This window comes from Caloenas nicobarica, chromosome 1 (assembly GCF_036013445.1).
Source record: "Caloenas nicobarica isolate bCalNic1 chromosome 1, bCalNic1.hap1, whole genome shotgun sequence".
NCBI classification, from domain to species: domain Eukaryota; kingdom Metazoa; phylum Chordata; class Aves; order Columbiformes; family Columbidae; genus Caloenas; species Caloenas nicobarica.
The window spans coordinates 27,859,986-27,932,074 of NC_088245.1; positions in this window are offsets into that span (position 1 = coordinate 27,859,986).

Sequence of the window (72,089 nt, forward strand, 5' to 3'; positions counted from 1 at the left end):
TTCCTGAAAGCCTACAGGACTTTTTTCATCCTGGCATTATTTTCCAGCACATACCTGCGTATGATTCAGTTGTCTCACTACTACAAGTGAGGGGGGACCTTTTGGATGCTTCTATTAGTTGCAAAAAAACCCCAAAACCAAACCACCATCCAGAAAAGCACCAAACCCCACTCTTCTATGTCCTGATATTATTCTAGCTGGTCCCTATTTTGACATTGCCTTTACTTTTTTCCTTTTTACCTCTTCCTTGAGATGCTCAATGCACCTCTCACCTCTTCTGGCAGTTGAACAAGGATCTACATTTTTGATGCACAGTGTGGCTTCTTTTTTCTCAGAGCCTGTCTTTCATAAACGAAGTGTACTCCTTTATTGCAGGAAATAGCATGGAAACATGACCATTACACAGCAGTCATAGGCAGCTGCTTAGTCCGACTGGGACTCTTTCTGTCCCACATTCAATAGCTACCTTAGTTCCAGGGAATCAGAAGCCTTCAGAAACTCCCTTAGTTTTGTCGTATCCTTATCTGTGATTTTTCACCTAAATAAAATGGTTCAACAAGTTTGAGGCTTAGTAAACTTGGAAAATCAGTTTGTTGAGCAAAATACCTTGAGTGATTTACACCATATACAACTGTGGTGAGAATTCGTACCCTAAATCTAGAGCTGTCTAGGTTACCTGGCTGGAAGATCATGAAATAAACACAGACTGTAATACAAACACCAGATCTTAGAGGAGGTAGACAGGGTAATTTTCCAGCAAAGCAGGGTTGAATTTTTTTTTTCCTTTCAAAATTCCAGCCTATTCCTGCTGCGGTAGGCTCTCTTTAGCTGTGAGTATATTTATTTGTAAAGCTACAGAAATCTTCATGAAATTAATGTACCTCTCTAACCTAGTAGTGGTTATTTGGGTTACTTGGTTTTTGAATAAGCCACACCAGTCCACTGACATCACCCTTCCCAACACTGAAAGAGTTTTTTATGTTTTCATGATGGAAAATACAGTCTCTCCCTGTCTGGTAAATGATTTTATTCCAAACAGCGAGTGATGTCAGCTACTGGGATTATTCCCCTGGGATTATTCCATGATTGTGGAAACTAATTCAGAACATTTATCATTGTCCCAAAAGTTGTTCCTAGTGTCTTTGATACGCCTGCACTGAAAAAGCTCAGAATCACTGAATGGTTGAAGTTGAAAAAAAGCTGGGGATCACCTAGTCCATGTCCCCTGCTCAAAACATGGTCAGCTACAGGACATTGCCCATGGCCACATCCAGTTGGCTTTTGAATATCTCCAAAGATGGTGACTTGGAATTTCTTGAAATTGAGTTTCTGCCCACTGTCTCTTAGGCTTGTTCCTGGGCATCACTGAGAAGAGTCTGACTCTATCTTCTTTATTTCCTCCCATCAGGCATTTAGCATTCTCCAGGCTGACCAGTTCCAGCTCTCTCAACCTCCTCACACAGCTCATATGCGCCAAGCTCTTCATCATCTTCATGGTCTGCTGTACTCCCTCCAGTATGCCTGTTGTTTCTCTTGCACTGAGGAGCTCAGGACTGGACCCAGCACTCCAGCTGCAGCCTTCTCAGTGCTGAGGAGATCACACCCTTGACTTGCAGGCAATGTGATGCTGTTCCTAATACAGCCCAGGAGTGACTGTTAACCTTCTTTGCTGTAAGGGCTCATTGCTGCCTCATTGTCTACCAGGAGCCCTGGGGCCTTCTCTACAAAGCTCCTTTCCCACCAGCCTGTGCTAGTGGATGTGGTTTTTCTCCCCAGGGCTATTTACCTTTACTTGAACTCCTTGAAATTCTTGTTGGCCCATTTCTCCATGTTACTGTGATTCCTCTGAAAAGCAGCACAATCATCTAGTGCATCAATCGTTCCTTCCAGTTTTGCATCTCCTTCAGTCTTGTTAAAAGCGCAGGCTGTCCCATCATCTATGTCATTAATGAAAGTGTTAAACCATATTAGAAGCAGTATTGATGCCTGGGGGACACTGCTAACGACTGGTCTCCAGCTGGACTTTGTGCCATTTTGAGTCCAGCATTTCAGACAGTTTTTAGTCCGCCTTGCTGTGCACTTGTCTAGTCTGAACTTAATCCTTCCATCTACGTGTATGTTATGGCAGACACTTTCGAAAACCTTGCGGAAATTGAGATAGGCATTCACTGTTCTCCCCTTGTTCACCAAGGCAGACATATCACTGTAGAAGGCTGTCAGGTTGGTCAGACATGGTTTCTTCTTTGTGAATCCGTGGTGACTACTCCCAGTCACCTTCCTGTGCTTAACATCTTTGTAAATGGCTCTCAGAAGGCTGACTGGTCTGTTTTTCCCTGGGTCGTCCTTCTCACCCTTCTTGAAGGTAGTAGTGACATTTGCTTTCTTCCAGAAAAGATCATGGATAATCAAGAGTGGCCTCACAATGACATGCTGTTAGGTCACATACACTTATTTTTGTCCAGTTTTTTAAATATTCCCTAATCTGATCATTCACCAACAAGAGTAAGTCTTATCGCTCTAGAAAAATGCCAGAACAAAAGTTGCTGGAGTACAATGTGGTGAATGGTATACAGCCCATTTTCAGTTGGAGGTGTGTTCACAAAATGGCTTTTTATTTTGGCTAGAGTTCACTTTAAAGTAGGCTATGTTATTTATTTCAGCTTTAATTTTAAAAATCCAACAGAAATGCCCCACCATAAAATCCAAACCAATGATCTTTCTTGTGAGAAACATAAGCCCAGCCAAAGTCAAATACATAAATTATATCCTCTAACACAGCTTATTTATTCATATATAATATGGAATTGTCTCCTGAGGAATATGATAGAAGGACATTAACTTCATTCTGAATGGGACTGAATAAAACATTGTTCTTTGTGTAGAAATATAGAACAAAACATATTAATAAGAGGCATATGACCATTGGCTGATCCATACATGTACATAAGATATTTTAAAATAAATTGGGATGCTGTGAATATAATTCTTCCTACTTATTTGAAATACTGAAAAATGTAATTGGGATTTACATATCTGTTCCTCTTAGAATGGAAGGTAGAAATTTTTCCTATAAATATAAGATTATTTGGATGTGAAAAATTTACACCAAGGGTAATGCAAAACCTGGCTGACTAGTTTTTTTTTTTTTTCTTTTTTTACTGTGCACTTCTGAGAAATTCTCTGCAGCCCAAGATATTAGCATAAACTTTACAAAATAATCTTCCAGATCAGAACACCACATCCCAGATCCAGGAATTTCCTTGCTTTGTAGCGCGTACAGCAGCAACCAGGAAGTGTTTACTGTCTGTGGCTTCGTTTGCTCCAGATAATGGAATGGTTCATACTTCTGGAAAATATCCCATACAATATTAAAAAAATAAGTGAGATCCTTCCTCAGCCTCAGTCCTCTTACCTGCTTCTGCAGGTGAACAGCCATTGCTGGGAGCTTTGGATACAGGGAAACGCTGCTTCGGTGTCATTGCAACCCTTTCCATCATTCCCAGAGCCCATGACTACCCTGTGGATAGTTTGGACCTCAGAGTTCTGGAAACAGAAATAACCAGGATGGGAGAGCAAAAATGAAGCTTTACAGCAGATTTCCCACAAGAAGGATGGATTTCTTTTCAGATGCCTGTAGGCAGCATGCTGGCCGTCCCTGTGGACAGGGGCTCTTCTCAGGTGTGGGGTGGCCCCTATCAGACTGTGCCGACAGAAGTCACAGGAGCACAGGGCAGCATTCTGCTGGGCAAGGAATTTCCCATCTTGCAGCACTCCTGGGCTCACGAGTCAGAACACTGAGCTTTTCTCCACTTAAAAGGCAAGATTCAGTTCTTTCTCACCAAGAGGTCCCTGTCTGCTCTCCTTAGTAGACAAGCCTGAGAGAGGGTAAAAGAAGTGCTGACTTTGTTACTTGGAGCAAAATCAATGGGAGCAGAATCAGGCCCTCCATGGTTTCACATAGGTTTGGATTTACAAAATATATACTTTGTACACAAAATAAGAAATACTGATTAAAATGTATTGATTGAAAATGAAATACAAGTAATAATTCCATAATTCTTTACTCAGTAGCTGTCTGAAAGAAACCACACTTGATTGTAATGCAAATATGCCTACACATACACCCTTTATTTCCAGGTATATGCTTTAAACATTAAAAGCTAATGCCCTTACGGTACCTTCTAACAATTTGCATATACTGAATCTACTATGTACGGCAAAAAATGCGACTTGCATAATGAATTGCACACACACAAAAAAGAAGGTATGCAAAACAAACGCATCAACTAGCTGAATACTAATTACCTATAAGCAAAATCTGGAGATACTCAGTATGCAGAACCAATCAGTTTTTGCAGTGAAGACCTATAACTAATTTCCTCCAGGAAGAAAATTTTGCATTAGCTTTAGTGAATTTATATCCATTATAGAAAAGCTGTAGCTAAATAAATATTATTTTAGTTTAATTGGATTAAAAATTAGAAATGCAAATTCTGGTGCACCATGTCTCTAAGGCCTTGTCTCCCTTTTTATGGTAATACCCTTCTAATGGTTTAAGCCTATGAAGAAAAAACACTGAAGATTTTAACTAGCAGCTTTGCAGGGGGGCAGAAAGGAGCAAAGAAGATTTAGTGGTGAAAAGAGCAAATAAATAGGTGCTCCAAGATTAAAAAGAGGGTAGAAGTGCATGCTGAGCTGTTGAAAGACCTCTCTGTGTTTAAAGAAAAATATTGTTTGGTTCTTTCACCAGTGCATGATCAAAATAAGAGGTACAAATTAGTTCATGGCTGCTGAAGCTACAAAACATCATGCAGAGAGCTGTCTTTGGGAACGTTTTAATGAGGAGAAGAGGTCATCAGACTGTGACATTGCTTTTCAGAATTCTTCAAGAACAACACAGACTTCCTGTTCCAAATGTGGTAAAGAATAAAACAACCTTAGTAGTAATCGTACAACTTTTGAACCGTGTTCCTTGGAAATACTGTACCGTGCTCATTTTGTAGCTTTAGTTAGCTATCTCAAAGGAACTCTTCCATATTTTCCATGTGCCCTTATTTCAAAAGTACAGTGAAATGGTAGAGCTTCAACAAGGATTATATTTATAAAATAAAGTTTTATTCAGTCTTCTAAAGAGATTTTAATGTTTTCATTGCTCTAGGTGAAATGGTACACTGTGGCTCTGTTCATTAACATTTAGCATCAGTGCAAAAATCAAGGATTACCACATACAGTTTGAAAGGACATCCAGAATGACTTTGAAATTAAATTCACTACAATCTTAGTTTTGCAGCATTTCAAACGTGATTTTAAAATGTATAAGTTAAGTTAATGGCATTCCAGGTCAAATATCCCCAGCCCAATAACAAGTCCCACATAGAATGTCATTATTTAAATTTGTGGCATACTGTAGATGCTGACTAGGATTGAAGAAGCCCACTGTAAATTTAATAAATAAGATGTATACTACGGTGCAGTTATTTGAAAAAGGCTTCCTTAAGGATATTTAGAGAGACTATTAGCAGAGAAAAGATACTGGTAAATCAAATAATTATTCTAAGTTATGGGTATTATTAGCATAAGTCTCACAACTGGAATGGCTTCAGGGTTGCTAATAATTATAAAAATGCCTGTAACCAGCAACTGATGGTGGTTTTTACTCCTCATAAACAATTGCTTCTGTGAAAGAAGCAGGTATCAAAATCATGATTTCTAAACCTCTTTTTCAAAGGTTTCTAACAGCAAGAAAGAATATAAATGTATGTCAAATAATGTTCACGAATCAGGTCCCGTAGTTAATAATTTGGCTAAAAAGTGACTTATCTGTTCTTTAAAATAGAAAGAGCTGTATTACAAACCAGCCCTTTTGATTTTTTAAATAGTTATAATAAAATTTCATTTGGAAAAGGATCAGTAGCAATGATACAAATCTGGTGTAGATGGACTATAGCTCATGCCATAGAAATTCTGTTGTAATTCTTTCATTGCACATTCCTTTAACTTATAATCACTATATTAAGAGAAGAAAGGATAACATGAGTCATACTGTATGCCACTTGTCTCTTCCTTTTCTACCAAATAAAAGGAGAAAATGAATTTGGCACCTCTGTTCTGTAATCAGAAAGGAATTATCTGTCGTAGTGGTTTCACTAAGCTTTTTTTTCTGGTGCTGGCAACTGTGCATAATCTGAAGCATATATTTCTAACCTGAATATTGAAAGTCTAAAAAAGAAACATGCATGTATTTGTTAACAAAAGCATGCTCTCATTAACAAATGTATTTTAGTAATAAATATTTATATTTATGCCATTAATCTTACAACTTTAAATATGAATGATTACCAGGTTATTGCACCCTGCAACATTAATAAGTTCATGTACACATTTACACTAATTTTATTTTCTGTGGTATAGTTTTCTTCTCTTTCACATGAGGTACTAAGCAGACATTTGGAAATATTTTTGTTGTTTGTTTGGCCTCTAAAAAAATCCCAATGAAAATTTTTCCCACAAAGGTTAACAAGTTTGTCCATTTTCAGTTTAAACCTTTAATCCTGTTTGAATGGATTGATGCCTTTTTCCTTGATTTACCAGATTCTTCTGTCAGTGATTAGGTCCTGGGAGTTTGGGTTAATGTGAGATTTCTCCTCTTCTTGTATTGCCATTCTAGTGCCCATTATTCTTTTTTTTTTCTTTTTCTTTTTTTTCTCCTTTCCATTTTTACCACTGTATTCTATTCAATGACCATTGCTTGCTGAAAGAAGATGTCTTAGAAAGCCAATTAGCTGTTATGCATAGAGTTTTTAGCCAGCATGGTAGCAGTATTTGTTACAGGACTGTAAGCAAAGCATTGAAAAGTAAATGTTAAAAAAGAGAGAGGAAGGAAAAGGAGATTCTAAAATTCTGAGTTTTGCTTTCAGTTATCCCAAACTACATCTACAGGCAGTAATGACAAGTGTAAATTTTGTGAATCAACATGATACAAGAAAAGAATCTTTGATTCAATGGATAAGCTGTGATGTAGAAATCCTGGAGCAGTTTTACTAGTAAGTATGCTTTCATAATTAGAGTATCAATGATTCTCTGCCTAATGCAAACATGTCGTAGAGTCCTTTGATAGCAAATATGGGCAAAACTTGGAAACTTTTATGTAACTATCATAAAACAAGGCACTACACAATGTTCCTGAACTAAATGCAATTAAATCCAATTAAGAACTTTGCTGAGTGCAACAGATTTCTACTGATCTAAACGAATTAAAAAACTGCTCCTTGATAAATATGTAAGCTTTGAAAAAACCCCACAATTACAAAGAGTCATAAAATAAATGAGTGTAATCTAGGAAAAAACAAACAAACAAACAACGTGTGTGTTTACTGTAATTAGAGTTTAAACTGCCAGTCTTCTGTCAAAATCTTTTTTGGGTAAAGAAAACAAACCAAACCCATAACAACATCCACAAGTAATATTTTATTTTTTTCATCACCATGAAGTGATGTTCTTCATTAAATGGCAAATAGATATCCTCAAAATAGAATGGTACATAAACTAAAACATCTGTAAGATTGTATAAACATCATGGTATATGTGTATAACTAATGTTATTATCAGTTGAGTATTTATTTGTATTACTATTAGTAATTTGCTATCCATTAATAAGTTTATGGTTTTCATGCTTATATTTTATCTTTTTAATGAAAACGTATGAACTGTAGTTTTATTTCAGACTGTCTTCAAAAATGTCTGATATTTTTTCATCTAACAAGTGACTTAAGATGTGCTTACATAAGCATCTTGTTTAGAAATATTTTGTAAAATTCAAATCTTTATATAACTCTTTTGAAATTTTATCAAAAATCAGTTATACAGAAAAATCATTGATAGTTATATCAGAATTATTTTTGCAGCTTCATTTTATCCAGGTTTGGTTTTCCATGTGAGGTTTTTTTTAATTTTTTTTTTATTTTATTTTTTTTTTTAGTAAACTAACGTCTGCAATATTTTTGGAATAGACATATGTCATTTTGGGCAAACTATTACAGCAGATCTTGAAAATGGAAGGGCAACCCCCATAATACAGCAAAGTTTTATTGGAAAGTTTCTGTTGAAGAACGCAGTGTTTTAAACATAGCACTTTCTATAGAGATGGCACTCTAAATATCTACTGGTACTAAAGGAAATGTCTGTTGGTACCAAAGTTATTGTACCTGTGATTTACTATTGCTGCATTAAACCCCAAAGTATACCCCATATCTTGTTGGATTGTTCCTTAAAATTTTAATTCAGTGAAAAAGGACTGTTCCTGTGAATTACTACTGAACAGTGTTTAGCAAGCAGATGTATACATCTATGTATATTATTGAGCACTCCGTAAAATAGCCTGCTGAGTTATCTTGCCATGCATGCTTTATGATCTTATTAGAACTTGTGAAAGGTATTTTATGAATGTGAGACTTACAGAAGGACAGTCTAGGTGCTGTGCACTGCTATGGAAGTGATTTAGCAAATGGTTAGTTCATTATTGTAAGAAAGATCCAGTGTTACCATAGGGAGCTTGGAGACATTATGCATTGCTGAGTTATTGTTTGGGTGAAGCACGAACCTAAGATTGAGTTTCATTGCAATCACCACAGATTACACGGTAATTTTATCAGGAATAGGAATGCTGAGCCCCGTACGCTAACCAAACTCCAGATGAATTGGTTGGATTCTACTTTTGCAAGAAAATACTTCCATGGGGGTTCCTTACTTCCTAACCTATTGCATAGGGCTTTGTAAAAAGCTGTTATGAGCCACAGGTTGTTTGGTGTTAGTATTGGTAACAGTGATTCACATATCCACAAATCATATGGTTACATAATTCATCCATAAACCATACCTTGGCTTTGGAGATGTACACGCAACCCTCTTGAAAGTCAATGCTTTGTACAGAAATGGAGAGACCATTTCTAAAATGTGTTTCTATAAAGAAGCCTGTAGAGATGTGTACTGTGAGACAGGTGAACAAAGGGGATCCTAAGTCATAACATTCTGTAAAAGCAGATGTAATTAATGCAGAATAAAACTTGAGACCTCAGTGACAGGTGTTTCTTCTACTGATGTTTATTTTTACATACATATATTTAAACCTTGATATTTATTTATAGTACAACAGTGTACGTGTAATCAATCACTTAATTAGGTCCAAGGTTTCTAGAGTGCCAAGACAGGTGCACTGATCTTCATTTTCGTCAGCAGAGAGCAGTTGGATGGAATTTAGTCTTCTCTTGAGAGTAATTCTGCTTGTCCTTGGGACCCTCTGCACATGCAGCTCTGCAGGTTCATGCTCAAAGACTGAAAGGTGAAAGAGAAGAGGAGAAAATCTTTCAGAAATCTAACAGTAGCAACCTAAGAGACAGTCAAAGTGCAGTGAGGCGAGGGTAGCACAGTGCCTGATATGTGAAGGTAAATGGCCTTCGAGTCTGTCATAAGATCCAGTAATTTAGGAGGCCCAACTTCCATTTTGTGGCAGTCATGAGAAAATAAAGTATATCCCAAAAGAAGAACAAGAAGGAAACTCTCTGAGTAAAAGGTATTGGCCTGTTATCCTCGTCAGTCCAACACAGAAAGAATATTACTTGAGGAGAATAATAAGAGAGGGTAGACCTAGAGGGCAGGCAAATAATGAGACATATAAAGAATGTACAAGATCCTCATAACTGAGGTTATTTGCCCGATGCTGCCATTTTCATACTCAAACTGGTAGCTTAAATGTAGTAACTATTTCTCCGTGGTGGCATTTATTAAAGTCTCATCACTACATTTAAAATTCTGGTTCTAGGACTCATTTAAATGGTTATAACTATGGGTAGACAGAAGCTTTGATCCTCCTTTCTAGCACTTTGAGTATCACTCCATGGCTGATTGCTGGTGAGTTGAGAGAGAAGTTCAACCTGGTGCCATGCACATACCATATCAACACCACCCAGAATGAGAAGTTAGGTAGCATGTGCTTATATTTCTTTCCAATATACTGTAGGACACTTGTCCTACCTATATTAAATAAAAGTTTCAGGCAGTTTTCTGTTTCTCTTTTTCTCAGACTTGCAGATACATATCCTAGTTTTAAAATTGGGATGTGTGCTCTGCATGTAAACCCTTGTTCACTCCCTAAGCTTTGAATATGAGTAATGAGAAACTGTGTATAGTGTCCACAATACCTAAGTCTTTTCAGCTATCTGAGGACATGCTTTTCTATTCATATGCCATGACTCTTCAGAGTTGAGAAGGCAAAAATGAAGCATGTGTAACAAGAGGAGGGTAAAAACCTCAGGTTTTTGTTCCTCTAAAGCTGCATTCACAAAATGATATTTATAATCTTATCCAGGTTAAAGTTTGACAGTTTTTGCAGATGTAACTTTCTAGCAAGGAAGCTGCAAAACGACATAGATAATTTCTACAACATTGTAGATCAGAGTAGGATTGTGAGAGATCAAGTGTCCTGAGAAGTGAGCTGTGAATGCAGGAAGTATATATTGGCATTTACTCCATAATGTAACTCAGCACCGAGTCTATCCATCCACCTCCCTTGTCATACCAGAACCTACCATGAGGGAAAAGAGATCTTGAGCAAGGAAGCAAGTCATCACAAATATTTGTCAGGATAGGGCACCCCTAGAGAGTAATGTTATGCTCAATGCCTGAAGTTGATGCGTTAGAATACAAATTATCCTGAAACATACGGGAGGAAATACTTGGCTTGCATTTAATGTTATTTAATAATATCTGTGTACTCTGGTAAACCCGATAGAAATACCTATTGTTTAGATTGTCTAAAATTTTTAATCACATGATTATTTCTGAAATATTAACTGTTTGTGTTGAAATGTTCTCATCTGTGGACATGGCCCCAGGCAAATTTCTATGTGCATGTGAAAATTTCTGTAGAAATAACACCATCATTTCTGAGAGCAAGCTTATGGAAAAAATACATAAAGCCAATGTTAAAATCTTTTATAGCTCTCTATTTGAAAAGTAGTTGTGCTACTATGAGGTGGAAATGATACTTTACATTTTTCCAGAAGGCTATTGAAGATCGGAAATCTCTTATATATGCACCACGTCCCCCCCTCCCCAAATAATAAAAAAATAAAAAATCCCAGATGATTACATTAAATAGTTCTAGATTGCACATAATATCCTGGGGTTTGTTAAACTACAGCAACAAAACTCTTGTGTCCCTTTGAGCGTCGTTCCAGCCTATAGTTGCAGAGACTAAAGAACAATTTTTGTGTAGCTGCTCCTTTGCCTGCTGGAGGTCACAAAAACAGCATCAAAGAGATGCTTCAGCTTCATTTCCAAGGCTCCTCTTGGTACAGAGAGAGGGAGATGGAGAAGAACACAGAGGCAGGAAAGTCAGCTATTGAAAAGTTTGGAAACATCAGGAACTTAAAACTGGCCAACAGGTACTCACGCTGTGTAGTCAAGGCTGTCTGCTGGAGGAATTTTTCTGCTCTTCATCTTACTTAATATGAAGCAACTGTGCTTCTGGTAGCAAGTCTGCTGCATACCTTGTTACAGATTCCTCGGCAAAAAATGTAAGAATGTCAGGATTCTGCCTTGCTCTAAATTTTTGTGGTTGGCTGCTGCCAGGTTAGCCCATGGTCCAGACCACGATGAGCTGTCATTTTTTCCTTTATGAAGATGACTCTTAATGTGTTAGAATGCAAGGCCTCTTCGGGACATTATGACATAACTATTTGTGTCATTGACAGCTTTTATCAACTGTATATTCCTGTTTATTGAATGTATTACTTCTTTTTCCTTTCCTTACTCAATATTTGGCATTAAACAGTTTAATACTTGGTGTAAAAACACAATAATGTGTATTCATCAGAAATGCAGCTCCCAACAATTATTGTGTCTGCCCATACAATGAAGGTGTATTTGTTAGTATTATGCTCTTTTCTCTTTTCCTTGATGCCTCTCTCCCTCAAGTTATGTAAGTAGGACAGTATCGCACACATTCTCTCAGCCAAAAAAACTTTTGGCTCTTCTGAGACTGAAAAATATCTGAAGAGTTAAGAAGCTTAAATGCAAACTATGATTTTTTAAAAAAATTATTTCATGAAATAGCACGGGTTTTTTGTACAGTTATTGAACTCAATGGATTCATAACACTGTTTTAAATATACTTTGGATAAGGAGAGACTGTCAAACTTATTTAATCTGAGTTTGTACTCTACTGGATACAGTGTCTTTTCATTAGAGGGTCCAATGAAACTTGAATTTGTTCTTCATTCATCTGAAAGTTCTTTATTCTAACACGTCATGGAGAACATTGCACTATATTGTCTAGGAGGTCCTAAGGCCAGTACTGAAGGGACACCCAAGGGACTGCCGGAGACCCAGTTTGGCTCAGGAAGCAGCCTGTCCCTCTTCCCATGGTGCTGAGACATCCACATCAACATAGGGATGACTGCTTCTGAGTGGAAGTGAGAACTCTGGAGGTTATCACATATTGCACCTTTTGATCTTAATGAGCCGCTTCTGTGTTGGTGGGTCACTCTGCTTGCAGTGCCGAGGTGTCCATTGGCTGTGGGAGGGCTGGGCAGATCGTACATGGTTGGCTCAGGCAGTGAAGCAGCCCCTGGAGGGATCCAAAGTCAGAGTTTCTGGCAATACACCTAGTTTTGATCAGGATGCATGCAGACTGTCAGCAAAGGTGGACTCTCTTGAGGGGTAAGCTCTGGGAACAAATACGAAGAGGGCTACATGGAGACTTCCTCACCATCTCTAGGCCATATAATGGCCCAGGCATTTAATGTCAACTACCCCTGCCACTTCACTGAATCAGGGACTTCATGAGGTGGTGCCACAAACCAGGAAACAGAGGTTGCTTCTTCCATCGGTTTGGGTTGGACAGGACACTCTTGTCTTGACAGTATCAAGTGTACTGATCAAAGGACTGTGTATTCATTTCTTTATTGTTGTTGGTGGAGAACATTAATTTATTTTATAGAGTTACACAGTTCTTTATGTATCTTTTTAGGCTGAATTATTAATGTGCATGCTCTTATGTTTTCAAACATAACTGAGTTATGTGAATGGAAGAAAATAATAAACTAAACTAAATTGAGGAGCTACATCATTCATCTCTGGACTCTAGACTGCTGGTTAAATTTGCTTCATTAATATAGCCCTGAAGAGCCCCTGAAGAGACTAAACTGCCCAACGAATGGGATCATCTTGCCCCCAGCAGCCCTCACACAGAAAAGTTGCCATTGCACTGGTAATTACCAGGTCTTTTGACTTTGGCTCTGTGGGCTGGAAACCTAAATCTCAGCATGTAAACAGATTCTTCCCAAGCTGAAAATAAACCTTTCAAATCAAATTACATGTTCAATGTCAATATACAGATCGATCATTTACAAAGCTATAATATTTTTAAAGAGATGCCTATACATAGTATTCAGAGGCCCTAATGCTTTCATTAACAAATTTGATAGTAATAATCAGTATTTTAATGTACTGATTGACCATGTGCTGTCTTCATTTACACTTTGAGTGCTGTAAGGCAATGTTTCTCAGTTATGAACTGTGGATTGTTGCTGGTCTGTAAGATATCAAGAAGTGATTAATGAATTTTTTGCAAAAAACACCATATATGGAGATGTATGACTGAAGAAAATAGAGAAAATAAGTTAAAAAAGAGAATGTTGACATTTTAGGATGTACTTCAAGCTAAGAGATTAAATGATCTTTGATTTAAACAAACAAATGAACCCAAACAGAATATACTTTTTTTTTTTTTTTTTCCCGGTAGTCCACAGGATGGATTAATAGCAATGAATCTGGGACAAACAATCTAAGGAACTGGAACTCCTAAGAGGTTCTGAACACCCTCCACCATGCTGTGGTAGCTGAGGGCATCCAGAACTGGTGATTCAAGGTTCTTTATTAATCATATTACAGTCTCTGATGTCTGTTATCTTATTAAAATATTCCTTTGAATAAATTATTGGGATTTTTTATTCTGTAAACCTGAATCTGCCATTGATGCTGAAGGTAGGAAGAGGCACTGATGTGGAATTTTCAAACGTCCTTGCTGACTGAGGAGGACATGCCCCTACTGAAAGGCAGTGGGACTGCCATTATGGAAACATTCTCCTTGGAATTACATCACAACATTATGTTAGTGAATAAACGTTTATATTGTAAACTGGTGGTGGATCCGATGCATTTCAGCTTGGGGCAAAACTGTGCATGTATTTACCTGAGTGTGCATGTACGCATTCAAAAAACACATCAAAAGTCAAAGAGAACAATATCCTACAATACAAATGGGTATAGGCTATTCGTTATTAAGGTAGTGCTAATAAGGTGAGAATATCTGATTGTTATACCCTGGAAAATGGAAAAAAATAGCTGACACCTTGCAAAAGGCTTTGTGACTTTATACTATATACTCTTCTGTATGCTCAGCCCAAGCTGCCACATTTTTGTTTCTGCAAGGTTGGAGTTATCCAGTAAAATCTCCCATTTTACTCTTTTTTAAAAAAATAATAATCTATGAAAACGTACTATGTATTGTAACATGCTATAACTTTTTATGAGCTGCCTTCATTTTTTCATGGTAACTCTTCTTTACGTGCTATTTCTTTTGGGTTATGCTGCTACTGCATGGCATTAATAGTGACATGGAGTAGCTATGACAGGAGGACAAAGAAAGATTTCAGTGAGGTTATTAAGTTCTAATGAGGATGGAACCCTTTATCCTCAGTATAAACCCACCCTTACTGAATCCCCTAAAATAAAATGATTTTGGAAATTTTTAAATGTCCTCTTGAGCTACAATGCCCATTAGTCTTCTGATGTGTTCACTGTTTGTTTCTAACCGTTAATGCCACGAGTCAAGAAACACATTTATTTTTAACCTCTCTGTGCTTCAGTGACTCCTGTGCAACAAATTTTCTGGTCTTTGAAAGCTATGTCTAAGCCAATTCTCTTCTCTTTTTGTGGCATGGAGAACATGGGAGCTGCATGGCTTGCTAAGGATCTATGGGTTTGAAAAAAAGTTCATTCTAGAAGAGAAGCCAGATTATTTTCTTGTGCTAGTGGTCACATTAAAGCTGAATGACATTTATGGCAAGCAGGTGCCTGAAGGATTGTATGTAGTTATTAGGATATATTAATACATTTTGTAAGGCTAGTACTGTTCTGGTCCAGTGGGGCCTTATACAGTTGGTTGGTGAAAGTATTAATGATGTACACTGCACAGGAGACAATCCCATCTCCCCAGAGATGCTCTTCTCTGTTTCCTCAGAAGAATATAGTAATTGGCCATAGTGGATCACACCAGGCATCTTTCTGGCTCAATATCATGTCTCCAGCAGCCGGTAGGAGCATAAGCCTAGATAAGAGCCAATTGGACATCTTCAGAAACAAATCATACTCCTCCAGGAAAAAATCTCAGGTCAAGCAATCTGTGGGTCAGTTTGCTTCTGACCCAGAGATATGGTATATTTGTAATTGATATCCCTTGATGGTTTTCCATTAATTAACCCAGTGACTTTTCAAACCTATATAAATTTTTGCTATGTAATCCTCTGGCAAGAAGTAACACAGTTTAGACAGAAGTTATGTCTAACACCTTTGCTGTTCTTTTTAGCACCTTTCAATTTCTGCAGTGTTGTTCCTACACAGATAGAAGAGAATGATACAATATTTGAGGTATGGATACATTGTGAATTTAAGCCATGACATTACCTTGTTTTTTGTGTGGTTTGTTTCTAACATTGTGTCTGCTGGTTTGACTAGTAATGACCATTGCATTTTACATCTTAGAGAACTGTTGTTTTTAGCTTCAAAACCCTTTCCCCGGTGGTAACAACTAGTTGCATAAGAGCCTTTGCCAATAGAGTACAAAGGTAGAAATGTGACCCCCCAAGTACATCACATAATTTTTGCTGACAGCAAATTTCATGAGCCATTTTTTAACTGACCAGTCAATGTCATGAGACCCTTCAGTTATACTACCTTTAATAACCAGCAAATTTTGTTACTTTCTTCTCTACAGTTTTTAGAGACTATTTCTGAACACTTGTAGCATCAAGTGATACCTCTTGGATTTTGCTAATGGCTTTCATTGAGAAAACTGACAGTTTATCTCTACTTTTAGTTTCCTATATATCAGCCTGATATTAATCCTGATGATGAGCTCTCTTATTCTGTGCCATAGTCCTCTTTAGCCACCTTTCATGAGGGAACTTCCTAAAAACCTTTTAGAAGTCTCAGTGAAATGTGCAAGCTGCCTTCAGCCTCAAAGAAATGTAAGAGATTTGTAAGGCAGGGTCGTTTTCCGTAAAAAGCCGCATCAGCTCTATCTCCTTGTATTGTTACAGGTATTGTATGTGTCTGACAGTCTCTCCCTTTTACAACTTTACCATTTTGTTTGGCCTGAGCATCAGATCCACAAGTACAGTCAATGTAAAAAGGACTAACACTAATCTTTCCCTCAGATGAAGCTGGCAGCAAATCATAGAGCTATCTCCTCAGCTTCATAAGGAGGCAAGATAAGGTGGCTACATGCACAGCCAGCTCCATTTCCGTAGGTCATCAGCTGAAAGCCTACTGATACTGCCCTTTCTCTATGTATTTTTACACTTGTGCTTGAGGCTGGCCACTTCTACAGAAGGTCAGCATGACACGCAGCCTTCATGGTGGTGTAGGCAGTAATATTCAGTTGTCCCATGCACATGCCATTAGGCTGCCACCCAAAGCATTTGAACACACTGCTGATGTAGAGCGGAGGTAGGAAACCCTCAGTGAAATTTGGGGGTGATGGTCAGGCCTTACTGTCACAACAGACCACAGGCATTACAGACCATTATAACCAGTAGCTGCTATCCTGTCTCACCACCTGCTGCCTTCATAACAAGGAACCCTAATTGTCATAAGGGTATTGGGTTTTACTGAACACCTTCAAGTGAAACAGTTTTCTTTGGTTCTAGGTTGTTTCTCAAATGTCCTGAGTTGGAAAGGACTCACAAGGATCATTGAATCCAACTCCTGTCCCTGCATATGACAACCCCACAGCTCACACCATGTGTCTGAGGGCGTTGTCCAGTCTCTTCTTGAACACTGTCAGGCTTGGGAATGTGACATCTCCCCAGAAAGCCTGTTCCAGTGCTCCACCACCCTTTGGGTGAAGAACCTTTTCTGAATGTCCAACCTAAACCTTCCCTGGCACATCTTCCTGCCATTCTCTCAGGTTCTGTCATTGGTCACAAGGGAGAAGAGACTGGAGCCTGCCCCTCCTCCTCGCCTTGTGAGAAAGCTCTAGACCGTGATGAGTTCTCCCCTCAGTCTCTAGGCTGAACATAGCCACTCCTCATATGGCTTCCTCTCCAAGTGCTTCACCAACTTTGTGAAGACCAATGACTGCGTTGTCATTCAGATGCTTTTCAATATCTCCCAGAACAATCTTCTCCATGATTTCACCAGGAACAGAAGTGAGGCCAACAGGCCTGTAGTTGCCAGGGTCATCCCTGTTGCCCTTCTTGTAGATTGGGACGTTTGCCAGCTTCCAGTCAACTGGGACCTCTCCAGATTTCCAGGAGCACTGAAAAATCACAGAGAGTGGTCTTGCTATGACATCAGCCAGCTCTTTAAGCACCCTTGAATGAATCCCATCAGGACCCATTCACTTGTAGGGATCTATCTGGAGTAGCAAACCCTGTACAAGTTCTGGATTGACTGGGAGTTTATTGTTCACGCAGCCATAGTTCTCTTTACTTTCGAACACTGTCAATTGTTAAAGAAAGACTGGAAACAGTATAGATGGGCAGTAATTAAGCTTTTGGTAGGAGCTTTTCTTCAAAAACTTGTTTCTGTGTGAATGGTAATCAAGGAAAAAAGTTTGTATATGAGATCCTACTACTGACTTGCCTTTGAGACCTGCATTTTTTAAAAGCTGGCAGCAGGGGACTCTACATTTTCTTTTGCTGCAACTCCAGCCTGATCCCTCTGCTGTAGTGACCTCTACACTTATTTTACCTTTCAGTGTCTTAAAATTTAGTTTTCTGTGCTGTCATTCACACTGAACCCTGAAAAGAAGATACATATATATTTATAACAATAAAAGAGAAAGAATTTCTTGACTGTTATGGTCTTCTGATACTTTATTAGGCAAGTCTACATTTACCCTCACCCTTACAGGTCTCCCTGTGGTGGCTCTGAGCTCTGTTGATCTTGTAGACAAATGATGGAAACATCTGACTTAGAGTTTTTTAGAATCAAAGAAGACTGAAAGGGAAAAGACCTACTAGGTCATTTTGTCCATCCCCTGCCAATACAGGATCATGACCTACTGTACAATAACTTCACTAATGTTTTGCCAAGTCTCAATTTAAACGAATCAAAAGATAGGGATTACACCACTTTCTTTGAGACAATATATCCCTGTTGCTTTGTATTCTTTATGAAGAATTGTTATGATACTCTACTTAATATTGTTTCTTTCTTGGTGTTTATATTTTTTCATATACAACGTGTTAAAACCTCTATATTTGTCATGTAATTCTTTCCAGCTTTCTTCACAACTCAGCTCCTAAATCCCTTATCAATGTTTGCTGTTTACTTTCATTTAATTTACCTCCACTTTATTCATCTTTCTGGTATAGGCTGCTCAATATGTACTTCTCATTAGATTATTCTAGGTGTGATTCTCAGGTGTTAATGTTCTACAGCAAAGCTTTTGCCTGAGTCATAATGTGATACATATGGATATGTAATTCCAGATCTCCTGGGTGTCCCTCTTTATAGCTTAATGTTGCGCTCTGACCAGTTCTCATTCTTGTTTTTTATTGCACCAATATACTTTTTACACACTGCTGAAATTCTATTTTAGTGAATCATCCTTCCAATTCTCCAGTAAGCCCACTTGTTCATTATCTTCATCAGTTAGTGTTCTAACTCATCCTACATATTTCCCCATGCCCTTTTGTAAAATGCAAAACTTCTTTTTTTTTTGCAGAAGTTCTGTATCTTATGTTTTACTCAAACTGAAAATTAAAAAAAAAATGCCAGACTTTGAGGTACATAAACTGTATTGAATTTTTAAAAATCAATTTATTCTTTCCCAGAGCCACAAAGACTAAACTGCTATAAAAATAAATATACATTTATTGCTTGGCATTGCTGCAGATCAAAGTCAAGGTTCTTTGGATAACCTCACCGGATATTTCCAAACCAGTAAAACTTTACCTTTCATTTAAACATAAGCCTTATGCAAAATTCTTATGAGGTTTTTTTACTCTTAAATAACTCATATATGCTTTTAATTTTGACTCAGCTTTCAAATTTCTTTCATTTGCCTTGGAATTCTTTGACTTATTGATCTGACTAGAAAATTTTTAAAACTTCAAACTGTTAACAGAAAAAAATATAAAAAAGATATTACATGTTTTTCTTGTGCTACTTCTTGATCAATTATGAAGAAAGCAGCCTGGGAAGAGGCAAATTGTGTTTTAAATGTCTGCAGAAATTAGGTAGGATTAACTTTATTTAACTATTTGTAAGTTGTTGTTCAAAGCATAAGTTGGATTTCAGTTTCAAAATATTAACTTTTTATTTTTTTAATTGCAAAATTGCTGAGATAAATGAAACTTTTATAAATGGAAATATACTAGAAATCTCTGTATGTGTTTTATATGTAACATTTGTATATGTCACTATTCTCCTCCCCCGCTCATATAACTAGAGGATCATAAGTATGCATTCCTTAATAAACACATTTTCCTTCGCTGTCAAACTTGCTCCAGGCAAGAAGTTGGCAAGCAAAGAGTTAACAAAAAGGTCAATGAAATGTGAAAAAGTCTAATCCTCTATGTGTACAAAAACAATATTCGTGATGATTTAGATGTCTTTTATGTTTCTATTGCTCAAAAATAGATCCTTTCTTGATTGAACATTTTCAGTTTTCCATTGACTGAAATAGATGACTGCCTTAGGGCATTTTTGAAGGGGAAAATGAAAAGAAGAATGTCTAAAGTCCTTCATTCAGAAATGCTGCTCTGCATATCCAGTAAATTTTTTAATACAAAGACATACCAGCCAATGGGGAGTTTTGTCTGCAAAAGGACTGCAAGATTAGGTTCTTAGCATGCGAGTGTGACCAGCAAACAGGCATGATAAGACTGCAGTGACCGGGAAAGGGCAGTTACACCAATCTTCTCGGTGTTCATATTTCATGTTTGAGTGCTTTGGCCAAAACAGGAGAGAGGACCAGCAAGGAAAGGAAGAGAAACTGCTCACACTGCAGAGGAGTTGGGAAGCAAGCCCAGCTAGGCCCATGGTTGAGGCAGCCTTGTGCTCAGATGCAAGAATAAGGCAATCTTCTGGGAACATGGGAAGACTTTGGTTTTGCTGAGCTGTAGTATGGAGCTGACTGTGCATGTACCTGCAAAGCAGGTAATTAATCCAGGGCCTGTGAATTAAAGGCCATGTACAAAAGGACTAACCATTTACTCTTCGTGGCTAAGGAGCAGCGTTAGCAGTTAGGAGATACAGCAAGTTGCTGCTCTTTTTTTCTGAATCAGCACAGGTGAGTTAGCTGAGTTCTTCCTCAGCTTCCCCTTGCTTGTATCTGTTAGAAGAGGCTGCTGTGAGAAGTAGTATGGCAGTTTTTGTCATGTATTTACATTAGAGCCTCAGTTGAAGGTGCTCTGAAAGAACAAAGCCTGATCCTTGTCCTAACGTATATTCTGGACACCCAAGCAGTGCTCTGTGAAGAATTGCAAGGGTCAATGTTACAGGAATAAGTTTTAGAACTGATGTTTATTTTGTGAGCAAAAAGTAGAGGGGATGGTGGAGTGTTAAAACTTATGTTTTTATTCAGTTACAGTAATCCCCTATTTTGTGCATATTAGTGATTGAAAAAGCCTTGATCAAAAGGAAAAAAATCCACAAGGCTTTCTTCTTCATTGCTGCTGCTGGCACTACCAAAAATGTTCTATGTAATGTTTTAAATTTTTTATTGTGTTGTTGGATATATATTGACATCTTAGCTCATAACAACTACTTAATGGCTATTATAGTTTAACAGTTTCATAAAATGCATTTTTAAAAAGACTCTAAACAGGCATTTACGTAACAGGAAGAAATTCTAAGTGTCAGAAATATAAGACGCATTTTAAAAGGTCTTGTTGATATACATTGAAACATTGGCTAAATTAATAAATTCCATTTTATTGGAACGGAACGGAATGGAACGGAACAGAAGAGAAGAGAACAGAAGAGAAGAGAACAGAAGAGAACAGGATAGAATAGAATAGAACAGAATAGAATAGAATAGAATAGAATAGAATAGGTTGGTTGGTTGGCTGGTTGGAAGGGACTTACAATCATCATCTAGCCCAACTGCCTGACCAATTCAGGGCTGAAGGCAGTTGTTTTGTTTCTTTGGTGTTGAATCTAGAGAGGGACATGAATGGCACCATGAAGGGTTTCTATGGGTAGATCAAATGTAGACTAAGGAAAAAGCAAAATCATGCCTGGCCAAACTGATAGGATTCAATAATGAGATGATGAGCTCGATAGACAAGGGGACAGCAGAGGATGTGGTTAAGCTTGACTTTAATAAGTCCTTTGAAGCTGTCTACCATAGTATCGTCATAAACTAATCAACAAATTATTGACTAGACATTAGATGGTGAGGCAAATTGAAAATTGGCTGAACTGCTGAGCTTCAAGTGTTGTGATCAACATCACAAAGACTATGTGGAGACCAGTAACTAGTGTGTCCCTCAGGGGTCAATACTGTGTGCAATATTTCTCAAAATCTTCAGTAATAGCCTAGATGATGGGGCAGAGTACAAGTTTGCAGACAACAGAGAATCAAGAGGACTAATCGCTATACCAGATGACTGTACTGCTCTTCAGAGAGACAATCTGTAGAAATGGGGTGCCATGAATCTCAAGAAATTCAACAAATGGAAATGCCAAGCCCTGCACCTGGGGAGGAATAACTTCATGCACTAGTGCAGCCTAGTGCTGACCATCTGGGAAGTAGCTTTGCAGACAGGGCCGTAGGGCTCCTGGTGGACCATTAGCCAGCAACGCAGTCTTGTGACAAAAAAGGATCTTCTTCGTATGTATAAATATCTGATGGGGTGGAGTAAAAAAGGTGGACCCAGGTTCTTCCGAGTGGTGCCCAGTGACAGACCACAAGGTAAAAGGCACAAACTGAAATGGAGGAAATTTCAGTTCCCCCATTTTACTGTGAGCGTGGTGAAACACAGGAATAGGTTGCCTGGGGAAGTTGTGGAATCTCTGTCCTTGGAGATATTTAAAACTCAACATGGCCCTGAGCAATGTACTGTGGCTGACCCTGCTTTGAACAGGTCGGTTGGATTAGATGATCCCCAGAGGTCGTTTCCAATCTCACCCAGGATGGGATTCTGTGGTTCAGATGGTTCATTGTACTATACTTCGTTGTGGTCATTAGAGATTTCGGAAAACTTCTTTAGTCCTCTTTTTTTTTTTTTCCCTTTTCCTTTCTTTCCAGAGAAAATCAGGTCATCAATAAACAAAATGCAGTCCACACCATGGTTTATCCCTTCCCTTGTTTTGGTTTCTGTTTATCTGACAGTGTTTTGTGTCAAGGCCTGGGCCAAGGAACAGGAGATCTCACGTATCATGCTGCTCATATTACAAAAAATGCTCACACTGCAGTGAATTAGTGACGGTGTTCAAGCCTCACTGTATTTCCTGGTGACAAAGGCAGTATACATGGGTATAAATGTGCTTTTATTTTAAAGGGTTGGAGGCTGATCCTACAAACCCTTTCTGTCATGGGTAATTCTAATATAAAAAGTTTTCTTCCTCAGAGCTATTAATTTTGAAAGGGTTACTCTTTGCAGGAACCAGTCATTTTGTTGTATGTGGCTATTTGGAAACTGGACTGTGAAAATATTTCTTCTTCTAAACATAGAATGATAATGTGGATGGTTGTTAGCAACGCAATTCCTCCAGCAAATGGGAATGGTTACTGCATACAGAATCGGTTTTACCTTCATTACTTCTCAAGAGGTTACTTAAATATCTATCCTATCTGCTATAGAGCAAGTAAGAAACAGAATGTGGAAAAATGAAGGCTTCTCATATCAATTGTGGTTTTTTTCTTTTTTTTTTAACTGGCAGTTGTTCCTATTTTCAAGTGTTTGTTTCTACTTTAATGAGGATACCAACTTTCATCCAGTGAGATGTATGGGTCACTTTGTTATTGCACTTGCACACACCAAGGCAGTACACCAGCTGGAAATTTTGACTTTCAGCTGAATTATTTTCCTGCAGAAAATGGCTTTCCTTTTGACATATTTTAATGTACTTGCACACTGAGAGGAAGAGTGGGTGAACAGAAAACAGACTGTTTTAATAACCCAGCAGTCACCTTTGAGATTCATACATGTCCACTTTTTTCTTGCCTTTGTACCTAATCCCAAGAGACTGGTACCTGGCTTCCCTTGGAATAACAAAGTCAGTCACAAACCTCCAAACATGATTGTTAACTGAATGCCAACTGTTTCTTCTCATCTTTTTTTTTTTTTTTCTTTTTTCTAGCAGCATGTTAGGGATTGTGTCCTTATGGGTGCCTTATAACCATAACATTAATTTGGTTTTATATTTAAGGATTCTTATTTTTTTTTCAATAGTAGAGGTACATTGTTCAAGAAATTAAATTGCTGCTTTTATTTTGTGTGTGTTTTATAGTGATTTTTCAGCTCTGCTAATAGTCGCAAGGGAAGAAATAAAGCAATGCTGCAGGCACTGACTGGACTACAATTTCAGCTCAGAGGAAAGCTACAGGACCAAGAGTGGACAAACAAGCACCCTCAAGAAGAAGCCCATGCACATTATTCACAGTGTCATCTGCCAGTTCCACAGTATCCTGGGTTCAATGGATTTTTTCCAGTGGGAACACACTTTTCATCAGACAAAGCTCCAGCAATCTCAGAGGTACCTGTATTACCAACAGATATTTACAAAGCAGATTTCTGAATTCTGTGTTATCTGCAGAAAGCTATTCTTAATTATAACATAATGAGCTTGTTTTGAAGTGCACCTAAATGAAATCCAGGCAGGAGGTGAGAGGTAAACCTGTTGGAGTTAACATGTTCTAAAAAAATATGTAGGGCTCAAATAAGCAAATAATGGAGTATTACCTAACGAGGTCTTGTCGTCATTCTACCCCAAAACATACGCATTAAACCATTAATCTTACGATCAACTCTCTAATCATCTGGGGTGACAACTTACACTCCACCTTCCCTTTGGATAGTGGAATGTCTCTGGAGTTTTCTTTCCACACGACGCCATATTTCCAGGCAGCAGACAGGCTGAGGTCCAGCTGGTGGGGAGAAGGAACAGGGCTCAGCAGCTTCATGTCTGCTCCCTTGCCCCGTGGCAGAACAGGCAGCTTCCCATGACATGGGGAGAGAGGATGCTGCCTTGTGGTAAATCTGTGTCTGGCAGATGTGTTCTTGACATCAGCCATTTGAGAATACATTTTTTTGCATGCATTGCTGTTGGCAGCCTGGGGTGGTCCTGGACTGAGGTCTGGTCTCTGAGCTCCAAGGGCAAGTGATGGGGCAGTGGTTTGGTACAGTGGCCACAGTGTTGGGTACAATATCGTAAAGGCTGCCCAGTCTTCGGCATCAGCAGGGCCTGAGCAGGGGTGCAGAACGGCCATTTGTCAGCCATACCATCTCTTGCAAGCTGTGCAAGAACGGATGCTGTAAAACCATCACTGAAAAGATCAGATGATGCCACCATATTTCTCTCTGTTGAAAAGGGAAGTAACTGTGGTATTTCAGATACCACATGGTGGCAGCTGTTGATAAAGGCTGATGATAGTTTGGTGTTCATTTTTAAAACTGAAGAATGATTAATTGCAGTGAATGGAACAGCCAGATAGCCGTTTCAGAGATGTTACGTCAAGAATGTTCTGATAGCTTAGTATCTGATACACTGACCTTTTCTTTCTCATTTGGCATTGGTGAGGAAAATAAAAAGATAAGTAGAGATTCAGCTGCTATCCGAACTCTGAATCCAACAATGAATATTTTAAACCTTTCTTTGGCTGCTAATGAACTTTCCCCCCAGTTCTTGCCACTCCCTTTCTCTTCTGGGCTCCCTTCAGTCTCCCGTTCCTCCAGTACTCCTCACTCTAGCCTGGGGAAAAGAAGTTTGAGAAAAATAATAAAGTTTTTATTTATTCCTTACAGCTTTTCTGCCCCTGTGGGCATTTGTCTGCCTGTCTGGCTAATGTGCTGTAATGAATCTGCTCTCTGCCACACACACCTGTATCATCCTATCAATCAGTGAGAGGAATGCTGAGTATGGTGAGCACTAACAAGCACTCAGAGGGGTCAGTATACCAGTGCACTACAGTGGCAAGTTACTTTCCCTACAGGCTGCTTTAACTGGGGGAGCATAAATGAGAAAGCATATGGCTGGCACCATGTTCTCTTGCCAGTCTCCCCACTTTGGCAAAATGACTCTCTTTGCTTTGATTTTCAGGGCAGTGCTGACCCTCTTATGGGTCCTGCTGGAAGGCAAATCCCTTCCAACCCTTTGGAAGTCTCTGGGTTGACTGGGGCAGGTGGAGTTGCTGGAGGAGCTTACTTGCAGAGGCTGGTGGGTAATCAAAGGGTGCTGAAGAGCCTGTAGGGAGAGCACTTCTTTGCAGGTTGGAAATCATCAGAAGTGGGAAAAGGTGGAGAAAAAGTAAGGAGGGGGCTGAGGAAAAGTAAAGCAAGGGAGGTGATGGGACAGCACAATGGTGAAGGAAATGAGAGAGAAGGAAACTGGAAGGACTGAGGAAAAATGGTGAGAAACCAAATGAGAGGAAGAGAATAAAGACGTAATTACAAAAAAAAGATGTGTAAAGTCATATATTAATATTACTGGAGAGAAATACTAGAAGTAGAAAAAAAATAGAGAAAGCTAAAAATATTCCTCTGCAGAAGTCAGGGCGGATAAGAAGCAACATCTCCAAAAGGTCTCAAAGAAGATCAGGTTAGCAGAGGAATTTTTCAAAGGCAGGTTTCAGGTTTTAGACAAGAAATCATGGCCAACCTGTAATTAAATAGCAGTGTTTTAAGTTATATTCCTATAGGAAGGTGGACTTCTAGACATGATTTCTTTTTACCCATCTGTGGGCTGCCAGCATGCCATTAAGGACTGATTGTCGTTGCTTTGTAACAAGACTTATGATTGCGTAAATTTTCTACTGGAGGCTTCACAGCAAAGCCCATCTGTCTTTTGTTGTCTGTCTAGAAGGTGAAAAGGGATTTACTAGGAAGAATAGAGGAATTATAAATCTCTGAGGGATTATGAAGTCTAAGGTGGGAATTTGGGGTTAACAGCATGTAAGGACACATCACTATGCCTTTCTGAAAGTCCCATGTTTTCTTTGCATGCACAGAAGTTCTGATGTTGATAGGTGTGACAGGTTTACATGGCAGTCAAATGATAAAAAAATCTTAAAGCAGTTTTTCATTGCTCAGAATGAGAACTAATGAGGAAGCCATCTTGAGTGAAGAGTTGTCCTGAAATACAATTGAGAATACTGTTTTTGAGATCAAGGATTTGGAAAAGTAGCAAGAAAGGGTCAATTTGGTGTTTTAGAAAAACAGTAGCAAAGGCCTAGAGAAGAGAATTCAAAGTCTGATATTCATGCTGAGATCTCTTTTTGTGACACAAAACCCGGATGTAGATTAATTTCTGTGTTGAACAAGGAGAGTCACCTGCACTCCCGAAGAAGCCAGGTTAACCTATAGAAACAGCTGAAGCTATAAAAGAACTGTCAGATTTTCTCCTGCAGTATTTGTAAGCCCCATAAATGAAGAAACTTTGGCTTTAGCAAACATCTGGATTGGAAATTTTGGAAGAAAATGCAGAGGAAAGTAGGATGCCATTTATGACTCAAAAAGTGTGACTTCTGCTCTTGAACGAATGCCTGATGAGGTACAGAGCAACGTGTAGTGAGAAGTTCCATCCTTCCATCAGTGAGCAAAGGACAGGTTCCTACTCTCTCTGCTTATGTCCCGCTGCCCTTTTCTCAGGACTGTTCCGGTATGTTAGTCAACGTTCAGCTTAGATAATGACTAGAAATACACTTTGAAGGAAAATTTGTTTTCTTTAGGAATGGCTTTCATCAAATATTAAGTTTTGGAAATTTTAGTTTTTTATTATTCAAGCAATCAATCAATCAAAGCAAATGTATTATTTAACATCTCAGGTTGCCAGTTATCAGTTCCTTCTCTCATCCTTAAATGGATACGTTTGAGTGGAGGTTAAATTATTTAATACATATATTCTTTCTCCAGCCTCTTCCTTCTCCATGGCATGCCTTTTGGCTGTCATTGTTAGACTGTGTATTTGCAAGTTTGGGATTGTGTATGTGTTTTGTAAAGACCATTGGCGTCTTTTAGGTAAAAAGAGCAATATTGTATTATAGGAATTATAATTGCTAAAACCAGAAATAATCATAAAAATACAAAAATTCCAAACAAGAACTATTCCCTGGTGAGAAGGTGTTATGACTGGAAGAACTCTGTTGTTATGGCAATATTTTAAAAGAGTGAACAGCTTATTCATCATAAATAGCAGAAGAATGGCTGATATAGGACTTACTCAACAAAGAGCAAAAGAAAGATGATTGTGGCTTATTTAAAACTGATTTTGTCAAACTGACTTTGTGTTTTGATGCAATTTCAAGTTTGTTGGTAGAGGTAAGATTGTTAGTTTAATACAGTCAGAATTCTTCAAGGTGTTTGATTAGTATACATGGCAAATTAACTTTCCGTGCAATAGTTGCATTAGTTAACTAAATAACTTGCAGATGTAAAAATGGATTTGGAAGTGGGGGATCATTACTGATTTCAGCATAGTCCTTTGGAGTAGCACAAGAATGAGTTCTTGGCCCAGTGCTACACAAATATATTACGAACTACTGAAAACAGTTTACATGTGTAAGTGACTTCTTTGTTGAAGGAACAGAAAAGAGTGCAGAAAAATCCACTGGTATGAAAGAGCACGAGATTTTCAAACTGTCAAACTGTGTTTGCAACTGAATAATGTGTATTTTAAGAAGAAGTACAAAAATTGCAGAAAATGAAAAGCTCTGTCAGACCATAACAGGATGGGTACTTTATCCTGGGAACCTGTAACTTTGTCAAAGACTTGGGAGTCAGAGACCTTGATCAATTTGAAATGAGCTGCCAGAGCAGCATTGCAGCAAAATAATTAATCGGATGTGTATATCTAAAAATGTAAATATATAAATAAATATTCCTTGAATAGGACCAGGAATACTGCTGTATCTGTATATTTGGGGCTGGTCTGATCATTACTGGATTCTGTGCCAAGTCAGATCTCCCCAGATCCAGTAGGAAACTGGCAAGAAGTTAAGGACTAGACAAAGAGTCCAGAAAATTATTAAAGTATGTAAAGATCTAAATTATCATAAAACATTTGAGGAGCGACATCTGTTTAACTAACGTAAAATGAAGTTTAAAGGTGACCTGCAGAAAACCCATCAACAGCTGTAGAGACACCAAAATGTTGAGAATAGGCTCTCCAATATACACAGCAAAGGTGTGCAGGGGACAGTGGTTGGAAGCTGAAACTGGAGTCACTGGATAAGAGTCTTTTCACCTGATTTCAGGCATCTACAAGGCAGGTATTTGACAAATACTTTCCCATAGCTCCCAGTGAGGCCAGAGTGATTCTTGACTGCCTATACTGGGAAAAGCTCTGCAAAAGGGTCTATCTGTTAACCAGTATAAAATCCCCACCTTACTACAATCATCTGGATGAGTGGCTGGGGAGAAAAATACTATTGCAGTGACTTGGGACACTGAGAAAGCTTGGAAGTAAGCTTCTCACAAACATGTCTATAAATGGCTGCGTTTATTTTGGAAAGAGTTGTTTTAAAGCTGCTGGGGCTTATTTTCAACAGTTACTCTTTTAGAACATTTCTGTAGGTAAATTTTGTATTTAAAACCAGAATAAGTCCAGTTCAGACATTGCTATGAGGGAAGTCATAGCTTTTTCACACTATTCTGAAAGTCACAAATATCTGTTATACTTAAAAGTCCTGGGTTGCCTGCTTTATATTTCCTGTGTAGGGAGTCTCACTTACCCTGTACCTGCTATGTTGACATCTTTCCAGTTCCTTTTTTTATGTCCTCTGTTAGTTGCAGTGACTCCCCACATTTCGTACAACAGTGCAAACACTTCCAAAAGCCTATTTCCTTTTTGGTGGATAAGTATATGATTTGATAGATTTTGATAGATTAGGTAACAGTATAAAAGGGAGAACAGAATGGCAGTGTCTTGCTACTCCCACAAATATATATAATTTGAAAGCATGAAGATGCACTATATATTCAAGAACATCCTTTTTGGATCCAGATATATATCACATCTGCCTCTGTAGGCTCTGTAACACCATCTTGGGGCTTTGGCACACATCTCCTGTGTAAATGAAGTATTAGCAGCACACAGGAATATAAAGATATTTAAGCCAGAATAGACCAGCCACCCATATAGCTCAAGAATCGGTTTCAGAATCCTTCTTTGGGATCTCCCCTATCTCTGAAACAAGCGTCTAAGTCTGAACTAGATGCTTTAGCACCTTTTTGTGGGCAGTGGAGCAAGCGCACCCTTTTAAGACCCCATTTATCTGGCTTATCTTGGGCATTTACTTTCAAGTAAGATGGATTGAACCCTCGAAGTGCCTTTTTCTTCCTGTTGACTGAAAAAAAGTCTAGATAATTAGCTTGGATGTAGGCATCTTCATTTTCTCACACACGTAAAGTCAAATGATTTCCACCTCTATGTCTTTTGCTTCAGAGAAAGGACAACAGTCTCAGATCTTCTTGATTCCACTTTAAAATTAGCTTATGAGCTGATGCTTGAGGGATAAAATTTAATTTTATGTCAAATTAGCACAAGTAAAGTAATTGAGGTTATTATGCTTTTAAAGTCTTCCTGAACTGTTTGCTGGAGCAGTTCCTAGCAGCACAGCTATCTGTGTTCACTTAATTCACATAAATTGTTTCACAGCAGTCATTTGAAATATGTTGCTTTTCAGTTTTATGGACTATAATGTACTATTTTAATGTAATACTTACATTTATTGATATTAATAAAATCATTAGATTTGATATTGATATTTATATCATGAGAAAGAGTATATAGAGAAGAAGAAAGGTGGAAATGAGGTGATGGGGTTCAGAAATAAGAGGGAAATGGGAAATGGGATGGAGAGCAAAATACTTTTTTGAAGATCTGGAAAGAGGAGGAGCAGAATAGAGAGGAAAAGATACAGGTAAGTGGGAAAAAAATAGAGAGATCTGTGTAGGATCCTCAGGTTCACTCATTATTTTGTAGACTTTTAGAGTATCTCTTCTTCTCCTTTTTAATCTTCACAGACTTCATCTTTTTAACCTTACAGTGTGTAAACTCCACAGTTTCCATTCTTTCTCCCATATACCTCATCACTTTTTGTCATTTTTTTAGACCTTTTTATTTTTGCTATGTCTGTTCTTGCACACACCTCTTCACATCTGAGCACGGCTGTTGACCTACTTCTGTGTGATTATTCCCATAACATGGGAAACACTGATGTCACTGCTACTGAGAGTAAGTTCAGCAGGTCCATCACCTTCATCAGTTGAAGAAAGCATTAATGCTGGATCAAAATTTGATTTTTGATTCAAAATTAGAATCACAGGTAACAATTCTTTGAGGTCTTGAAGCTGTCTACTATTAGGATGGTTCAGTCTAAAGTGTATTGTGTTTCTTTGTATGAAGGAGGCCAAGAAGTGTGGAAGAGAGGTGTAAGAAGAGAAATGGTCATGTTTTTATCACAGGATCTTCTGATTTCTTCCGTTGTATTCTCAGCTCAGGGCTCTGAGCAGCAGTGAGCTGTCTGTCCACACTTGCACATTTAAATGTGTCCAGGACATATCCAGGCAGTGATTCTCTCAGCACCTCTTAGAAAGGTACTTGTCACAGTTTTGGCCTATGCCAACTACTGCTCTCCCTCAATGAGGTTTAGCAGTTACAAGGTCCTGGGACAGTTCATAATTGGCATTTTGGAAATAGTCATGTTCTTGTGGTTGGTAAAGCATTTACTGACAAAAATATGGGCTCTTCCATGACTCTGGGCTCAGTGCCCACTGCCATTCCCAAGCATATCAATTTTATGAAGAAAGTTATACCTTGAGAGTCCTGTAAATCCTCTCTTTTTACAGCCATGTGCAGTTCAGTGTATATTTCAAGCTGGGTGGTGCAAATAGGGGCAGAACCCGTTTGCAAGGAGGGATAAACAGGTGTGTTGTTGCTATTGTTGTTGTTGTTTTTCCATGAGGAATATTAACAGGTCCAACTGGATTTGCAATTTTGGTTTTGCAATTTTAAAGTGTAGAACGGTAGTGCAAAGACTGCTGGCCTTACCTGTAGGGTGTGCAGGATTTTTCAGTGTTAATGAAAGGAGGCTCAGTTTCTTGTCACACAGAAAATGAATCAGCTCCACAGACTTGCAAAGCAGATCAGCATTTTTTGAAATTCTAGCCCAGGATTAACAGCATAACAGGCCTCTCCGCTTCCTGTTGACTTCAGTAGAAAGGTAAGAACCACGATGGGAGTTAGGAGTCCGATATAAGTCTATACTTGACTTGACAGTCATGCTATTCCTGAACTGACAAATGGCAGCCAAGCAAGTAGCAGTCAAGCTGAAGGGTCACTGGGGAAAAAAGAGCTTTGAAATGGCAGTGCTATTCTCTGTGACAAGGACTATAGTAATTGAATTTTGAAGAGACCTGTCTGTTCAGATATTAAGAATTATACACTACATTAGTAATTACATAACAGATGATATTAATGATTCTTATGCAAGTGTTTGTTAAACCTGTAATTCAGATTTAATGTATAACCAATGACCTTTTTTATAAGAAGGAAGCCCACACTTCATTTGTAAGATTAATCTTATTTAAAGCAAAAAATTCTCCCTCTGTATAGCTGGTAATATTCAGCCTAAATTAGCATCTGTTGAAGTGAGCAGTTGAGCTTCATCTGACATTTATTAGGACAAATGTATAAAGACTGTGCTGTGGCACTACCATTTAATTGTCAGGGCAATTAGTTGCCACTTTGGATATCAGAATTGTCACTGAGTTACAAAAAAAAAAAATAAGGGAAGAAGCTGTTGGTTGTTATGAAGAGCCAGATGAAATGTTTTCCTTTTTAACTGGAAATTGTGTCTGAATTTTATACTGCTCATAAAACTGAGAATCTGATGGCATAGACTGGACCCAGGCATAACAGGAAAAAGGTAATAATTTTAACAGTGGTTGGTCTACTTCTTGTGACTTCAAACCAACTCTGACTTTTATAAAAAATATGTAAATTACTGGATGCTAGGGGCAAAGTCCCTGTAGTGTTTATGATTCCCTTACCTCCCTAGAAAAGTCAGGATTATTTATTTTCTTTTCAACTGTATTAATATATTAATAAAAGACTTTGTGTCCTCATGCATTATTCTGTGAGCCTTAGTTCATTTTCTCTGCAGTTTACTTAGATCTCCTTAAGCAAATCAGATGTGCAAGTTGTCCAACAGTTTGACTCTTATCTCTTACTGCAAGAGCTTTCTTATTTTGAAAAATATTCATATGGTTATATTCTTTCAATATACAAGTAAACTGGCCATTGCATGAGAGACTCCCCTTCAACTGCACTCTTTTATTGGTCTTTTTGTTCTCAAATGGTTTCTAAAGATCTTTGCAATCAACTGTTGCTTATCTGTCACATAAAGTTAACATAGCGGAGCCAGAAAAAATCTGGCATGGAAATGGGAGTCCATTTAGCTCAAGGGTCTGATCACAAGTGCAGTGTCTGGAAGCCTGTACTCTGGCAGCTTGTACAATGGCTGGCCTTTGGATTAATATAGGAATGCAGAGCTACAAGTCCCTTAATCTTCATAAAGAACGACAACCATGTCTAAATGGCTGGAATCTCTGTGTTTTGTGTTCTTTCTTTCCTTCTCTCCTCCTCATCAAAGTGGGATCTATCAGTTCCGATTCTGTCCCGATCAACCTCTACAACCTTTTTCATGTGTTGGTTACTTCCATAGCTGAACAGATCTGAGAAGGTGACTAGGTGATTCTCTTTGTTATGAAGGAGGGATTTTAAATCAAACTCTAGAAAGAAGATAGTGAAGTTTTTACTTTGGTATTCCAGAGACCTCCGGGCTATGTTGTGATCCAGCTGTGTAGAGGGAGAATTTTGCTATCTCAGCTGCTGTTTACCAGCCCTGGAATGGTGGTAATGCATCTCACACATTCATTCAAAATTATTTCCAGCCGTCCCCAAAAGTCCAGTATGATTTTACCATGAGGCAGATGATCTTGTCTAATTAAGTGGCTTGTCTACTTTCTGAGCAGTGCTGACAAGGTTAGGTTCATTTAAAGCTGTATGATAATTTAATTAGCTTCTGTACTTTATTTTCTGAGGAAAGACCTAGGACCTGTGGAGGCCAGCACTTCGAAACTTAGGAAAGTAATACTTTTTCAGAGGCACAACATTAAAAATATCTGCTACAAAAACCAGACTGAATCTTTGCAATTTATAGATCAATTGATTTCAGGTTAGCTTATTTTGTTGGAGTGAGAGGCAAAGAGATTGAAATGAATGAAAACTCCAGATAGCCTATACAGGTAGTTGAAATCAGACTGAAATAGTGTCAAGATGTCATGATTTACCTGTGATTACCTGCAGTCCAGCAAAACAATGGAGGTGAAGCCAATCTGATTCATGAGATAGCACACTTCTTGCTTATTTTGAAGGCTTGGAGCTGAACAGGCCATTTTCTTGGTACTCCGGAGTGCTGCAATAAGTAGCCCATATGAGCTATCTCTCTGTATCTCCGTCATGATATTTCTGCTCTTTTTATTGCCAACCCTGTTTCTTCTAAACCCTTGTTGATATCTGGCAAGTTGTGATCCTGACTACACCATCTATCCTCATACTTATTGCCATTATATCCACTCCCATGAAAACTTTATATTAGTGAACTTAAATACAAAGTGGTCTTTGCCCTCCTGGGTAATCAGCTTTATCCATGAAAGTACTACTCTTTCTTTTCTTTCACAGAGTTCTTATCTGTCATAATATTAGGGCCAGCTATTGGAAATATGAAACCACTGATGCTCATTTCCAAATCTCTGTAGCTTCTTCTTGTACTTTTTTGAAAAAGGGTATTTAGTCATTCTCTGGTATTTCCTGAAGTGCATTTTTCCAGAAATAAAGCACATGCTTGCTGTCAACAGAAACCTGTGGCAATCTTGGGGTTGTTTTCTCCACGAGTTGGAAGGAAATTAAAAAAAAATACATGTGTCTCTTGCATCTGTCCTGACTCACAGCTGGTTCTGGATCTCTTTAGCTATACTTCAAATGTCCTGCTATATGAGTTTTTGATGAGTAAAACATTATGTGAATCTTTCATATTTGCCTCTGAGAAAAAGATAGAAATAGCTCTTTATAACTGAGGTCAAGCAAGTTTTGATTTGATGGGGAATTTTAGGACATTTCAATTTTATATCAGAAGTAAAATGTACTCCCTAAACCAGAAAGGATATTTGGTTTGGGTCATTGTATCATACACTGTAGAGGCAGACACTCAAAATCCAGTGAAAATGAAGTGATTCATTGCCCATCAAATGCAAATACAAAATAAACCACAAACAAGTCAACATCGGTAAAGTAAGACAAGAATTCTCTTCCACAAATTCAGTTTTCTGATAGTCAAATCTGTAATACGGAAACATAGGCTTAGTCTCCATGACAGTTTTCACTTATAAACGGGCACATTTATCCTTTCTCAGGAGACAGTTATTTGAATGCAATAATAAGTGGGATTGCTTAAAATCCACAAAACTGAGAACTATAAAAAGGTAGTAATGGAAAAAAGTGTCACAGACAGAAATGGCTTTGGTGCTCTTCGAAGGACAATACCTGTTGTGAATGGCAGCAACTTTTTCTAGTGTCCATAAATGTAAAGGAAGAAAAAATAGTGTTACTCTACAGCCACGATCATTTTCAAAGCAGTGCAACTTGCAGAGGTTGTCAAGAAAGCCAAAACCCCCCCCAATAACCCCCACACCTCCAGCATTCCACATTCCACTTATTTCACCCGGGGCTGCATATTTATTTTGAGATTAATTTGGTACATGTAGTGTACATTTGCCGAGTTTTTTCTCCTATTTAAATCTTCAGTTTCAAAGCTATGTTTTAATCCTATTACTGCTAATTGAGTGAAGTCTGCAGTCTTTTTGAGTTAGGTGAAGTTCAAGTTGCAATTGGTATCAAAGAAAGGCACAATGCAAGAACTGAATATTAATATTTAACTCTTGCCATTTTATTATTTCCACTTGAAAATCACAGCAGTGGTTAAAAGACCTTTTTATGAGTTCATGAGGGTAGTGAATTGGAGACTATGGGATGAGATTTTTCATTCATGCAGCAAGATTAACAAAAATTGCTTTGTAAGAAGTGTAAATGAAATATTATATTGGTGCCCAGTAGTACTGGTTATAGCTACAGGTCTCTGAGTATTCCCATTATGAAATTTTGCCTGTAGGTTAAGTAGCTGCGCTGTAAAATTTTGCTCAAGGCTAATATAGCATACAAGATTCTAACCCAGGAGCTATTTTGTTTCAAATCTTCTATTTAGCCTTTTGCAGATAACTGGAAAGTGTGCCAGTTTTGGATGTCATTTAGGATTTGAGTAGTTTTTAAATTACTGTGATTTTAAAGCAGAATGTCTCATAAGATATGCACACAATCATGGATTAATTGCTTATGACTGAAAATAAGGACAAAGACCACACAGGACGAAGACCACCTCTTTGATTTCAGATCCCTAAACAAGTACATTTGTTTGCCTAAAACAAGTTGTTCAAAGAGAAAAATGGTTAATTTGTTTAGAGGCCAAATAAATTAAAAGAAAAATGGCCATTGACTTGATGGCTTTTGAAATAATTTTTAGCTCCTGATTAAAGAATATTTGGAAAACAAGTTAATGAAGACTTTGTGTAAGTAATATTTTTCTTTATTATACTGATTTTTTTCACTGGGAATTACAGGCTCCTCCTTTAATCATACCCACAGTGCACATTTACCATTATACCCTTAGGACAGCTATAATCAATTATTTGAGATCAAACTGGATAGAGACCACAACACAGGAATCATTCCAGCAGCATAGTAGTAGCAACTATATTTCTCAGAACTGTATCTTGCTGAAATATCATGAATACCAGAAAAAAAAAATGTGCCTGAGAGCAAGAAAAATGATAAAAAATAATGCTGGAAGTCCGAGTAAACAAGCAAATTGAGGAAAACATGGAAAGGAAGCAAAAAAGAGATGAAAAATTAGGCAGAAAGAAAAATACTGAAAATAGCAGAGCAAAAAGGACACAGCTTGAAATATTGTATCTCCACCATTCACTTTACATTAGATGTGATAGAATGTGATAATTGTTGCTTATTTTTTCTCTTGAAATTGTTGTTCATCATACAAACATTGCAGATAGTCTAAACAAGTCATTTGGCCAAAATGCACAACTAGGAATGGTAGCAAGGCTGGTTCCAGAGTGAGATATTTGATTCTAAACACCTTCCCTGTGCACTGTGATTTCATACTGATGTACATATAATCAAAGCTTTGTCTATCCACACACCAATTTTTCCATTAATATTTTATGTTAATTTACTGCAGAGTTTGTTGCATTGAAAAACTAGCAAAATTGGCCCCCCAACTGGAGTCCATACAGGTCTAGTAACTTTGTGAGGTGCATTAATATGACTGTAGTCATAGACAATTTTTTTTGACCAAATATTATGAAACTAAAACTAGATTGGAACCACATGATAAATATAAGCTTGTATTATAACTTCCATTAGTGCTGTTACGAATCATGGACATATTTTGAAAGAAGAACAGACTCCACATTTTCTTCATATCTAAACCATAAATAATTGAACTGTATCCTGACTTTTTAATATTGAAAGAGGCAGATTACAGTTAGAGGCCGAAGGGTGTGAATAATTAAAAATAGGTTGCATTAGGTCTTGAGGTAAGCTGTGGTATCTAACACATAGAGAATGAAAAAAAAATTGAATGTTGCTACAACAAATTCCAACTGACTTAGTTAGAATTTTGCCTTGACAATGCCTTGAAATATTTGCCTTGAAGTATTTGCCTTGAAAAAGCCAGTGTGACTGAATACAAATAAACAGCGTCACCCACTTCATGCTACTGAAAATATGGATTTTGTGGCTTAAGCGATAATATTAATAGGCATTTCATACAGTGTGCTTGAAGTATCATCCAGTGCATTCAAACTCCAAACTTAGTCGTGTCTCTAGATTTTTCCTTTAGTTAGTAAAAATGCCAACAACATTAGAATACAAACATTCAGTTCATACCTTTTGGGGGCTGGGGCTTATTGCCTCCAGCATCCTTTTCTATCTATTTAAGTGATTTTCTGGCCCCTACTGACATTTTGACAACATCATATACATTTTAAAGTTTCAGCCCCCACTGTCTCACTGTGAGGCAGGTGTCACATTTTACAGGCAAAAATTTAAGATGCAGACACAAATTCAGCTCCACATAGTGTAAGGCTTAGCTTCCACAAATACTTAAATGGATCCAGCTTTTTAGTCATGTCATTAATAGGTGTCTAATTAAAGTTAGTTGTCCAAGTCTCCCTCTGTGATGAATGTTAAGAGACAGGCATCTCCAGAGAAATAAAAAAATAAAATAAAATGAAATCCCACCTTTATATAAAATCTCTCAGAGGTACGTGATTCACTTTCTGGGGGTCTTTTCTCTTGCTATTGTCCGAAAGACAGAATTTTTCTTAACTTAGACTAGAAAACTATCTCTTAGAGATGAATGCTACTTGTCATGAATGCTCAAAATTATCCAGGGACCCATGTTCAGGTAGGAAATCACACCAGACTCTCTGAAGTCTTTGTGTAGAAGGTAACCACTGAGCCATTCTTCTTGCAACCCAGATGATCTTCCTCCAGAGACTCAGTCCACTTCTCTTACATTCAAGTGAAGCAGGAAGTCTTTTCTTCCCTTCAAGTCGGTAATATGTACTTCATCCTTTCACAGCAGGATCAGCACCTGTTACAACAAATGTTGCTCCACAAATGACTGTGGGATGCTAATGGTCATATTTTAAGATAGTAATACGGTCAGCTTTCTGACCTGCTTGGCAGTATGTTTGTCTTACAGCCTTTTGCTCCTCTGGTACTGACCACTGCTGTCCAAGTAGGACAAGACGAACTTGTAAATGTGATGTCTTCCAATATCTAACACAAAGTATTTAATGTTAAATGCTGTGTGCTATTCATCTGGAGTATTCACAATGTGAAAAGTTTTCCACAGTAGTTCTGCAATAAAACAAATGTAGCTACCCTGCAGGCTGGCTAAGAGTTGGCACCTGCAAACTAGAAGACCTGGGACCAATTCTAAAACCCACTGAAAACAATATGACTTTATTGAGCTTTATGTTGAGTCTACAGAAGCAGCATTTTTAGAGTTACAAGAAGAATCATTCTGTGTTCAAAAGGAAAATAACTCTGAAATATTTTGAGAGCATTCCAGCCAGTGATACTTCCAAGAGACTTGGTCTGATCAGACACTCTGCTGATTTGTATTTAAATCATTATTAAAAAAACATGCTATGGAAGGTATTATTTTGGATCATAAGTAACAAAACTTAAGGCGAATCCAGCTCTTTAAAGCTCTGCGTCTGGGTGAATATAATTGAACACACATAAAAGGAAAAAAACCAAAACCAAATGTGCGAAACTTTTCTGTTCTCTTATTTGAAATCTTTATACCAAGTCAGGTGTACAGGGCTATTTTAAGCACACTTTCTGCTAAAAGAAGTGCTGATGACATTTCAGAAGCAGTTCCCCCACTGCTGCATTACAGTTAATGGGCCACTCTTGAGATAACAGCAGTATTGCTTCTAAAAATGTGATGATCCTCTGCAGATAGAAACCTCTTTCTCTGCATTATGACCATTGAATCAAAAAACAATACTAAAACACTTCTCTGTAGAACATGGATTTGGAAGAAATGAAGCTTAACTGGGCTTTATTCTCAAAAATGACAAAAGAATTAAAAGAGAATCTACTAGAAGGGATAGGCTCTTGCCAATCATTTTTTCTCCTTATTAGGTATTACCCAATATATAAATATACATATCACTCCCTCCATATATATATATATCTCTGTTTAAAATATCTTCCAAAGGTGTGTGTGAATGTGTGGAAGTGTATATAAAAGTCAAAAGCTGTGAGGGATGACCCATTGTCATTCCATTGTATAAGGTGCCATAAATATACATTAGGGCCCCCAGATCTCTGCTACTTAAGAGTCTAATCTATAGCTGTTCCAAATGGATCAACAACAGTTTTATTACAGAAATTCCCTCAAACATAGCACCTGGTAGGCAAACAAACAAGTAACATATGACTTCTGTTAAGGTGGTTGCAATACAGTATGTACTACATTCAGACTTATTTAAAAATAATAAAAAAAAGCAAGTGGCTAGAATTGACCCATTGATTATTGTTTCAGTAGATATTAAAAATTAAACTCATAGATCAAAGCTTACATAAGCCACATTAAGCTGAGATTCTCAAAAATGCCTACATGACTTAGAAATGCAGCCTCTATGACTTCAGTTAATTAATGAGTGCCAAATTATGCAGCAAACAGGTGAATATACAATTTTCTTCAACAGTAATACTAAATCTCTCTGATGTGTCAACAACATTTATGTAGTTAACCTGAACTGCACTACCAATTATTTTTTTCTATACTTATTTCTTTCACAGTTGGAAGATGAAAGTGGATTTTCTTTATAGCTTTATGAAATTCTTCTAGCTATAAGCATATTCTTAGTCTCTTATGGAGTTTCCTTGCTGCCATTGTTGGCCATATGCAACCATTTGGTTCACTGCTTTTCTTTGCAGCTCGTCAGTTCATCATGCATGTTAGTTCTTTCAGAAAGTACTTCTGAAATACTGAAGAGGGAATTTTCTCAGGTGAAGTATTAAACAGTGCTCTTCAAGACCAACAAATATAATAAACATCTTTAATGCATTATGTTTCAGTAAGAAAATCACTATAATTTCAATTATTAGATGTTAGTTAGCAACTAGGTCACATAAGACACTGACGGTATGTTTGAACAAATCTTAATACTTCATAGAAACTTCATAGTTAGTGTAGATTGACTCGTAGCAGATTTTAAAGGTGTTTTGTGTGTGTGTGTTTTTTTCTTTTTTTTTCCTCTCCACTATTTTTAATAACATCATTTTCTGCATCAGATTTGTGGTTTTGAATCATATGGATTTTTTTTTTCTTTTTTCTCCTATACATGCCCCTTGCCTAATATGTTTTCTACCTCTTCTGACTGTTATTTGCTACATATCAAAAACACTGAAGTTATATTCTCAATCTTATTTCTTCTTACCTTCCAGTTAATATTAATATTAGAGAGTTATTCCACAAGTAATCTTCACATCATGAGAAAACACAGTGGTTTTTCAAAATAATAATATTTGCTTAAAGAGTATTATTATTTCTGTATTGTCTCATCTTCATATCATTGCAGATATGTGATCTTGTAGCTTGTAGCTTTTCTGGGATTCAAAGGATACCATAGTGACTTTATAACTTCTCTGAAATCAGTTGAGAGTTTTGTATGTTTGGTGGAAACCTCCAAAATTTCTATAAAATCAGATTAAATACATATATTTGGTCTTCTTTTTTTGTAAGGAGGTATACTATTAAACTTCAGCTTTTCTTCTGTTATCTCCCATGGGTATGAAGTCTCTGGTGCTTCTTGAGGTTGTGTTGTATTAAACAAATAAGAAACTTTTGAACAGGCCTCATAGTGAAGCAGTGTCCAGGGAGGCTTGGTTTCAAAGTGGCATCCATCACTTTCCCAAGGTAGTACTATTTGATCATTTTTAGAACAACTTCCAAAAGAAATGTGGCACTTTTTGATGGTGGTTGCCACCTGTTTGCTCATCATCAACCTTTCTTTCCTTCCACCTCAATAGTTCTTGAGCCTGCAAGGGAATTTCAACAGAAGTGCCTTGAAGTGTCATGGGGATCCACAGGTGGGTAGGAAAAAAAGCATAAATAATACAACAGAGAAGGAAAACTCTAATGACTCTGTGGAGTCGTAAGCAAGAGGGGGTATGTAGCTCCTTGGGAGCAAGGTGGGGCTCTGGCTCAGGAGCCCATGTTCTGCAAGCCTCCTTCCTATGCAGCACATGTGATCCTGCTTTGGAAGGTGCAGTGCAGTGATCATGAGGAACAATCCGAAACAGGGTAATTAGGAGTCCTGGGGTAGAAAGCTTTAAGAGAAATAGAACAGAAATCCATAAGAAACAGCACTGTATCAGTTTCGCTATTCATGGACAAGCTTGTTACTATGCAACATTCAAATTATATTATGTATATGTGACATTGTCATGGGGGACAGCTGCTACATTTTATTTATCATATTTCTTCGGCTCACACGCATTTTGAGGCTGATCGTCTGTGTCTATTTTTGTACTGCAGGTTGTTAAGGTAGTGTAACAAACCAATGCTTTTGACTGGTGTGTTGAATTTTGAACCAGGCTTTGTATTTAGTTGCTGTGCTTACAATGTTCCACATGTGAAAATAGACATCCTTTTCCTCTGAAAACTTGAGTGGCCTCATTTACTTCATCAGAGTCCTGTGCAGCGCAAAAAGTTCATGGAAAATGTGTAATAATAAAATTATTGTTATTATTATTATTATGCAGACAAAGTTCCTAATCAATGATAATAATTTAAAAGCAAAATGGTAGGCTTTTGCCACTGTTTAAATTAGATATACTGCTCATTAGCTAAGAGAGAGGATCTAAAAATAAGATGCAATTGCTAGGGAAAAAGCTCAATTTCTGAATCGCATTACTGAAAGAAGAAAGATGCATTAATATGACTAGTTTCAGAACCGTATAATATTCTTGCTGTATTTAGCAGACAGCTAACTTTGGACTGCAGCATTATAAATGAATTTAAGAAGAAGTTAGATATAACCCTTAATGTATCTTATTTATTTTATTACTGAGAAGATATTTGTTTCTGCTTTGGAAAAACAGGAGGTTTTAGCCTAATAATGCTCAGTTCATACAAGGTTCAGATACTCAGGCTTAAGTCCACCAGGGCAATATAATTTACATACAGTTAAGAATCTAGTTGAGAATGACTTGGACTTTTTCTCTGAGCAATTTTGTTGCTGTTTGCACTTTTCTTCAAGTTCAAATCAATTACTCTTGTAGACAATCGACTCCTGTTTCCCTCTCCTCTCCTCTCCTCTCCTCTCCTCTCCTCTCCTCTCCTCTCCTCTCCTCTCCTCTCCTCTCCCTCTCCCTCTCCCTCTCTCTCTCCCTCTCCCTCTCCTCTCTGCTGTATTCCATATCTAGTGCAAGTTCATCTTATATTGTAGCTCTTGGAAGCTGTTTATTAATCTGTTCTGATTTAGGAGTTAAATATTAATCTGTAAGATGTAATAAGCCTATTCCCATATGAATTGCCATTCTTCCTGATTATTTAGGGAGGAAATAATTTACATTTTGTACTGCTTTATTTATAGAGAAAAGAGTCTAGGAGACTTCCAAACTTAGCTACAACACGTGAGATTGGACTTCTAAAAGATCTCTGCCCTGGGCTGCTCCTGTGGAAGTTGTAAGGAATTGCTACTGACCTCAGCAACAGAGCACTTTTAGAAGCCTCAGCTGTGACTGAGAGCTTGTAGTCAGAAGTTATTGGATAACAGATTAGTGCCCCAGTGTGAAAAGCATTATACAGACATAGTGAACCACTTCCTTAAGGGCCTTAGAGCTAAAAAGGACTTTATTGACAGAAAGGACATCTTAGACTTCTAAAGTCTCAATGTCAAATCCAGCAATACAGGAAAAAGTGGAGAGGATAACAGTAATCATCCAATGCAGATACTTAAGTTGTATGTTTGTTTAAGTACTGTTTGCAGTGTCTTACTTTTCTACATTTTAAAAGTAGTTGGAGCTATATCCAAAATAAAGAACTGTTCTCTGAAATAAAGAGCTGTTCTCAGCTCTGGGGCTCATTTCAAGGAGTGAGGCTGGGTGTTATGGAAGGTTGTGAAATATTTCTGTAACAATGAAATCTTCCTTAAAAACTAGAACTGTGTGCAAAGTATTTTTTATTGGATCCTTCCATGTAGAAAAGTGATATTTAGAAATTCAGAAGACTGATGTATAGAATTTATTGAGTGTGTAAAATCTGCAAATTCTCTACTGCCTTGCCCCAGAGTGGGTTATTTCACCCCTGTTTTAAATACTGTGATATGATTCAAGAGAATGGGGTGTCAGCCTGTGCAGTCAGGTGCCCCCACAGCTGACAGTTGTCTAATATTACTTTAATTTGTAAGTAGTAATGTGTTTTTCAAGTGAGAGAAACTAGTGGGAGAAAGCAGCCACATGCTGAGCTGGGGATTGTCTTCTGTGAGCAGCTATCTGAGGTTGGATCCCAGAGGTCCTCCCAGCCTCCTCTACCAGGTGAAGGTATTCCTCAGCACAGCTGCTGATAACACAATATATGGTGCCTCCCCCTCTTCCATGAGACATTCACCATTATCAAGGGATTCAGAAATCGGAGGCTAGAGTTTCCAAAACCAATTCTGGCAGTTTGGATTTGGCATAAGTCTCTATCTCTCTTAAGGAATAATTCTTTGGGAATATTTTAACCTTTTAAATTTTTAACTTTATACTATCACAAGCCCAACTCCGCACCATTGACTCAAGGTACTTTTCTACTCTAGAGTTAGATAACATTCCCCTGTTTCTATAAACTATCTTCATTTTCAGATATTGAAAGATTCCTGTTCTTCGAAGAAAAATGACTTGATATCTTGTTTACCTGAATTACATATTATTAAAACAGAAACCTTTCATTTGGTCTGTTTAATGAGGAAAAAAGTCAAGTCATGGAGTGTGAAAGATCCATATTTTATGCATGGACACAACTATGTAAAAACAGATTACTTCACAGAACTCTTCGGTTTTTAGTTTTGATGCTAACGTAGCTTTAGAAACCAAGTTTAAAATTGGACAGTTAATAAGCATGAATTAATGGATGATGAGTTTTGCATTAGTTCAGTCAACAGGCCAGTCTAAGAAGAGAGGTCAGAGAGAGAATTTTGTTTAGACTGACAAAAATATTTTGCACACCATTCGCCTGAAGATGGAGCTTGAGTGGTTCTGAATATATGTGCAAAGCATAACTCGTTTCACAGAACTATGATTAATAACTTTCTGTTTGGACTTTGTATAGGGAGAGAGGCACCATCTTAAGCTTATTTAGATTCTTGTGGCAGAAAAATGAAATCTATAAACAAAACTTTCTTTCTTTAATCTTCCTCAACTACCCTATGCTCCTGGGTGTTTTACAGATTCTTATATAAGACTCCTGTAATTATTGAGCTGTTCTTTTGACCTGGTTGCTTGAAGGATATTGGATTTCTGTTATCTGCGAATGGAGAGTAGCAGTGAGATCACCTGAAGTGCTAAAACACTGCTAATTTTTTAAAGGGATTTTTGTTATAAAATCCTATTTTTTATTTATTTTTTTTTGCCTACCTTGGGCTTCAGTATTCACGTTTAACTTCTTGCAATGTCTGTTCAGTGTAATTCCAGGATGACATTGCCTGGGTAAAATATTACTAAGCACTTCAATTTCTGCAGTGCAATGTTATAAACTAACTGGTATCTCTGGAAAACAATAACTACATAGTTGGATAGTTACTTAGGTATCTAACATTATGATTTAAAATAATAAGAGCATGTTCTCTGTGGCTCATGTTTTCTGGTATTTTTTCAGTGACCACTTTATTAAAGGACCTCTTGTCTGTGTGTACTGAATCTCTGAGTACTCTCTGAGGTCTCAGTTTCACCTCTTTTCTTTAGCTTCTGGCTTTTCAAGTAGAGCCATTGATTTCACTGTTCCCAGCCAAACGGCAGGGACTATGAGGACCTAAAATTGCAGACATTGCCTGCAGTGCAAGTACTTAAAAGCAGGATAGACCTAATTGTGAATAGGCATGGTCCTGATTGTGCCCCTTCTAGTTTGTGTCCTCAAACTCTTATCCCAAATTACCAGTTTTCTAGGGTTGTACGAGCAGGAAGCCTACCTTGACTACTGTGTTCAGTTTTGAGCCCGTCATCGTAAGAAAGACATTGAGGTGCTGGAGACAGTTCAGAGGAGGGTGACAAGGCTGGTGAGAGGCCTGGAGAACAAGTCTTACAACGAGTGGTTGAGGGAGCTGGGGCTGTTTAGCCTGGAGAAAAGGAGGCTGTGGAGAGACCTTATTGCTGTCTACAACTACCTGAAAGAAGGTTGTAGCATGGGGGGTGTTGGTCTCTTCTCCCAAGTAGCAAGTGATAGGACAAGAGGAAGTGACGTCATGTTGTGCCAGGGCAGGTTTAGATTGGATATTAGGAAAAAAGTCTTCATGGAAAGGGTTGTCTGGCATTGGAAAAGGCTGCCCAGGGAAGTAGTGGAGTCACCATCCCTGGAGGTATTTAGAAGGCATTTAGATGAGGTTGTTAGGGACACAGTTTAGTGCCAGAGTTAGGTTATAGTTGGACTCAATGATCCTGAGGGTCTCTTCCAATTGAAATGATTCTATGATTCTATCTGTGGCAGCAGAATAACAAACATAGAATTAGTGGCCAAGCCCAGGGAACAGACATTTTCTTTCTCATCTTGGGCGAATATGAAGAGACTCCTAAGTGCTCATTTTCTGGAATTGGAAGCCTACAAACAGTTACTGAGTGTGCAAACAGGAGCCTGGGCTTTGACCTCACAGAACAGAAAATTTTTGTTTCCCTTTTTCGTATTCTCATTATTGCAATTTATTCCTTTTTGTTATGAAATTTTCAACATGTAAGTGTTCTAGCACTAATATCAAAGAAATATGATATTTTCCTTTTGTTAACTACAAGACTGTTACTGGAAATTGTCTCTCAAGATATAAAGCGATATCTACCTCTCAATTCAGCAAAGGTCCTTTCTGACAAAAATGAAGAGTGGAGAGGAAAAGTTAAATATTGTAAAATAATTCTCATTTCTACACATGTAATAAAAGTACTAGACACTATGCTTGTAAATAAAGAGACAAGCATGTGGGGAAGAAAACAGGGTTGCTAAGGCCAGTGACCTTCATAAAGAATGAAGAAGACAATTGTAAAACATTATCTATCCAGTTCACAGATCTTCTTCAGCCTCTGTTGTACAAGCCTGAGTGAAAACATTTTAGGCAAAGCTTTAAAAGAACCTGGAGGACTGTACAAATATGCCAAGAATTGGATTAATTGGCATAATACAAGGTGGCTGGGCACAGTTGGGGAAAGTGTCAGTGTAGGGAGAATCCCCACCAAGTAAGACTGTCTGTGCAATTAGCTATCTGAACTCTAACCCTTCCAGAATAATTAATGAATAACAGAGGGGATCAAGACAAAGACACAAAGTGATTTGGTGGGTGCTAGCAAGTAATACATCAAAGAATGCTGGTAATTGGCCCTGTGGCTTTCATTCTTTGCCCTATTTCTTTCAATTCATTGACTCAAAATAATGGGTTCAGGTTCATTATCAACAGGTTTTAGCTGCAAGAGCACAACACTTCAACAAAGCAATGATTGTAGCAGTGCTGGTGGCGAAGTAAAAAGTTGTAGACTGTAGCACACTCCCTTGAAAGGGAAAGTAGCAGCATAGTCATAGGCTTTGTCTTACATGAAAAGTTGGTATTCACGAATTTGCTCTGAGTTTTCTAAGACTTGGTGTTCACTGAGGTTACAATGCTGGAATACAGTTGGTATGGACAGGTACGTATAACTCCACTTCAAACCCTCTTATACCAGCAGTGTCTGTATTCTGTTCCTTCAGCTGTAAGAAATGAAGTAAAATTCTTTACATCATGTGTCACATGTACATGACATTATTTGCATAGTAATGGAGACAGTTTAGAGGCTTTTCTTCCCCCCCATTTTGGCGGCATTGCGGTAACAGGAAAATTAATTATTTTTAATCCATAAAAATATCTTCCTGATCTGCAGAATTTTAGTTGGGGGCTTGATGTTTTTTTTTTTGCCAAAATTATAAATTAAATCTCCACTGTTCTGTTTTGTTTCTAGTGTAAATGCTGTTGTAAGGTGTTGATTTAGCTGTTGAGGAGGTATTTAATTAATTAGAGTAGCTTTTCATAAACAATAGAAGAAGGAGCAGAACATTAGAGCAGTCATCTTCAATGAGTGAATAATGTGTATTTTTGCTCTGCTGTTTCATTTTGCCATGATTGTTTCTCCTTATTTACAGGTTTTAGTCTTTGATGTTTGTTATTTTATTACCATCACATTAAATACAATTGCATTTATGGTTAAAAACTGTATGGAACTATGGTTAAAAACTGCCTTTTTGGTTTAGTATTTGAGAGACTTGAGAAGCAGTTTAAATTTTAGAAGCATGCTTATGAGCACAAATGAATGCAAAATTATTTTTCTTTTAAGTTAAGAGATGTTATTTTGAATTTGGGTTCATAGCGAATACGCAAAATGTCATAAATGTTTCAAACACTGAAGTGTGCTCCGTATTCTTATGGACAGCAATCTAAAAACATCCCATTACCTCTGACAAATCTGTTAGGATGTAGCTGCTTGTGCAACTATTGGCTGCCTAAGTACTACAGGTCAGATTCTGATCTCCATCATATCACTGTCTTTTTGGAATAGCTTGAACAAAATTTATGCAGAGTTTCATTGCAACAGGATTGCATTTTGTAACTGTAAAATCATAAAGTAGAATCTCGAATAGTAATAAAGTTAGATTAAAAATTTCTGATACAACTTGCGGTATTTCATTTTGAGCTTAGTCATGTTTCTGAGAAAAACAATTATGTATGAAATTTTCAAATAAAGGTATGAGTTAGCACGGTATAAATACAGCTATAAATATGATGAATGATCAGTAGCTTCCCTCCCTTTAAATGCACTCAAACTGTTTCAAATAATGGTGGCACTGATCTGTGTGTAGTAGTCCTTTGTTGTTGTCTTCTATCACGTAGATTCATCCATTAGAATACATACCTTATTCAGAACTTTGTCATCACCATGGGCAAAAATATTTGGGTTTTGGAAAAGCTTTATTAGAACATATTCTAAATTGAATAGTTGTTTTTTATAAATTCTGAGCAACACTTCTCAGAATTTCTTTAAATTTTTAAATATTTGTAGTAGAACTCTGCTTAGCACTGGGAAAACTGCTACAAGTAGAGGTAGAGGTTGGTAGAGGTTTCTTGTGTGAATCTCAGCATGACTTACACAATATATGAAACACTCTGTCACAGTTTAAGGATTGTTTTTCTTTTAAGTTCAAATTCCAGTTCTCATGGAGGCTTTTCATAGCATGAGGAAGTCTTTTCCACCTGTTCACATTGGGACATGGATGCCATAAATATATAATCTTCACAATAATTAATGTTAAAGATGGCAAACAAACAGTAAACTATGATTTATTGCAATCTTGCCACTATTATGTGTTGTTAAAAAAATATTTTAAAACTATCTGTATTGTGAAAAGCCATACTCACAGTGCCTTCTGTCACATATATAATTCAAGATTCCGAGTTGACAAAATACTGGTTGATCTTGTCCCAGAGGTTCTCACACTTTTTCAGAAAGTTGCTCCTCTTTTTGTATAATTTTACCTTCAAGTGAATAACAAGACTTCGGGGGAGAAGGAAAATCATTATTAAAAATACACACAGACTTGATCAAAATAACTTTGATGGCTAGAATGATGAGAACAGTCATTCTCTTCCTTTGACAGGTATTTTTTGGTCTGAGATTTGAGGGCACTGATATTGATTCAGAAAGCTCAGTGGCTCAATTTTAAATGAAATGTAAAACTCTTCCATTTTCTCACCTATCAACCTCCATAAAAGAGCAGCTGCTCTTGCAGGTAAAAGCACTATTCTCGCTTTGGGTATCACAATGCATTTATGATGTGCGGCTTATCTAAACAGTTCTCCTTTATGTGATGAGGGAAGAAAATCTATCTTTATTTAGGGTATGAGTTCTGACTGTAGCAGCAGGATATAAGTCTGGATCCCAGGCTGGGATGTGGGGTCTGGACCCCCTTGAGGTCATCCTTCCCAGCAGGTACCCCCTGCTTTTTCCCTCTCTCCTGGAAGGGACAGTGGCAGACAGCTATTCCCTGCTCTCCCTCTCCGGCAAGCAGCTGCACGGCTGGCCCTGACATCCTCTCCTTCTCCGCTCCAGAGAAACGGCAGCAAGCTGAATGTGCCTGGGCAGTTGCTTGGACCCTTCTTATCCCACAGTAGTTTCCTAGAAACACAGAGGGAGTTCATCCTTTTTACCCTTGATGATCAAAACTGCTCTTATACATGGAAAACAGATTAGGTTAGATAGCAGAACTAACCATATATGGGCAAAGCAGAGGAAGAGGAGTTGAGGGACAGTCCTGTCTCTTAAACATGCTCAGTTCCTGTCTTTTAGTGAGAACAGGAACAACTCCAGGGTTTTAAGGACGTTTAGCAGATAAGATTTAGAATATACCTAGCTGTGTTGCTTTCTAATAGAAAGTGCATGAAGACTGCAAAGGAGAGGGGAGTCTTGGTTGCTGAAGGTCAGTTCTTGTTTCAAAGGCTGACCTCCTTTGAAAAGAGGTCTCTCTGCCTAGTGTTCCCACAGGATGGGACCCAGGGGCTGGATCCATGCTGGCCTGCAGTCAGGGAAGTGCTGAGCTTCCATTCAAGTCACCAGTCCCTGGAAAAGAGACATTTCAGCATACCCTTAGGTGTCTTTGACTAAAAACCGTATGCTTTCTAAAGTAGGGTCTTCATTTGGCTGATATTATGTGCTTGAATATCTCAAAGGCTGCAAACTTAGCAAAATCCAGACTCTTCTTGACATGACTTTTTTATCTTCTTTTCGTATGATTTATTTGGCCTGTTATCCACTACACAGTGTCTTACTGGGACTATTAGTAAAATGTGGGTTAAATGTGTCTAGAATAGATTTTTTTTTTTCCAAATTTTTAGGTGCCAGAAAGGGAAAAACACAGGATGTCAGTAATCAGACCCAGGGAGTGCAAACTGTGTTTTTGAGATTTATTCCTAAACTGTGTCATATAAAAAATTTATTACCAAGCCTCTCAAGGATGACAATAATTACCAGGACAAAGCCTTTTGAGATTCTTAGGTGAAAGGTTTATGTAGCAGGGAAATATTGCAATAATGACATTTTAATTTAATTATTTCTCTAACAAGGAAAAAAGGAAATGTTTGTGGCTTGGGGAGGGAGCTGACCTCTGTTATCAATACTGTTTGTACTTTCTCGCAAAACACATTCCTTAGACAAAAGAATAAAGGAATCACCTCTGGGTCTCAGGGAAATGGTTAGCAGGATGCTGAAGGGTGCAGAGTGACTAGTCCATCTCCTTTAAGGCCAGGCCTTCCATTTCTGCCCACTTTGCCAGCCTGATCCGTTCCATGATGGTTTCTATACTAGTTAGAATTTTCTCTGGCTGGAGGTCCAAAGAGGTCTTCTCATGAAAAAAAAAACACAAAAACTTTGGTGAAGGTTATCTTGTTTGTGGACCTCTGAATCTACCTCAGTTTTTCAAGCACACCGTCATAAGCTTGGCTGTCCCTGTCTGGAGCAGAGCTTGGGTGAAGGCCAGTGCAGGTCCCATGAATTTTTTTTTTTTTAAGTTTTGTAATGCTATAAGAATAGCAATGGCATCTTCAGCAACTTTAAGAGAAAGCAGATCTCTTTCAGTGTCTGAGGTGGACAGTGTCCGAATGTTGTATCTGTCTGATGGTTTTGTCCCTGTATAACTTTTTGCCATACTGGACCTTTCTTACTTGTTGAGATCAGAGGCACTATTAACTTAAATTTTATTATTCTATTCTATTCTATTCTATTCTATTCTATTCTATTCTATTCTATTCTATTCTATTCTATTCTGTTCTGTTCTGTTCTGTTCTGTTCTGTTCTGTTCTATTCTACATTATTGTTACTAAAAACTGTGAGTTGCTGTTTGAACCTCAACCCCCTTGCTTTTAGTTTTGTGCACCAAAAACTTGATTGTGAGTGTGAGACCTTTCAAAGTGTTTTAGCATCTTTCAAGTAACGAATAATTAAAAACCGAAAATGCTATGCTAGTTGTAGCTCATCTGCCATTGCTTGTGTATCCCAGTTCTTGCTTCTCATGAAAGGTTAGGTGAATCCTTTACTCTAATGTTACACAGAGAATAATACAGTGTGAGAGAAAATGGATGTTTCCTGAACTGGACTCAGGGATGTAAACTCCCACCTTTGAAAGTATCCGAATCTGAAGACTCAAATATGCCCATAGCAGTTACAGCAGTTATAAAAACTGGGCTTAAGAGACAAAATTGCCTCCCTCAAGGCTTTAGCATATAGGCACTACTTTAAGGAAAAAAAACAAAAAAAAAGAAAAAAAGGCTTAGGGGATGTAGCATGATTTCAAGTTACTCATAATTTGAAGGAAATCATCGCATTACAAGAGCCCACCCTGATTACAGAACTTTCTCATCTCAATCCAAGATAAACATGTCTTCAACACTGCATACACCTGACTTGCCCTTTTAAATACCTAAAACCTTGATCAATATTCAGGGCTCTTTTTTCTTGAGTCTCCCTGCTGTGATGAAAGAGTCAGCTCATCTTGTATTAATTTTGTCTCGGTACATGGAATATTTCTATGCTATAGCTTTTGGCACAGGATTTCTCATATATTTCTGAGAATTTAAAGCTGTTAAAGTAATAGCTAAAATTTCCACCTCACTTCCAAACAACATGTTTTGTTAGTGAGAGGAAGGTGGTGTTACGCAAACATTGCCATAAGCAATGATCTTTAACGGCCATTGAAAGTCAAATATAGAACTAAATTTCTAGTAGTTCCTTAAGAGGCCAACCTTGTCCCCACCCTTCATGGGAAGGGAAGCAGAATCTGTGAAACCCCTGGGCGCTTGCTTCCCTCGGCATCACTGACCTCAAGCAAGCTGGTCACGTCTGCCACAAGCGGTATGAGTAAGGAGCAAGGGTGAGTAGGGAGACAGGCAAGTACCTGCCTCCAGGGACCGTTCAGATCCTCGATGGGGGGAACAACCAGCTAGCAGGGCCTAGCCGGGGTTCGGAGACAGCAGGAGTAGGTGTAGGGCCTGGCAGTGGTGGTGGCAGCGCTGGCGAGAGACTGAACGCCCATTCCAGGCTGGCAGGCAGCACCCGCTGCTCCGCTGGGGTGTGGGAGAGCAGCCTCTGCACAACACGGCTTGATTGTGTAGTCATTAAGAATTGATTTTAATGCTTGTATTTTAACTGCCATTGAACTTGCAGGGCATTTTTGAGGCAGGAACTGGTGGTTTAAAAAGATATTTTTAGTGCCATCGGGATTTGGACCACATGATAATTAAACTATTGTACGTCTATAGCCATAGCATTACACCATAGCTAACCAGGTTTAAGTTAGACCATTAACTTAATAGACTGCTTTCTGAAGGAGACAGGAAGATTTAATTCCCCTGTTTTATAAAATTGTTGTACTATATAAAACAATGCATGTTCTTTACTGCTTATTTACACAAAGCTTCTGTTAAGTTCAGTGGAAGTTTTGCTGAAAAATTCAGGGCAAGGCTGTATTCAAATAATATTTACATCACACCACACTTTCCCATTATGCAGTTTACCCCCTCCCTTTGTCCATTTTATATTTGATTCTGAACTAATGTTTAGAACTATGGAGACTTTAACGATCATGTATGTACAGATGTTAAATCCATTTATATGGCTGTATAGACAGCTATATTCATTCACAATTAAACTCTCCACAATAAAAACTTGATTCTAAATATAGACAATTTGTCCCTAAGGGAAAGGAAAATAAACCCCAGTGATCTAAGGGAAAAACCAATAATGCCTCTCTGTCCACCCAACCAATAATTACTATGTGATATCTAACAATTTTCATTATACTTGCACTTTTTGCCTGCACAGTCATGGACAAATCTCTCAAATTTGAATGTCCAAAATGTAGAGGAATTTTCAAAGCCTGAAAGTGATTTAAAAGCATGGTCTACAATAAGATCAGTGGGGACTGGCATTCTTGAGTCACTTTTGTGGTTCTCACAAGAATATCCTGAATATATAATTTCACATCAAAGTCAACATGCTTCCTGCAATGCTGAGGGGAGCAACTGACTTTTGGAGAGCTATACACAAAGGTATTCTGGCACTACTGTGGCATCTGACAGGGCTGAGTACTAATTTAGATGCCTAATTTGAAATCAAGGTAAATTAAAAAAATCCATGCTTATTTGCCCCAAGTCAGATTATGAAGCTATTCCTAATCAGCTCATCTTATCTGAGTCATTTGACATCTGAGCTAAGACACGTCACTGTGGACAAGTAAGATCTAACAAAGAGCAATCAACCCACCTATTTTAGATATAATCAGGACACAATTCCTTAATTTAATGCAAAACTTGTATTCTGGAACCAACATGTGTTTGCATGGAAGCAGAAGCCAAAAAAAAAGAAAAAAGATAACAAGGTTAGATTTGAAGCCATTCTTTTTTCTTCATATTGGCCTGCTGCATATTCCCCAACCTCAAAAATGCCCAATGCATTTGCTGAGTGGGAGAAGACAAATGTGACAGCATCCTTGGGGAATAACACTTGCTTACTAGAAACACACTTTCATAGTCTGCTCCAAGGTAACCGGTCATGATGAATGCAGATGTGAGGGTATACACAATTGTAAATGCAAATATATTTAAGAAAACAAAGGTGCAAATTAGAAATTTCTAAGCCAGGTCAGTAAAAGGCAAGGTTGCCCTTGAGGTGTGCTTTACCCTATTGTTTTGTGTTTTAATCCATCACTCTAAGCCGCTTCACCTTTATAGAGTTGTACTGTCAGTGTACAAGACTATAATTTTTCCCTAGCTATTGTTTTCCCTGTACCAAAAGAGAAAGGGAACATCTCTGTGAGGATCCTTTTGCACAAAGGCATAGGAGGGTTGTGTCACCAGAGTGCTGGAAAGCCACCTTTAAGCAGTAAGGAGAGAGCAAGTGGGCAGAGGCTCAGGATTTGTTTCATGGTCATACCATTATCTTTGGAGGCTTCTTGGGGCTATACCAGTATGTTGCCCATCTAGATGACAGGTAATCTGAGCTGGACAACGTTGTGGTCAGATCTGCCTGTAACTGGCCAGATTCTGCTGAGTTGTGAAAGCAGGAGAAGCAGCACAGAGCTGCAGGCAGTTGTTGGCACAGGGCTGGGAACTGAACAAACTCTCTCCCGCAAGTGATAATTATACCACGGTTCAGTAAAGAAGCGCTTGCAAAACCAGGCACAGCCAAGCGCAAAATAACCTTGCTGATCAAGCAGCCATACCCATGGGGATCTATTAACTTTTCATCTTGGCAGAGACTGTAGAGGTGCGTTCAGAACCTGTTGGTTTGGTGTTTCTTTCAGGAGAAAATATAAGTATGGGTTAAAGGGAAGCTGTTTCTCAAGTTTCAGGCTACACATGTTGTTGGAAATACTTGTTGCTTTCCTCAGTTCCATACAATGTTTCAAAGCCTCCCTTCGGACTGTGTTCAATCCAGCTGCCCACCTTTGCATGCGTGGAATCCCCCTCTTCACCTCCCTGCATGGCTGGATGTGCTGTAGAGGCTTTAGGGGATGAAGCGAGATATTGCAGCACAAAATAATTTTCCCCTTTTTGGATGTTTAATGAATTGTGACTTGGAAATGAAGATTAAATCTACTCACCTAAAGAAAATCCATCCAAATTGAGATAAAACTTTATACATAGAGTTGTGTTATACTAAGTGTCTAAACGGCCACACAGGCTGTATTAGAGAGATGTCATCTGCTCTTGTGTCTGTGTCCAGAAGTTGGATGTCTTAGTTTGAGCTACTAATGCCAGGTTGCCTTCATAATAAACAGAAGAGAACTCCGGAGACCTCTGTGTAATCCTTAGTTAGCTGTCTATGGGTGGGCAAACAAATCACCTCCTGGAGATTTCTCTCCAGCAAGAGGATCATCTCAGGTAGAGATGTCTAACTTTGAAGTGTCTAAATTTAGGCAATATTAATCTCATCAGGTAAAAATGCAAGGCAAGAAATAGGGCTTGCTTTGCAGAATTTATCATTTATCTAGGGAAGGCAGGCAAAAGGGCAGCAGAGGGATGGCACAGAGAGGTGGTGGGAGTTGTCCAAAGTGACCCAGCCCCTCAAGTCATTGCATGGGAATACACACTCGCTGTCCTGAGACAAAGTTCTTCACCATATATCTTGGATCCATTAAATCTAATGTGTATTATTAAATTTGCCATGCTCCTCCAAACTTCCTTGTTAACTCAGAGTCTTAAGCAATAGCTGAAAGCCTGAGGGTGGGGAAAGGGAGAAGGAAGGATGAGAGGAGACTACTCACACTTTACAGCCTCATCTGAAAAAGGAAGTGCTGAAAGTTTTGCAAGATAATCAGATCCTCAAAAAAAAAAAAAAAAAAGAGTACAGCCTGTTTTGCAGCCAGTTTCAGAGCCAGTTTCATGGATGCAATGAGCCAAATGCACTTCCACTGCAAACCAGTTCAGCAATGAACTTTACTGCAGCTGCTCTCACTTGTACTGATTTGAAAATAGCCGAACAAACCAGGGAAACTTTTCTGATTATTATATAAACTGCTGATGACAGTGCTCAGTGCTGTAAGTGGAAATTCACAATCTATAGCACATGGGTTATGGATTGAAAACATGGAAATACAATACCTTTCAGATCACTTTGCACCATCTCTCTTCTTAATTTCCATTGGCTAAATGTAACCAATATGCCTGAGAAGCATGAAATGTTCTTTTAGGTTTTGGTGGGGTTTTTTTGTTTGTTTTGTGGGTTTTGATTGTTTGTTTGGTTGGCTTTTTGTTTGTTTGGGTTGTTTTGTGTATGTGTTTTGTTTTGCGGTTTTTGTTTTGTTTTTGGGGGGTTTTGTGTGGTTTTTTTCAGAAATGCAATTGCTTTAGCTGCATCATGTATGTGAACATAAACGCAAGGCGTCAGTGAGCTATATCAACAATCTTCAACATTAGATGTCTTCCACACGGGTAAAAAAAAAGAGGGAAAGCAGAAACAAAATGAAAAAGTTTTAAAATCAGGCAATTTACCACCCAAGAGAAGCATGGATGAGATGGCAGACTCAAAAGATGAGAATTAGGAATGATTTGTAGAATCAAATAAAAAGAATGATACTGATAAAATTTAAAAATATTAGCACTCCAAATGTTTACTTAAACAAAATTTAACCTCTCAATCAAGTAAACTTTGTCTCCGTGTTCTAAAATAAGTCTTCTAATGAAAAACTTCAGTGTTCTTTTTCATCCTAACTTTCCTCAATCTTCAGTCTCTGGGCTTGACATCTATTTTAAAAAGTCTAAAAATAGGACAGTGAAATGTAATGACTTTGAGCAATAATGGCACGACTCAGACTATTTTCTCTTAGAGCCCACTGTCAACTCAAACTAAGGGTGGCCTCTGTTCAGCTTTAGTTGCTAATGTTAGGCTTGCTTTCTTGCAGAACTTTGGTAAAGACAGCTCAGATTTTTAGTGTATAAATTATGATGTCATATAAACTTTAACTAAAAGGATGCAAATACTCAGCTAGTATATTTCAGGATTTAATGAAATGACTTATATTATAGGAAGGCATGTTCTCAGCCAGTGTGACCAGCATAGAAAGATAAGGATGGTCATTTACTCCAAACCCATATAATTGACAGTATCTGTAGCTCAATGGTACTAATACATTTAATGATGATTAAAAAAAGACTTTGCACTGCAGTGTGGGAAATTTTCAAATTCTGTTTCCCCGAAAGTTGCAAGACCTATGGGGTAACATAATTCCCACTGCTGATATCTGGGTGCTTGATATCGCACCCAAGGAAGGGTGTCTTGAGGTGGGTGATGATAGGTATGATGCTGGTACCAGAGTAAGAGGAGCTTTTTCCTAGTCTGTTTAGGGAACCACAGGCAACTGGGACTGACTCTGCCACATGTGTGCCGAATGCCTCTGGGGTGTCTTCTGCTCCCTCTCAGAGTGGATTATGTTGCGGTTGCTGCTCAGAGCACCCATGAGCTATTGAGCAAATGGAAAGAAAGTTACTCTTTCTTAAAAGAATCCCCGAGAAAAGACAGAACCTAAAAACTGGCCGTCTCCTCTGAAAAGTAAATAATTCTGGAAGTGTCTGTGGCTCCTGCAGGTAGAATATTACCTTAGTGCCTGTAGATGTTTGATCAGGTCTGCAGCTTCTAATTCTTCATGGTGAGGCCCTTGAAAAAGACCCTCTAACCAGTTATAATCACCAACAGGAATTTTAGTTTATCTTTATAGTTACTAACATGATAGTAAGTTGAAATACTTTTACTTTTTAACCAAACCGAATTAATCAAATCTATCAAATCTATCTAGAGAGTTGGGCGGGGAAAAATTTAATGAAATATAACAAGGGGAAATGTAGAGTCTTGCATCTGGGCAGGAACAACCCCAGGTTCCAGTACAGGTTGGGGAATGACCTATTAGAGAGCAGTGTAGGGGAAAGAGACCTGGGGGTCCTGGTGGACAGCAGGATGACCATGAGCCAGCACTGTGCCCTTGTGGCCAAGAAGGCCAATGGCATCCTGGGGTGTATTAGAAGGGGGGTGGTTAGTAGGTCCAGAGAGGTTCTCCTTCCCCTCTACTCTGCCCTGGTGAGACCTCATCTGGAATATTGTGTCCAGTTCTGGGCCCCTCAGTTCAAGAAGGACAGGGAACTGCTGGAGAGAGTCCAGCGCAGGGCCACAAAGATGATTAAGGGAGTGGAGCATCTCCCTTATGAGGAAAGGCTGAGGGAGCTGGGTCTCTTTAGCTTGCAGAAGAGGAGACTGAGGGGTGACCTCATTAATGTTTATAAATATATAAAGGGTGGGTGTCACGAGGATGGAGCTAGGCTCTTCTCAGTGACAACCAACAGTAAGACAAGGGGTAATGGGTTCAAGCTGGAACACAAGAGGTTCCACTTAAATGTGAGAAGAAACTTCTTCTCAGTGAGGGTGACAGAGCACTGGAACAGGCTGCCCAGGGGGGTTGTGGATTCTCCTTCTCTGGAGACATTCAAAACCCGCCTGGACGCCTTCCTGTGTAACCTCACCTAAGTTTTCCTGCTCTGGCAGGGGGATTGGACTAGATGATCTTTTGAGGTCCCTTCCAATCCCTAACATTCTGTGATTCTGTGATTCTGTGATCTTTTTCTTTGATGCACACAACTCCTGTTCGTTTTGCAAAATGCTCAAAGGGTTAAATTAAAGATGAAATAGAACACAGCAACATGCAGGAAAGCCTCCCACTCCTTCAAATCATGTTTAAATGATAAAAAGCCTTTCTACAGGATTACATCCAAACTGTAGATTTCCTGTTACATGTAATAATACAACCTCGTGCATAATGCTAAAACTTCATTCTTGTAAATTCGATCTTGGAATTACCATAATTATTTATGTCAGAACATAACTGAAACAATTTATTTTCTGTTTATTTGAATATTGTTTAAAGTTGACTATTTTTATATAAAAACGTTTTTCTATCTTTTTTTTTCCCCCCACAGGACTTTAAAATTAAAGTTCTTCTTTAATGTTAATTCTATTGACTTAATTATTTTTATCCACATTGCTCTTTCTGTATGAATACCATTGCAATTAGATTTTATTTAAATTTTAACTGTGGAGAAATTATGTTACGTTTTTATCTTAGGGAACTGTGCCAAGAATGTGTGACAGTGAGGACCATCACAATTTCATATATGGAAAATGTCAACAACTTTATTAAATGAGATTAAATAAGATGGCTTCAAAGGCACACATATTCAGCAGCTACTGAAAGTCTGGGAATGCTATTGCTTTTTTGTTCCTTTTCATGAAACAGGTGAAAACTGTCAGAGAAATTAAAAATATCATATAAACATTGCTATTTAAGATTTCTGAACATAACTTTCTATGCCTGTGGAATTCATCACTACAGATGTGCAGACTTTGTGCAAATGAGGAATGTTCATACCAATGTTATGGAAAGTAAAACATCTTCAGAGAGCTCCTATTCAGAACTTTCTATTTCACCATCACTAACTTTCAGCTCAGTGAACCCACTGTTATTAGGATGATCTCTATGGCTGTTCTCATGATCATATAATTTCCCTTCCTTTTCCTGAATACCTGAAAATGAATATCATTTGAGACACGTAGGTAAATTGGACTACTTATTCTCATTGTTATGTTAGTTTAAGCTGCCTAAAATGAGCCTGACTTGTCCAAAAGCTACAGGAACTCAAGGTTAAGTGACCAAACATAAATCTGATTAGAGATGTATATATATATTTAATTCATGAGACAAGATTAAAACACAGATCCACACAGGTGCTTAGGGTATATTTACAAATCATTTTTTACTGGCTTCCCCAGAAGTTAAGTATTTAAAAAGGAGTGATACAACCATGGCATGGAATAGAGCTCTCTTGTTCTGATGATGGGACATAGCAAACACACTGCTCTTCAAATTACACTAATGCCTCTAGAAAATATAATTACAATTGGTGGAAGTGATACTTCAACTACTCCTACAAAGACCTGGATAATATAACGTGATAAGAAGTAATAAATTGCTGAACTATTGAAATCCTCATAAAAACTAGCAGTGGGATTGAGAGTAGGCACAAGAGCTCAGCAAAGCTGGGTGGTCACTGTATATAGTATCCAAAGGAATCCTCATCAGTCTGCATCAGTCACCTTTCTCTTTGTGTGGTAAAGATCAACGCCTGACTCCTTTTCTGCTGACTCTCATTTCCTTAAGTATTTGTGTCAGTACAGAGCATGAAACTGCTACCTGTATCCAGGAGAAAAGCGATTCAGAGGCTGATCCTAAATTTGTTCTCCTATGATGGCTTTTGTTCTCCGACTTGAATGTCAATGTTATATATATATATATATATATATTTTTTTTTTTTTTAAGCGTGAATATTTTCAGGTTTAGCAGGATTAAACCAAACCAAAATCTAATGAATAGTATCATGAAATTCATGTTACAGGTCACTTGAACCTATGAGAGTTAACACTCTAATTAATTTAATTTTGACTAAGAAATTAAATGCACACCTACTCCCCAGGTGCATGAACAGATAATACAGCAGAAGCATGTATTTAATGCTAGCTTCATGTGCCTTGTCCACACATGGTCTTTAATGCCTGAGAAAGATTGTCTTATGTCCAGACGTCCCCCTCTAAGCTCACATTTAGAAACTAGATAAAGAGTTCCTCAGAGTGGCCACCGTCTATGGTATTTTGTGGCCCATACAGATTTCCGTGAAGGCGGTTTTCTGTACTTGTAAGAAGCAGTTCATTTGCACTGAATGTGCTAATGAATGAGTGAAACGTAGCGCTCAAAGGACGAGTGAATATTTTGCTTCATGGCCTGTGTGAAGTGTATTGATCCACAACTTCAGAAGTGGATAAAAAACTGAACGTGAGCCAGCAATATGCACCTGCAGCCCAGAAAGCCAAGAGTATCCTGGGCTGCATAAAAAGAAGAGTGGTCAGCAGGTGAGGGAGATGGCTCTGCTCCACTCTGGTGAGGTCCTACCTGGAGTTCTGGAGTCCTTGGTACAGGAAAGACATGGACCTGTTGGAGGGGGTCCAGAGGGGTGCCACAAAAATGATCAGAGAAGTGCAATCCCTGTCCTATGAGAAAAGGTTGAGAGAGTTTGGGTTGTTGAGCGTGGAGAAGAGAAGGCTCCAGGGAGACCTTATTGTGGCCTTTCTGTACTTAAAAGGGGCTTATAAGAAAGATGAGGACAGACTTTTTAGTAGTGCCTGTAGCAATAGGACAAGGGATAATGATTTTAAAATAAAAAGGAGGACATTCAGATTAGATATAAGGAAGAATTTTTTTAAGATGAGGATGGTAAAACAATGGAACAGGTTGCTCAGAGAGGTAGTAGATGTTCCATCCCTTGAAACCTTCAAGGTCAGGTTAGAACGGGCTTTGAGCAACCTGTTCTAGTTGAAGATGTCCCTCCTAATTGCAGGGGAGTTGGACTAGATGGTCTTTGAAGGTCCCTTTCAACTTAAACCATTCTATGACTGTGATTCTACGAAGTGATATCTGGATTATTATTTCCCTGTGTCAGCCAGTGTCCAGCATCATGTATGCTGAAGACTAACAATGTGCTTGCATCCTGGCGACTCATTGTGGTCTCTTCAGTGTGTTCATTAAGGTTATTGAAGTATCCCAGGAAGTTTCTCCATCTTGTTTTCACTAGGTAGGAATTAAAATAGTGCTTGACCCACCTTAAAGTTTTGACTACGTGAGGGGTTAGTGGCTCTATGTACTTCCTTCAGGTATCTGGGTGTGGTTTATTTAGATATGTCTTATCCTCATTAAAGCTGTGTTTTGCAGTTTTCTTTGTCGTGATCAGGGACTGATTAGTAAGGCTGACTCTTCCTGCTCCACTCTGAGAGACCTTTTGTTGTCTGCAGAGTCCTACTGATGGAAAAGTGGTGAGAGTAAGCAGGGAACCAAGCTCATAATTTGAAGCACACAATAAAGGGAGACTTTTGTCTCAGCTTGAGGGGAAAGCTAATTTAAAAAATGTCAGTAATCATAACAGACCTCACTTTTTCATTTTGGGATTCAAAAAATGCATATTGAAGCCAATAAGATTAATTAATATATTAAGATGAGAAACTCAAGTGCATGGAGAGTTTTGAGATAAGCTGCAAGTCCTTTTTTCTGCTTTGAAAGCTCTCCGCATGTTTGTCCATTTATGGGAAGGCATGTATGAGAAACAGGGAGAAATATATATGTATTCGTACATTATATATTATATATTATATATATACTGTCTATAAATTACCATTTAAGGTTATCATTTCAGTTACACATTCTTTACTGAACAGAAAGATGGGAAGGAGATTTTCTCTTTTACGGTTAAGTAAAGGCCAGCTGTGTTGACTTACCCTACAGCTTGGTCATCTCCCATTGAGGGATCTGTTACCAGTGTCATGGTAAAGCTGGATCTGAAAAGAGGTCCTGCACAGGAAGAATATTTGTGAAAAAGTCAAAATAAGAGACAAACCCACCAATAATAATAGACACTTTAATTTATAGACAATTGTTTATCAGATTTTTTTTGTTAATAGAATATTGCATGACTATATAATTGCAATTTAATTCTGTTCACTCAGTCACGAGGAGGAATTCTGCTAAGTGTATAAGATCCAATTAGAAAAAAAAGAAAAAGATCTTCTGAATGCTCTAAATGTCTGTCTGTCTACCTTTGCTCTGTGCTCAAGGACAGAGCTCTCCTTTGAAAGGGAGGGTGGAGGGGGAAGAGGAGCAGACGTCTTCAGGTTAGGCACTGTCTGCTCAGCTGCATGATATCTCCATGTCTTTGTCTATCTGAATTCAGAATTCTGTCATCTAAAAATTAAAACCACCCTTTGCAGGGTGAGACTGCCAGAGACAGCCTTTTCCATGAACAGCAGCTTATCCACTTTCTGTAGAAGAACAGGAGCCACACTTAAGTAGGAGTCACTGTGCCTTTGTATGATTATCACACCTCTTAGATACATTTAGAAACTGTATCCCTGTTGATATACTTGTTGCAGGAATGTAAAACTTTATATAGCATTTGAGATTTAAACTAACCCAGAAATGGCCAACATTGGTATTTTTTGGTCTCAGTCTGACTGAGTGCTATTTTTTCAGAATTCTTACACTGAAAGATACAGGTCTGCAAACATGCTGTAGTTTGGAAAAATTGTCTGCGTGTATTATCTAGTCTTTAGCCACATAGTCCTATTGTGCAGTGCTGCATGAGGTTGTGTGGATTGTAGAGGTAAGTCCCGGTAATTGAATAACTGGTGTTCCAGGTGGAGCCTGAGGTGGGATGCAAGTGTTTGCAGTGTCTGCCTGCCTCCTTCCTACATCTGTCTTACTTTGATGAGCAATTCAATTCACACACAATTATTTTTTTTTCTGTTAGAAAAGTTGAACAGTTGGTGCCAGTCTACATAATGGCTGGCTACTACAATGCCTTCTTTTTATTATTAACAAAAGCACTCTGAATATTCATAAGAAGTTGACATTATTCCATTAGCTGTTGCAGATGTATGGGTAAGCCTACTGAAAAGGGTACTGTGCTCTCTGCTGGATATCTGCATGAATGTTTCTAAAACATGACTTCCCACAAGCACAGAGGACCATATAGCAAGACAATTAATAGGCACTGAATGTGTATTCCCCCTCTCTCGTTCCCGCTCTCTTTCTTGTTGGTTCAGAGCTGTATTTATTACTTCTTTCATAAATCTGTGAGATCCTGATCAAGCTCTCCAATAGATAGACAGAAATGTGTGTTTGTCAAATTTCTCAGCCCTTTTGACTTCCTCAGTTTTAACAAAGAGGGTTTTATATATTGGATTTTTACCAGTATTACAGAAACAAGACCTTCAGAGTTGATTTCAAAATCAGAGTTATGCCTGGGAGCTCAAAAATTTCCAGTCTTTCAAAAAGCAGGAAATCTGCCATGTTGTAAAGCAGGTGGTTATAACTATTGGCTGATTGTGCCTCCTGAGCAACCTGTGACATGAGGCAGAGCCTGAAATTTTGTTCTGAGTTTGCAAAATGTGTAGCATGAGGAGTTTCTGGTATATCACAGGCTTTTAGGAGACTGCTACGGTCTGTGCAGTGTAGCTGCATGGGTTGAGCAGGTTGCAGGTGCTGGGAGGCCAAGGTGGTAGGGGGTAGATATAAGTGGTGATGATGGGCCGGAATCCCATTTCATTCCTACCTTGTGCTCTACCACCACTTCTCTGTGCTGCTATAGTGCAATAAATAAATAATAATAAGATTTAGTGGATGTCTTCGGCCTGCTGACATTTTGAAATAGTATAAATGGGTGGAGAGCTTGTGATGAGAGAGGATGTGCAAAAATCATTTGGATTTGGCTCATGGAAGAGGTATTAGAAGGAAAGATCCATAAATCTATGCCGTAGTGAGCATTAATCAGTCTGGGGACCTGATGCATATAAGCAAATATCTTGGTTTTCCCCTGAGATTCAGAGTTATGCTTTCAAGAATAATAACCACTTTCTGAATTTTGGCCTTCTGCCCTGAGTCTTCTGCTCTCTGGCCATACAAGCTTTTCTGCCAGCCTCAAATACACCCTAATTCTGTCACATCCTATACTAAAAAACAGAGTGCCCGTATCGAAAAGCAAATAAAAATGACACAGTAAACAGGAATCATGTGGGGGGTTTTTTCTAAATTCTGTGCTTTGCAATAAAACCCCAGCAGTTGAGGTTTGTGATTCTGTCCCTTATTTCCCAGTCCCTATGGTACTTTTTATCCATTGCTTTTCGTCTCCACCCGTATTAGCAGCTGCCTGTGAATTTACAGCCCTCAGATCCACAGAACATGTTGTAAGAGCTGCAAATCGATAGAAAGCAGCTGCTTAGCATCCCTACATCACCCTACACAGGCCGACACACTCACGGCACATCAGTGGGGGTGAAGCAGGAATGCAGAGGGGATATAGTGATGCTGAACATTTGTTATCTCTTCCTTGTCCTTCTTGACCAGGGTTCCATGGTTCCAGAAAACATAACTAACGTAGTAATGATCCAGCAGGAATAATTTGCAAGAACTAGACCCAGAACATTTTTTCACGTGTACTCTTCTCATGAACTAAATGGTCAGATCTCTTATTAAGGAAATTAATTGTTCTCTGTGTTGTCTTGCTGCTATGAGGGGCTGGCTCGCTTCTAAATTCTCAGTATGACACTATGGCTGAGACTAGGTTATTAAAACACATATCTGTATACACACACATGTATAACAGAACTAGCTTTTAAACCCAGCTCTATCTGAACTAGTTTTATATGAACTTTCAGTTATTTTAACTGTAAAACTGGTGAATGGTTATCATCTCCCAACATATGAAGCCTTTTTGCATACTAATGGCAGTGAGCAGTAGTGACATACCAGGAGCAGTCGGTGGAATTACTGGGACCACAAGTTGTATTGTCTGGGTCTGGGGTTAGCTGGGACTTGTAGCCAGCTACTACTGCAGGGACTGGGAGAGAGGCTATGTCTTCCTAGGGTAGATTCATAATCCATATTTTTTCCTATGACAGGCTGCAAAAGTCATAAATTTAAACAGAATAGGCCACTGTGCTTCACACAGGGATTGGGGTTGGGCTCAGGGTGAGACTGTGTGTAATTCATTCAGTTCTGGAGTTTTTTTCATGGTGGTGGTTCTGCTACTTGTATAAAAAAAGCTTTTTAAATGCAATTTTAGGGATAAAAAGAAAACAATAACATTTTCCTAATAAATGAAGCCAACTTGGAGATTCTTGAAATACTTTTGGGAAACAAAATATTTTGTGGACATGTTCCACCATTTCATAACAGACTTGTTCTGAGCTACTAGAGCTATCTACACTTCTTATTCATTAGGGCATATTCCAGTACTCTGGTTCTCAACTCTCATATAGGTAGAAAAGTGCAGAGGAATAAAAAGCCTAATATATATCTATTTTGTGTTGAAGACACTGACTTTAAAAAAATATAAAAGTGTAACATTGTCAGGAGTTAGTGGGCTTGGCTGCCTTTGACTCTAGTGCAGCTGCATTGATTGACACAACCTAAAGACCTGGCTTTGCTTTTTTTTAAAAAAAATTTTAAAATATTTCTCTCGTAGTTTTGAAAGCAAAACCACTGTTCAAGTCTTTATTTTAAAACAAAGACTGCATGTCAAATGTGTCCTCTATGTTCATCAGACATACTGTTGAATTTGATAGTCCTATCATTTGTAAGCTACATATATTGTTGCTTTAATGCATTCCCTTACTACTTTGATAAAAGCCTTAAGATGTTGCCACTAGTTCTTTGATGTTTCCTTCTGATGTTACAGTACCTCTTTTTTTTTCTCTCCCAAAAAATCTGTGTTGCATAAACATGAGCATGCAAGACATTTCTAGTTAAGGATAGAAACATCAAGTTCTATCAATAAAAGGACAAAATGAGAAGGTATATCCAGACTTTTATATGCTCTTGTCGAGCCATTATAGATTAAAAATTAACCTGCATCGGTGTTTACATTGCAAATATATTTTGCTAGTTAAAAAAAACCCCCAAAACAACAACAACAACAAAACCCCAAAAAAACAAAGCAACAACAAACCAAAAACCAACAACAACAACAAAACCCCCCAGCTTAGGCTGTTCTGATGAAACAATTTATTTCTTAATAGACTGTTACAGAAAATCTGGGAGAATAAATCTTATACTGCTAAGGAAATAGTTACATGAGACTGAATTTTTATATTTAGCTTTAAAGCTGTGTGTCTTACATTGAAATATAAAAATGCTTGCTCTGTATTTTTACTGGGATAAGTAAGGGATTATTATTAGTACGAGTTGTAGTAGAAGAAATGTTTCAACTAAAGGTCCCAGTGAAGGGGAGGTGCAATTGTCCCAGTGGGACTGAAATAATCCTTGTCCTAAAGATTTTCTGGAATGAAAAAGATATAATAATAGTGATAAATAAATGTTATTATTCATATTTATAAAGGAAAATAGATTAAATGTTTTGCTCTAGGCTGTATAGGGAAAATATATCAAGGACAGGGACTGAATATATAGAACTCCCGAGTGCAAATCCACTGTAATTCAAATTACTGGCGAGTGTTGTGGAAAGAGTGATTTTCCTATGAATGGCGTGACTGTTTTGCTGCATTCAGGAAGAATCCAGTGTAGTGGAGACACAACATGGTCTGGTGATTAAAGAATGTTAACTTAAGCCGAGAAATGCCAGCTAGTCATTTTGCTTCTTCCAAGACATACATGTCCTTTGGCTAGTCAAAATTTTTACTGCTTTCAAGAGCAGAAGGTGAAATCTCGTAAAACATTATAGCTATACGCTGAAAATTCAAATCCTTTAAAAAGGCTTTTAAGAGCAGTTATCAGTAACGTAAATAGGCATAAAATATGACTTCTTTGTCCCACAACCAAAGAGTGGTACATTTCTTAGGGATTTGTTTCACAGCTCACTAATGCAGGATGCCCTTGACAATTACTGCTTAAAGCTTCAGTCCTATAAACAATTACCATTTGAGTATTCCCCTGAAATCAGTGAAAACCCTTGGTAGGGTAAAATGGAAAAAGTGTAGGTAGTTGCAGTATCAGGGCCTAGAAAGGTATTAGCAAGGATAAAGACATTCTTGTAGCAATAAGCAGTGATTAAACAAAACCAAACAATCCCCCCACTCTTACCCCCCACCTCCAATGAGGTCGAAGTAGGTAGAGACAACGTAAGCTCCTAATTAGCTAACAGGAAATTTAAGAATTGGAAATAAGTAGGTTAAATAAAAACTATTTGCTTGTAGAATCAAAAACTGTGAAAATACAAAAGTTGTAGAGAAACAGAAAAAATGAAAGGAACTGATTCTTGAGAATTAATATTTGTTAAACACTTCTATTTCTTTGTTGTACCTCAAGTCAACTATTGCTTTTGTGTCCACCTTCTGTCTTCCTAGTGTTGTTAAAGCTATTGAGTTTGGACTTGGGAGGATAGAGACATGGCCTTCAACTTCCATTACTTACTAATACAAGATAACAACCCTGAAGAGTATTTTTTTGTTTGTTTCTGGTGGGCTGTAATTCCCTCTTTTCAACCTCTTACCAGCCTTTCCCTTTTTCTTACTCTCCACACATTTTCTTCAGAGACAGTATCCAGATCTGAAGCCTACAGTAAAAACACGTAAAATTTTACTGTACAACGGTTTCTGGTACAATTAATCATTTTAACTTGTCTTGCTTCTATGCAAAGACTTTTTTCTATATCTGTCACATCAAGGGAATCCCAGATTATCTTATATCAAACCTCTCAGATGGTGGGCTTTAAAGCTAGGTTTAGGAAACTGATAGCCATGTTAATCTCTCTTGTAATACACACTTGTTATTATTGAAGTCTAAATGCTGGGACTACTGCACATCCAGTACACTGAAATTGAGATTGTGTACTGGAATCGGGAGAAGAAATGTTTACAATGGAGTTTTCTGTGGCTTTTACTGAATTCTTAGCCAAAAAACCAAAAAACAGACAAAAAAAATCTCCTGGTCCCTCATTTCTCAGAATTTGAAGTACAGTTAGTAACAAAATTAGCTGTCGCTCAGGGCTGCTCTTCTGTAAGACACCTTTCCCCTCCCATCCATGGCAGTTTTTGCACAGTGGACACACACCTTGCACACTTTGACATAAAATCTATTTCAAATTAGCTTCTGTGTACATCCTCTGGACAGTGAAACTGTACTGCTGGTACTGTCTTCTTGTCTCTAAGGTGGGATAGACAGGGATTTGCTTTAATGAAGCAGTTAAAGCTTTAAATTACTTGCCTGCCTATTCACTGTCTCATCCAAATTTTGCCAACTTGAAGAAAACCCTAGCAACAGAACAACCAGGTCTCCTTTGGATCCATAAAATGATCAAAAACCTGGCGGGGATTAGCAGTGTTTCTTTTTTTGCTGGTAGTCTTTTGTATGATCCCCAGCCCATGCTGGCAAGGGGCTTTCTGACTGAGGCACTAGGAACTCCGATCCTTTATGTTTATTATAACAGCAGTGCTTCATGCTGCCTATTGCCAGTCCCAGTTTCAGGCTTGGCACCTAAGTAACCTATTCACTAGGAAACTGGAATAGGATATAAATTTATTATTATTCCGATGTTCTGGTGTTCTTTGATTGTTTTTGTTTTGTCTACTTCCCACCTTGTTTTATTGCTTTATCTTGATTTTCCTTTTCTTCTTTTAAAGTTGTTCAGTTTTCATTATGACAGACCCATCTTTCTTTTCTTTCACAGTTTTATTCTCCCTATTTTCTTGATGAAGGTCTTAATTTTTTCTTTCAAGTATTCTATCTGGGAATACAGAGATACTTAAAATATCTTCTAAGTAGAACGTGAAATTCATGTTCTTTCTATCACTCAGTTTTCTAACAGCTTTTATCAAGGCCTAATTTTTTCTACGTACATTATCAGCCAGCTGGTCTAACTTTTCTAATTTTTCTTAGTCATAGCGTTTTCCTCTCTCATAATCATGTTAAACACAGTTCTCATTTTGCACCTGTTCATCTTGAGTCAGCATTTCCTGCTCTTCCCACTACTCTGAACATTTCCTCAAAGCTTTCCAGCAAATAGGAGGATAATTCTGTCTGCAAATCTCAGGTGACTTGAGTATTCTTTGCTGATATTGCTATGCTTAGTTTCTCATTGAAGGTTTATGGAGACCTTCATGCAGGAGAAAAGGGGGTTGGTGATATAATTGAAAAGGACCTTTTCACTTGCCTTGTCAAATGTAAATTTCAACTCAACTGCACTATAAATGTTTCTGAAGAGAGAAAAAGCTACAATAATGGAAAGTGTACCTTTCGAAATGAAACTTTAGTAGTTGACATGTAAATCTTGCTTCAGAAATTGAAAATGTGTGTTAAATTTAGCTGGGCTGGAGACTCATGGATTAAAGTGACAAGCTAAATTCTTCTGCTGGAGATCCAGCCATGGGAAGGGACATGAGGAATTCTGCACTTCAAGTAACAGGATTTTGTAATCTGTAGGTCAGGATAGCATGACCCTTTACAGAGACCATCCTGTTGCAGCTGTCAGCTGTGCACTTGTACAGGTGGGGTCAAAGGAGGAACAAGGCAAAGAAACAGTTCAGAGACCAGCACAGCTACAGTCTGAGACCGCATTTACCTATGCTGTCCTTTCTGTCAGTTTTCCATAAGAAAGCCTTCCCCACTCTGGCAAGCATCCATTAATTCAGTGGGATGGTCCTGAGGGCCACCAATGTAGGGATAAATCTAGACTTGACTGAGAATAATAGGGGTGTTTCCAAATGTAATTGTCTTACATAGGTGCTCTGCATACAGCTAAGGAAAAGGTGATGAGTCCAAGTAAATCTCAGTAAATTGTGTTGTTAAACTACTTTCAAACAGTACTGAATAAACTGGAACTAGATGATAATAAGAAAATACTGTAAAAGAAAGAGTTCTGCCTCTGTTTAGGCTCTGTGGCCTTTTGGATGGCAACAGCGATGACAAACTGACAAAACAATTGAAGGAAACTGCTAACATAGCCATGTTGTTATGCTATTGATTTCTTTTAGCATCTATTCTTCAGTTAATCACACATTTAAAACACAGATATGAAGTTTCTTTCCTTAAAAGTGCTGTATCATTTCTCTAACTGTAATTCCAGCCAGAGTTAAGGAAATACCCCTATGAACAACTTCTCCTTTATCTCCCTCAAAGCAACAGGATATACACAAACAGTGACATACATTATTCATGGCCAGATTTGTACCAGTCTCTTCTTGTTTGCCCTGCTGTGTTTGGGTATCTGGGCTCTGGGGTGATGCTGCTTTGTAAAGGTGATAAAACAGACAGAAATCCAGCCACTGCTGGTAGGTAACTATGCTGGCAAACCAACATTTCTGCACTTTAACTGTGTGATGAAAATCAGGCTAATCGGTTCTTGTTTTATTTTACATGTGTGATGGAATCGCTGTTTTATCTGCCATCTTCTTAAGGCAGACCTAAGAGACTGTTGTTTGCCTTCTTTCCATAGCGTGGCCTACTGATTATGCTCATAAATGTTAATTAACTCTCTTGGTAATTAAATAAATCTGTTAATACTAATAAACTCACTTGCTAAATCTTAGTGTTAATATTCACAGCACACCTCTTTGTTGCAGTACAAACACTTATATTTTCCTGCTGAATGTTCTGTGGCAACATACAGAAAACTCTTTAAAATACTGTTATCATTATTAAATATTGTTACTTTCAAGTAAAAACAAAAAACAGTGGGGGGGAAAGATTTCCCACATATACGTAGCTGTGACTATCATTTTCCTAGGCAATTCTAGTGTAACTTATTTTTAACTTGTACATTCCCTCCACATTAGGACCATTGCATTTGAAGGACTTGTTCTGTACACTACAGCTTATAATTAATGCTCTTAATAATGACTTACCAGTAGTAATCTTTAATTCCATATTCACAAAGAACTCTCATTTAAACTAAGTGAGATTTTCTCTTGATTAATGCCACTAAAATCAATCATCTTTCATTACTTAATGTGTTTTTATTTAGTGGATATTGGCTGAAAACTGTTGAGTAGTTTGAGATCATCCAAATATCACTCCTCCAGCTCCTATTCTCTAGTGTTTAAGCGCACAACTGTTTGGTGTACCTGAATTGAAATGTAAATGCTGTAAAGTGCAACTCTAACACTGAAGGACATGTGCTTTTTTCTGGTGTTTTTAGAGCAGTTCCTGTTCTCAAGGTTTTTAAAGGCTGTTTTCAGAATTTAAGTAATTATGAAAGGAACTGAATTTTAATCTGTTGTACATCACATATGGTATTAATATCTTCTCTCTCTTTTTTTTTTCTTTTTTTTGGTTAATCGAGTTACTGCTAAATTGAACACGTCGTGAACTAAGATTAAATATATGTTTAAATACATGTCAAAAGGAAAGACTGCTTGCTCAGTTCAGGACTGAAAGTATAAATTATGCTATTTTTGTGAGATTTCCAGTCAAATGCAGAGTACAGCAAAACAGAAGTGTTTGGAGCCTTGCACTCCATAAGCGTTCTCCAAATTAATTTTTGGCTTCCCTTCTCTTTAGCAGATATTTATTGGTGTTAGGCTGAAAAACATCTTTTCAGACTCAAACATGCAAAACCACAGTT